The following is a 72,089-nucleotide window of genomic DNA, read 5'->3' on the forward strand; positions in this document are numbered from 1 at the left end:
GAGAAGTGTCAGAAATAGTCCAAATGAAGTTGAGAGCAGGGTGGAAGTGAGTAGTGAAGATGGTAAAATTGATGAGTTCAGCTGAGGTTCAGGAAGCGGCACCAATGTGGTCATTGATGTAATGGCTAATTATTAAATAAAATTTAACACTAAACCAGACAAAGAGAAGTTGAAGCAGACTACCGAACGTATGGCTGAAGAAGTGGATTTGAAGGAGCATACTAAAAAAATGCAAGGTAAAGATGCAGAGGGTTTACAGGGGCAATGCCAGGTTTTTTTTTGGCATTGGAATAGAGCATTTAAAATTGGGGATTTGACACATAAAATTGGAGGAATGCAGGTATCTTGGAGGGCTACAAGTCTAGAGAAGATTACAGATACTGGAAGGGGTACGGCCAGGGAGGGATCTGAAAACAAGCAAGAGATTTTTAAAATAGGAGTATTGTTTAACCAGAAACTGATAGGTCAAAGAGCACAGAGTGATGTGTGAGTGAGAAATGGTGCAAACTAAGACCCAAACAACAGAATATCAGATAAGCTCAAGTTTGGGGAGGATGAATGAAGGAGGCTGAAAAGAGAAATATTCGAACTATGTCTTATGGGAACAAATGCATGGATGAGGATTTCAGCAGCAGAGGAACTAAGACAGATAGAGTTGGGTAATGTTATAACATTAGAAGTAGATTACAATTGTGTGGTTTGCAGCTCAATTCAGTTTTCTTCATTTACCAGGAGGGGAATGGCATCAATGGCTAGGAGAGGTAGGTGCTGATGAAAATAACTTTGGTCTTTATAATATTTTGTTACAGAGATAATAATCTAATACTAAATATTGAATAACGTGTCTGATAATTTATAGGTAATAGAGGTGTCAAGTAAGATTGAGTTGAGTTGCATCAGAAGATATGAAAACTGATGCTTTGTCATCAGATGATGTTGCAAAGAGGTAGCATGTAGATGAGAAACAGGAGTGGGATAAGGATAGATCTATGGGGGATATCAGAAGCAACTTGATGCCTCTAGCTGAGGATGCAAGTTGAAAATTTATGCTCTTGCTGCTGATGTGTTTTTGGACTATTTAAATCAAAAATATTTTGGTCATTATCCTTTTTTTTAGTTCAAGAGTTGTGTCGTTAGGCAATGGTGACTGTGTTCTGGGATATTAATGTATGGAATGAAGTTAGAATTCTGTGATTGTTATCTCTTCAGCTGAATCATGAATTCATGGTTTATGTGGGAGTCACAATGCATGTTTCTCAGTGAGTGGGTACTGCCTGACATTTTACGTTTCAGATAAAGGTTGCAAATGACTCATTCTAAGAGTGTTATAGTTATGCCATACTCAGCTCTGTTTTTAACAAGGATGCTTATAATTTCCAACAAATACCAAAACTGATATATTCTATCAGTTCCATTGAACAGGATCTTATGATATAAATCTGTCGAACTTGCTGAGGTATTAACTTTAGTGGGACATCAGGGTGAAAGGAAATTTCCAGCCATAATATGTTTTAACAGAGATGTGGTTTGCACATGTTACATAATTGATGAATGTTTCCCACTCAGCTCTCAGATTATACCTGCCTCTAGAAAGTTAACCTACGGAATTAGAACTCAGCCATGATAAAAATAATTGATAAGGTGTTATAGTGATTATTTTACAGAACAGGTAATAGAAAAGTATGCACTAATGATCTGGAGACATGAGTTAAAATCCCATCAAAACTGTGGGGAAATGTAAAAGCAGTTAATTAAAAAAAATCTGGAATAAAAAAGCAACTATCAGGGATAGTAACTGTGAAACTACCATTTGCGATAAGACACAAGTTGGTTCATTTAAAAAGGAAATCTGCCATTCTTAACTGGCCTGCTCAATTTTCAACTCCAGAACTATAGTATGCTGGTTCAGATCTGGTTGATCTTTGAGATGGACTAGCAATCCACTCAGTCCTAGGGTATATAACAAACAGGAAAAGGTAGAGAAGCTGCAGAGGAAATTTGCTGGGCTGTTGCCAGGAATGGAAAATTTTAGCTGTGAGAAAAGATCAGTTAAACTCAGATTATTTTCTTTGGAACCAAGCAAGCTGAAGGGAGACTTACTTGAGGTGTACGTGATTATGAGGATTCTAGACAGAGGAAATAAGAAGGACCTATTTTCCCTAGCTGAGATGTAAAAAACCAGGGGGCTTTGATTTGGAGTAATTGATAGAAGGGAAATGAAGATTTTTTTTAACCTAGAGGGTGTTGAGATCTGGAACACATTGCCTGTGGGTGGTAGAGGAAGTTTTAAAAAGACCTGGATGTGAACCAACACATCTGTGACCTGTGGGGCTGCAGATCAAATGCTGGAAGATGGGATTAGATTGGTAGTTACTTTTTAATTTAACAAGATGGGCTGAATGCTTCTCCTGTGTTGTAAATTCTCTTTCTCTGAAATGAGTCTCTTGATCCCCAAAATAAGAATAAAAGAATATAAAAAATATCTTCAAGAGTAGGCCCATTGAGCTCTCTCTGCAATGGAACAAAGTCGTGACTGACCTTTATCTCAATGCTACTTTCCTGCCCTGTCCCTATTTCCCTTGGTTCTTTATTGTTAAGAAATCTACCATTCTACTTTGAATGAAATCAATGACTGAGCCTCCACAGTTCTCCAGGATAGAAAATTCAAAAATTCATCACCCCCTAAGTAAAGGAATTTCATTCCTAAATAGCCTACCCATTATTTTGAGACTGGTACATCCAGCTGTAGACTTTTTATCCAGGGAAAACATCTTCTTTCTATCTACCCTGTTGAGCTCTCTTAAAAATTCTATGTTTCAATGAGGTCACCTTGCATTCTTCTAAATTCTAAATAGAGGTCTAGCCTACTCAATCTCTCCTCGTATGATGAACTTGATTCCCAAGAACCAGGCTGGTGAATCTTTGCTGCACTACCTCAATAACAAGGACATTCATTTTTGTAGGTAAGGGGACCAAAATTGTACACAATGCTCCAGGCACGGTATCACCAAGGTCATATATGATTATAGTAAAACACCTTTACCCTTGTACTCAAATCACCTTGCAGTAAAGGCTAACACATCATTTGCCTTTCTAATTTTCTGCTTAGCTTTCAGCAAGTTGTGTACAAAGGCAGCCAGGTCCCTTTGAACATCATTTCTCAATCTCCCACTTTTAAAAAAGAAATCAGCATTTCTGTTTTTACTTCCAAAGTGGATAACTTCACATTTTTCCACATTGTACTCCATCTAACAAACTGTTTCCCACTCACTTATCTAATTCCCATTGAAACCTCTTTCCTTCCTCATCACTTTTCTATATCCTTTGATAGTTTTACCAAACAAAAATCAATCAATCTCAGCTTTGGAAATCTCAATTGACCCAGCATCCATGACCTTTTGGGGAAAAGATTCAGAATTTCACCACTATTGCATGATTGAAATGCTTACTGGCCCAACTACAGAATTATTTTATGTCAGTCTTTAGGTTTTTCTCATGGGAGTCAATTTATCTCATGGTTCCTCCAAGGTCAGTATGTATGAGATATAAGAGTATATGTGATAGATGTAATTCAGAGGTGGCTTCCCTGACACATATGTTTTGGTCCTGTCCTCTTTTGGAAAAATATTGGAAAGACATTTTTAACATTATTTCAACTGTATTGAATATTGATTTACAACCTCACCCAATCACTGCAATTTTGGGGCTACCAATGATGGAATCTGGCCACTTATCTGCTGCTGCTTGTCGTATGGTTGCCTTTGTTACATTAATGGCCAAGCGATCCATTTTGTTTAAATGGAAGGATTCAATACCTCCCACTACTTTTCAATGGTTTTCTCAAACTATATCATGTTTAAACTTAGAAAAAATTAGGAGTAGCACTGTTGATTCTTCGCTTAAATTTGAGGAAGTTTGGAGTCCATTCATTCAATATTTTCATATGATATAGATCCCTTTTCAATAACCTTTGAACTTAGAGGAGCGGAGTTGACGGCATAATAATGCTCTTTGTTCATCGAGAAATATCAGTCCAGTTTTCTTTTCTTTTGAAATTTTTTTTTAGTTTGTTTCATTTTATTACTTATAATCTTTTTTTCGATTTGGGTTTTTTTTAATATAATAAATCTTTTTCTTTCTCTTTTTGATTTTTTTTTTGTAATATACTCATTTACCAAGAAACCGTGGGGCCTAGAATATATTTTTTATTCTTTATGACTATATATGTCATGATTGTCCTCCCAATCTCTTTGTATTATGTGTATAATTACCGATGTTATATGTATTAATCTGTATTAATTTGAAAATTAATAAAAAGATTAAAAAAGAGATATAAGAGTAGTGCTCGAAATATTCAGATAATGCAGCATCCATGCAGAGAGAAACCAATTAAGTGTTTCTTGCTAGTGATCCTTGTTAGAATGTGAAATAGTTTCAAATGTAAAAGATTTGAGCAAGAACAAAGGCAGAGAAAATGGCATCGGGGTTGCAGGGAGGTGGGGTTGGGTAGGGGAGAGTGTAGTGAGATGACAAAAGGACAAAAAAAGGAAGATTTGCGTTAAGTGAAAGGCAGGACTGATTAATTGATAAACTAGATGATGGTGCATGACAAAAGTGCTGAAGTAAAAAACAAATGATGAGTCCAGCAGAACTGGAAGTGGCAGCAGCTAACTCATAATGGCACTTCCTGCAGAGCAAACAGTAACAATAGCTTTGAATTTCTAGGTCTTAAATATCCCATTTATCATGTTGGCATTACTGCACAACATGATAGAATGTGTCCTCAATGTGAAGAGACTTTGTCTTCACTAGGACTGTCCTGCAGTCACTCTGTGGCATACTGCAGTGAAGAGATGGATCTGAAACAAGGTCAAGTAATTTTACCCCTAGCATTGCTTTTTCTAACTACCTGTGCTCCTGTTACATCCTTCAGGATTTAGCCAGATTGGAGAGCAGTTGTACGAGCGAGCCATTGTTGGCGATAGGTCTTGACAATTTCTACCAAGAGTACATTGTGTACAATTATCCCCATTCCAAGTGGTGCTTGCCACAGGGAAGCACTGACTTATCATCCAAGGGAGTCAATATGTAGTAGCTATTATGTGTATTGCAATTACCACAATCTATAACCATTGCTGATCCTCAATTTAACATTACCATCAAGCCAAGGGATTGAACCTGGTTCGATGAGGAATGTAGAAGAGCAATAGCAGCACCAACGCCAGATATAACTAAATATGAAGTGCCAAACCAATGAGGCTATAATAAAGAATGAATTGTGTGCTAAATGGCAGAAGCAGCATGCTATGGACAGAGCTAAGCATTTCCAAAACGAATGAACTAGATCAAAGCTCTGTAATACTGCCACATCCAGTTATGAATGGTGGTAAACATGGTTTCATAAATATCTCTGACCTCAATGATGTCAGATGCCAGAACATGAGCACAAGAGATAAGTACGAGGTGATTACAACCATCTTCTGCCAAACGTGCATAGTGCATGGATCATCTTAGTCTCCTTCTGAGGACCCCCAATATAGAAGTTGAACTTCAGTCAATTTGATTCACTCCACAAGATATATTAAAAAAATGACAAGAGTACATTAGGTGTAAGCAAAGGCTTTGTGCCTGCATAACATGTTGGCTGCAGAGTGAAGACTTGCTCTAGAACTAAATGTGCCTCTAGCCAAGCTGTTCTAGTAGTGCTACAATATTAACACCCACTCAACAATGAGGAATAATTTATTTACTGAACCACAGCAAACAGCATAGTAAGCATTTATAGATATGCAGTCAAATATACAGTAAAAGATCACATCAGTCATGTTCAGAACAGCATTTTGCTCTATGAAGGTAACCGTGTAAGTTCTTGTCCAACTTTGTTAAAGAGCTTACCATTTAAGGTAGATCATTTCAGATCCTGATAACACCCTGAGTGAAAAAGAAAATCATCCACCCTCCAGCTCCAGAAATCTGGAATAGGTAGATTCTCTTAAGATAAATTTTAGCCATTTGATCTTCAGGCACATGCCTGGACATGGTTGTCAATAAATACTGCATGATTTTTCAGCATAAATGGCAATGATGCTTCATTCCCTGATGAGCTCAATGCCTTTTATGCACGCTTTGAAAGGGAGAATAACACTACACCTGTGCGAATCCCCACAGCACCCGGCGACCCTGTGATCTCTGTCTTAAAGGCCGATATCAGAACATCCTTCAAGAGGGCAAACTCTCACAAGGCGTCAGGCCCCGACAGTGTACCTGGCCAGGTACTGAAAACATGTGCCAACCAACTGGCTGGAGTGCTCAAGGACATCTTCAACCTCTCACTGCTGCAGTCTGAGGTTCCCACCTGCTTCATAAGGACATCAATCATACTGGTGCCCAAGAAGAGCAGGGTGAGCTGCCTCAATAACTATCACCCGGTAGCACCCACATCTACTGTGATGAAGTGATTTGAGAGGTTGGTCATGGCTAGAATTCTCCTGTCTGAACAAGGACCTGGACCTGCTGCAATTCACCTACCGCTGCAACAGGTCTACAGTGGACGCAATCTCATTGGCTCTCCACTCTGCTTTGGAGCACCTAGGCAACTGAAAAACATATGTCAGGCTGCTGTTTATCGATTACAGCTCAGCATTCAACACCGTCATCCCCATAGTATTAATCACCAAGCTTAAAAACCTGAGCCTCTGTACCTCCTTCTGCAACTGGATCCTCGACTTCCTTATCAGGAGACCACACCAAGTGCAGATCGGTAATAACAGCTCCTCCTCGCTGACAATCAATACAGGCACACCTCAAGGATGCGTGCTTAGCCCACTGCTCTACTCTCTCTACACTCATGACTGTGTGGCTAGGCACAGCTGAAATGCCTTCTATACATTTGCAGATGACACCACTGTTGTTGGTAAAATCTCAGATGGTGATGAGGAGGCGTACGAGAGTGAGATAGATTGGCTGGTTGTGTGGTGTTGCAACAACCTTGTACTCAACATCAGCAAGACCAAGGAATTGATTGTGGACTTCAGGAAGGGTAAGTAGGGAGAACATACACCAGTCCTCATTGAGTGGTCGGTGGTGGAAAGGGTGAGCCGCTTCAAGTTCCTGGGCATCAACATCTCGGAAGATCTATCTTGCGCCCAACACACTGATGCAATCACAAAGAAGGCACACCAGTAGCTCTACTTCGTTAGCAGTTTGAGGAAATTTAGCATGTCACCAAAGACTCTTACAAATTTCTATAGATGTATTGGTTAGGGTTAGGGTTAGTTGCATCACAACCTGGTAGTGAGGCTCCAATGCACAGGATCGCAAGAAGTTGTAGAGGGCTGTAGACTCAGCTAGCTCCATCAGTGGCACAACCCTCCCCACCACTGAGGGCATCTTCAAGAGGCAGTGCCTCAAGAAGGCGGCATCACTAAGGATCCTCACCATCCGGGACATGCCCTCTTCTTGTTACTACCATTAGGGATGAGGTACAGGAGCCTGAAGACCCACACTCACTGATCTAAGAACAGCTTCTTCCCCTCTGCCATCAGATTTCTGAATGGTCCATGAACACTACCCCACTTTTTTTGCACTATTTATTTTTGTAACTTACAGTAATTTTTATGTCTTTGCACTGTACTGCTGCTGCAAAACCACAAATTTCACATCATATAAGTCAATGACAATAAATCTGATTCTGAATCTCTATGGTTATTAGTGGATGGAAAGTATCATAGGAAGAGCATAGGCTGGGTGTTGGGAATTGGGGTGGGGGTTAGGGATTGTTGGTGTTGGTCTAGCATAAGCTTACCTTTGCCCCCAATAATCATTAAACTCATTAAGGGTGTGTGGAAATTTCAAAGCAAAAGCTGCAGATCTGGAAATCTGAAATAAAAAGAGAAAATGCCAGAAATATTTAGAAGGTCAAGCGGCATCTGGGGAGAGGAAAACAGAGTTAACATTTCAGGTCAATCTAAAATTAGGAAAAGTTGGAAATCAAATGTTTTAAGGTGCAGGGAAAAGGGGAGAGGTGGAGAGGAAAAGGAATGTTTGTAATTGAGTGAAGACAAAGAGAGATTGAGTTACAACAAAAGATGGTGTTTTAGGCTTAGAGATGGTGATTGAGGCCTCTTAATTGCCGCTGAATTGTCCAAAGATGTAAATGAAAGGAGATGAATGAGGACAGAGGAGAGCAAAAACAAAAACAGTGCTGAAACTGCGAGATACAAGACACTGCAGTTGCTGGGAAACCTGGATTTCCAGCATGAAGGATGTGAGGAATTGGTGTTTGTTAAGTGCCTCTCCAAAAGCCATCAAATTTCAAATCCTGCTTATGCCTCAGCTTTCCAAGAACTGTTGACCTCTGGACCTACTCTCTTGATTTGTGCTCCTGCTGGATAAAGCTTTGCACCAGCATTGTAAATTCATAAAATTTAGCTTAATAAATGTGGATATTGGAACACCTGGTCTGGCAAAGCAGTTAGGTAACATTTCTCCAGCTAGCTATCCTGCCTCAGCAGAAATTTCACTTGACAGCTGTTAAATCTGAAATGGGAGTGGAAAAATCTTACAGTACTAGAGGCCAAATTTGTGATGGCAAATATTTAGGAGACAAATTTTTGCAAGTTATTAATAAGTATGAATTGATAATGCAGAACAATAAGATTAATAATAGGATGGCAAATGAGAATAATTTTTACAGTTCCCTTGTTCAGTACCAAGATATTCATATAAAACAAAATTCCCAAATTAAATTTGCATTTTGCCACCAAGAAAATTCTGTTTGGACAACTATATTTCAATGTTAGTAGTGCAAAGGGAAGGCAATTGGTACTGTTTTGTACTTTGTGCATCAAATCCTTTCCCCCTCAGCTATCTCCATCAGATTTATTTTGATTGTTTGTAAAGGCTAAAAATAATTTTACAGTCATAAGGCATTTACACGGTTATCTCCTGATATTCCCAAATCCCAGATTTCAACCAAATAAAGACCCATTTTTTGATAGAGACTTGGAAACATGCCAAGTAGCTGTTTTACGTGTTAAAGTTTATTAAGAACTTAGGGGTTTATCACTCGATTTATGAGTAACGAATTTGAGATAATGTTTTTGTAAAAAGGAAGGGGCAGTGAGATTTCTTTCCAATGAAGTTACCTAATCTAAATTTATTAAACTGCTCATCATCCATATCCTTCAGCATTTGTCTTTTTCAAGCAACTGTTTAACTACTTTCATAGGAGAAATTCCAGGACTTGAGAGAATGGCTTAGTAGGAATGATTGGCCAACAGATTATCCTCTCTTTTCAAAAGATTCAAAGGGGCTAAAACAGAATTATGAAATCTTAAACAGTTGGATCCTAGCAACATTTTTTGTTAGATCAAATTTAAATATAAGAACTTCAGTCAATTTGTGTCAGATTATAGACACATTTCCCAATTTATTTTTATTGTATCCAAAGGAATAAAATGGTTATCACCTTATTATAACTAATTATCTTATTGTTGAACCTTGCTGAATACAAATTTAACAGAAACACTAACATCCTTGACATTGAGGAGATCCAACAGGGATTGGGTGATTGCTTTCCTAACACCTGTCTTCACTCAGCAAGCATGGCACTTGCCATTTTAATTCTTTATCCCACTTCCACCTGAACTGCTCAACATTCAAAATAAAGCTCAAAAGAAGAATGTCAAAAAGCAAAATACTGCAGATGCTGGAAATATATCCTTTTTAGGCACTTTGCAACATTCTGGATCCAATATCAAGTTTAATCATTTTAGATCATACCAGTCTTCCCATTCTTCACAAGCCAAGTGCTGGTGATGATTCTCCTGTTGCCATTTACAGCAGCTGTAGATCTACCATTTGTTTCTTTGTTCACTCCATTCATATGACCTTTTATCATTGAAATGACTCCTGCCTTCCTCACCATTGCAAGCCTTCTCCTTTGTTCTTCATACCCCTCCCCACTTCACCGTTTGCATCTGCAACATTTTACAATTCTAAAAAGAAACAAACAACATGAACATTTAAAAAATCAAAAAAACTGCAGATGTTGGAAATTTACTCTCTCCATAGGAATTGCACATTTTTGGAACTTCCAGTTTACATAGGAAGAGATTCTTGCAGTGTGATAATAGCAAGAGGGAAATCAAAGAACTGGAACTCCTCCATTCACCACACCCCCACATAACCACTACACCAGTGCATGTTAACAAGATTCAAATTAATGTAAAAGGAAATAATTGTAACCATGCTAATTGGGTGGTTGAACTATTAAAATTTGCCAGCAGGTTTACCCCTCCATAGTGGTCTTTATGGAATGTCCTTGTGGCCTTGTGGGTAAAAGAAACTGTGGATCCTGCCGGATTGTTCCCTGAACAGACTGTCAAAGTCATTTGGCAAAATACCTCATTACCAGGACACTGCCCCGAGGAACTCCTGCAGTGATTTCTTGGGCTGGGATGATTGATCCACCATGATATGATCCAACTGTTGAAGTGTTTTACTCACTGACTTCAGTTTTATTTGGACACTTTGATACCGTACTCTGTCAAATGCTGCCATGATGTTAAGTACAATCACTCTTACCTCATCCCTAGACTTCAGCTCTTTGGCCCATGAGTGGTCTGCTGGCAAGAGAGTGCCACTTGACAGCACTGTCAACAGTCACGCAAACATTGTCTGCATCTGCAGCATGATGACTGATATTGGGATGATATTGGTTATGTAGTTGAATAATTTCTGATTTGTGCCGTAGATTAGCTCAACTTCCACTTTCTTTGGCAGTAATCTTCTTCTAAATTTCATCCAATGCCACTCTTTACTTCATTTTACCCATTTAAAAATATCCTTGTCCTTCCCTTATTTTTGTTAGGCAACACTCTGGGATAAGGATGACCTGCTTCCAGTCCAGCTCAGGAGGTCCTGAGGCAACTATGATGATTTTCCTTAACACCAGTCTGCACTGAAATTGGGTTTATTTTGGACTCATTGGTTACAATCATAGTTTGCATGGTATCATGTAGAATATTTAGGATGGAGATGAAACTCTGAAAGCAGCCAAATTTCAGAAGGATTCTCCACAGTCCCTCTCGACTGCAGAGTGAATGGCTCCTGCGAGCCTAATAAAGACCAAAGGCCACATACAGTGGTTGATGCTGCAAGCACATGAAGGCAGAGGTCCAAAAGAAAATCTGTGAGCTAAAGAATATTTGGTGGATGGAAAGAGTGCAGGACATCCCCCAACTTGCTGATAACCATAATATGCATGGATACTTCAGCACTTTCTAGACCTGTTTGTGCCTGGAACATCCAATAGCCCACCTTGTTGAGAGCCAAGAGGGGAGGAAAGCTTATTAAGTATAGTGAAGCAATTGACCCCATTGGAAGGAGCATATCAAAAAATTCTTCAATACTCTGTCCTTGATTGAATTTCTTTGACTCCATCTTAGCAAATTATTTGGTACACTCTTGCTGTCACCCGAAACTGATAAGAAACTGAAAAACAAGAAAAGCACACAGAGCAGTTTACCTGTTGCAATTATATGGCTGGGCAGAGAAGAACTTCAGACAAATTCACAGCCCCACCTCTCACATCTAGATAAAGGAGAACATGCCAAGGGACATAAGCGTCAGTGTAATAGTGACCACCTTCAAGAAAAAGAGTCGTTCAATTGTCATACCTACACAGGAGCATCCCTCTTGTCTGCCACAGGGAAAGTAATCATAAATGACCTCCTCAACTGCCTCCTCCAGTGTTCAAAGAGTTGTTCTCAGAATCGTGGTGTGAATTCCATCAATCCTGAGGCATAAAGGACATGATCTTCAGCATCCGACAATCCCACTTTCCCACATTCAGCCTCAAATATTTTATATACCAACATGTACGGTAGACAACTTCCTTTAGAGTGCCATAGGAATACAGAACTAAAAGTTGGCAACTATCCTAATTGGTACCACTGGGAATCTGATCAGAATGCTGGAAGATTAAATACGGGCAAATTTTTTCCTTCACTTTTTGGCAGATGATTAAAAATAATGTTTTTCAATTCTGGAGAAACTGGAGGAGGATTTGACATGCTGGAAACTGTATAAAGCTTTTGGAACAGTGACAGCTGTTCTGTATACACATATTTTGAATGTATTTTGGGGGAATGGGTGAAGGATAGAAGAGGAAGATGCAATTACATTTGCATAATGCACAGACCAGAGTTGGCAGATGACTTAGTATAAAATCATCATGAAATTCTTCTGTTGGCTAATATTGCTCCATGAGCAAAACAGGAGTAAAAAAGGAAGAAATTGTAAGGTGATAAATAACCCACCAGTCCTCATTGTTTACAATTGTATAGTATCTCTGTTCATTGGACTAATTGCAATTGTTAAACCCCTGAGAAATGAAAGTTAACTTACCTTGCCCAAACCTCTTGTGATTTTATGTTGCCATATATTTGGTTATAGCCCCAGCAATTTTTGAATCCAAGGTAATTTGCGATACACAATCAATTAGAGGTACACTGGAGCTTTGGGTTAAGGTATGTTTCTGACATTGCAGTTGTATTGATGCACATGTGGTGTCTCTGCTTTGAATTGTTTGATCCAGGATGGGGTGTGAGGCATTGGGGAAAGAAAGGAGCAGTGGGTGTTAGGAAGACTAGATATTAGTGCAAATTAAATTTGGAGACATAGATTAAAAAAAATCCTGGGTGCATCTCCAATAGACTTCATTGAACAGTGGTTCCATAGGAAGCTATGCCTAAGCAGTTAGACCCTTATTAATTGGTACCCTAATGTGGGGTTGGGAGGGGGTTGGACAGCCCAACAAGGGCTAAATCATTAATTGTATTATTGTTTTGTGCATTACATGCCCTTACCAAAAACAGAGTGTGTACCAAGGAAAAGTATCTGGATGAAGCAGAAGAGTTGCAGCAGGATAGTTCTATTGTTGTGATAATGCATACAATAGTTTGTAAGATGTAAAATGGTGCAGTCTTCTGTCTCAAAAAATTGTATGATGTGACCTCTCCTGCAACCTACGCCTTAAAAGTATATATGATTAATGTCAATTGGCTAACTATGATGTTTGCAATGAGTCCCTTGAGACTATGGAGGATCTGCGATCTATGAATGTCACCGACCCAGATTCAAAGAAAATATTTACTTTTTATAGAGTGCCTTTTATGGCTCTTTGAGGATGTCTTGGTGGATTTGATACATAAGTATCCACATAAACATTGCACAGAAAAGCAAATCCTTTTATATGTGTTTAATGCCTCCCATCTGATTAAATTTCTCTTCTAAGGCAGTCCCTCAGGACTGAGGATGACTTGCTTCCACTTCAGCTCTATGGGTACCGAGGTGACTGATGAGGCCAGTGTGGGACCTAGAGGCTCTGCTGAGATGCTTGGTCTGCCAGGAGGGTGGGTTGTATGGGAGGTGATGCACACCTTCTGCCATTTATGCTGGACTTCTGGGTGGACTCGAGGAATATTCCACCTCCATTTTGAGCAGGTGCATGAGGATTCAGGGATATTTTACATTTTTTTCAGGAAGGCTTTGAGGACATCCTTGAAATCATTTCCTCTCTCCACCTGATATTTTCTTGTCTTAACAGAGTTTGTAAGGATTGTCTATATCAGTGGTTTGATGTTGGACTCTTAAATATGATGTCCTGCCTATCAGAACTGAGTGTAATCAGGCCTTCAATGTTGAGGATATTGACATGGCAGAAGAGTTTGACATTGGTTCATTTATCCTGTCAGTGAATGTGGAGGATTTTGTGGAGAACAGTATTGGTGGTTCACCCCAGTGCTTTAAGGTTCCTGCTGTAGGTAGTGCATGACTCAGAGGCTTACAGGAGGACAGGGACCACTGCTGCCTAGTAGATCATAAGGTGTGTGCCTGATTTAAGAACTTGATGTTCAAACATTCTTTTCCTCAGATGGCCCAAGACTCTGCTAGTGGACTGAAGGAGGAATTTTGGACCTTCATTCTCACAGGGTAATTTTGTGCAGCTGGGACCGAAGACCTTTGTTTGGCAGATGTTAAGATCCATTCTCTCGTATGCTTCAGTGAACGAGGCAATAATGACTTGGAGCTTAACCTCCTAATTTGTATATATATGGAAGCATAATCTGCATACTGAAGCTTGAAAACTAAAGTTGGAATGACTTTGATTCTGGAAAGGAGGTGATGAGGGTTGAGCAGGTTCTCATGTGTTGTGTAATTAGTTCCACTCCAGCAGGAACATTACTGAGATGTAGCATTCTGGTAAGAAAGATTGAAAGAATGTTGGGGAAATGATGCAGCCTTGCTTGATATCACTCTGTATTGTAGTGGACCTTTTGATTAAGATCACTGCTTCAATGCTATCACATGGCAGAAATAAGATGGAGATAAATTACTGTTAGCAATCAAATTGGAGAAGTCTGTCTTGGATAATGGAATCAAACAGCTTTCTAATGCCTGTGAATAGCAGTTCATGCTGCTTCCTCATTCTTTTGGAATTGACAAGCAGGGGGTCATGCAGATTGTGCCTCTGAATGGACAGAATCCACACTGCAAAGTGAGGAGCAGATCTTTGGCCACTGGAGGAGGTGGTTGAGGGGAATCGTGGTGATAACTTGCCCTATGCCAGACAGCAGCTAAACCTTTCTGTTGTTAGCACAATCAGATTTGTCTCTTTTTTTGATGGTCACAATTATAGCAACTCTCACGTTCTCAGGGCTGTGCTTCTCTTTCCAGATGTGTGAGATGAGGTTGTGAATTTGTGAATTTGATACTTAAGTTCTTCTCTGTCAAGTTTTAGAGTTCCAACAGATATGGGGTCTGTGTTCAAGGTCTAGTTGTTTTTCAGTTGGCATAGGCCTTCTTGTTCAATGTCAGTGGTGAGGCTGGACCTAAAGGTTTCTTGTGGAGTGAAGTCAAGGACGCATGCATCAAAGACAGAGTCACAAACAAGTGCTCTTTGAAGTTCTCCCTCTGTGGACACTGACCACTTCTTTGTACTTGATAGGTTCACCCTTGTTTTTGGCTCCCTGCAGAGTAAGGCTTTGAGTGCTTGGATTTTCATAGGACTTACAGCTCATTCTTTCTTGCCTGAAAATATTGTGCAATTATATTATTGTACTTCTGGACACATCTGTGATATCTCAGCTTCCAACCAACATCTGGATAGTACAGTGAGAGCCCAAACTTTAGAACATGCAGACTCAGTGTGCTTCTCGTAATCCCTGCTGTTATCATGGCATGAGATACTAATGTTCAGATACCAGTCCAACATTTTTTTCCTGCAACAGATTGTTAAGAATGCTGTTTCCCCAGGAGAGTGGCAGTGGCTCTACAGAGCAAGAAGCTGCCCTTCTCTCAAGTTTGACAGCTATCTTGGCCTCTGGGGAACTGGTCCTAGAGTTACCATTGTACCCTATCCTGAATGCAGCCCACACATGACCAGTGTCTCATTATGTCCAGAAGCTATCCTCTATGTGCAGAGTTTGTATCTGAGTTGCGGCTGCAAGTTTGAAATATTTCTTCATTACCTCTGTCTTTTTGCTATTGTACCTGTTGCTCTTCTACCGTTAATCTGGCCTGGATGCTGTTCCTCAGTTCTCACAAGTGTAGGGTTGTGATGGAAAGTAAACATATTGTTGATATGACCTATAACCTCAAAATCAGAAGAGATTGTGTAAAAAGAAAGATTAGTTGTGGGGATACAATTATTTTCCAAGATTTCAGCCCCACTCCTGGCCTCGGGAATGGTTGCTACAATATTTGTGACATCACTTTCGTCACGGGGCTTCGGGCCTGCTGTCAAGCTGATCTCCCTCCTGGTAGCAGTTTCCACCATCTTGTCCCGCAAAAGAGTAAGAAGTGCAGCACAAGTATCTTACTTTGTGCTTCAGTGGTGTGACTGCATAGTCATGGTTGAAGAGCTCAGATGTATAGTATGAGATGTGATCATGAGACTTGCAGCAGCAATGCTAAGCATGTGAGAATGAGGTGAACCCATTGATATTAGGGATGTGCCCCAATTGATAGAAAATGATTGCATGTGAGTAACAAGGATGTCTAACATGCAAGAATAAATGGGATTGTTAGTGCAGTTAGTAAGAAATAGCACTTGAATTTGCATTCACATCCCAACCATTCATGTATGTTCAATGAATGTTTTGCGCCAACACATCCAGATCTGCTACAAGCAAAACATAACTTTCTGGCCCCACTGCCTTCTAAACATGTGACTGGAGAGCTATCTCAGAAGATCAACATCTCTTATCCTCTCAGTTTCCTCTATCTAGACCTCCACTGTAGGGTATGAAAATATCAGAGCTTGCTCCCTCCCATGTTGTGTTAATATGAACTCCTTCTAGGAACAACCTGGAAAAGAAAGCTAACTCAGTGCTTTCTCTAGTGCAGTTTTCCTAAATTCTTTCCCTGCCTCCCTCACTCCCAGCTCCAGTATCATGCATGATGAACTTATGTTGTTACTGATCACTCAAACAGAGGTTATCCAACAGTTAGCTCTACCATTTCACTTCACATTGTATAGCAGAGGTCAAAGACAAGCTGGACTTGGCACTGACACCATGGGTGGGTGCGCTGTGCATCTGGCTCCTCAGCTTTATGCCAGCTGGGTAAGGATGACAGATTTCATTCCTTGAAGGACATTAGTAAAGCAGATGGTTTTACAACAACCTGATGGTTTCATGGTTACCGTTGCTGAGTCTTTAATTTCAATCTATTTAATTAGTTGAATTTAAATTCCCCAGCTGACATAATGGGATTCAAACTCATGTCACTGGATCAATGGTTTAGAACTTGGGCTGTTAGTCAGTAGCTTAACTGTTATCTTATGAAATACTGATGACACCAAGTTATACTTCAACAACATTTCTGCTCACCCTTCCACTATCTCCAAGTTGATTGGATCTCTGGCATCCAGTACCAAACAACATTTCCTCCGCTAAATATCGGCAAGACCGAAACTATTATATGATAAGTTTTGTTTGACAATGTTCAATACTACCGTGAGACACTTTGGGCTGTTTTTCAGTGTTATGATTAGTTTTTGTTTTGTTTTCCACATCAGAATGAATTTCACAATGAACTTTCATTTTATATTGCTGCTGCAGTGTACCTGTCCTTCAGAACTCATAACATTGCCCCATTTCTGTACTGCCCTATCACTCAGCACTGCAGTTAGTATTGCTCGCACACTGAGATTGTATTAATTTCTGGGCAGTCTAAATTTGATTTTGCCTAACTCTAGTATCCTGCATTGCAATTCCATATTCCAATCCATAAACCAATTTTCAGGGAGTAATCAAATTTAACTCCTTTGATGCCAGAGCCTAAAGCTAGGGGCCATAATGTTAAACTTAGAACAAGGCATTGCATGGTGTCGTCAGGAACTACCTGTTCAATTAGTTGTGCAAATCTGGAATTCGGAAAAGTTTCTGAGACTTTGTCAATTAAACACTTCAAAAGTGAGGTTAACACAATTCCTACAATTTCACATTTGCATTCGTTCTAGAATTGTGTTCTCTTGCAACACAGTTATGAGGTAGACTATCTCTGCCAATGCCTTTTGTTGTTGGATTAAAAATTTTCATGCAAGCTACCTTCTCCATCTCTGAGGTTTAAGCCTGCAGCATGAATAATAGGTCAGAAGCACTTATCGAATGAGCCACCTCCTCAGAGACATGAAGTGGGAATTGTGCGTGGGCTTCCTAGTAATTTAACCAAGGTGTGTTTGCCTGAAGGTTTTCAGTAATCACTTCCATTACCTTTCTGACAAACCGACTTGCTTACCTTTGGTACATTCATTGTAGCCACTGCCTTATTAAGGAAAAGGTAGTTCAATAAAGTATCTGACTTTGCTTGTGTCATTGACTTCTATCGTCTGTTTATCAGTTTTATTCTTCCTCTTTTCTTTGATATCGCAATATTCTCATAATAAAAGAAGACTGCCAAGAAAAATTGGATTTTGCATTTACGAAAGGCCTATTGAAATGGTAATAAGCTAGGCAGTTAAATCTCTCATTCAAAAGATGGTACCTCCAACAAAGCAGTATTCCTTCAGTACTGTAATGAAATATCAGACTAAATTATGTACTCTTTCAGGGAATGGGCAATGAGCTCAATAACACCCTGATTCAGATGACATTGCTGGCCTATATATTAGCTACCAGAATTAAGAATCCAGATGTGACTAATTGCATTTTTGATTCATAAATAAGGCATGAGTAAAAAACCATCTTTAGACCTATTCACATAAGCCTATTATTTAACATTGTACATTTGTCAGTAAGGCACAAAGAAGAGGATGAATATGTGAGACTTTGATCATCATTAAATGCCTTTTTGCTTCAGTTACTGATAAATGGTAGATGCTTGCTAAATATGCTTTTACCCATATGCAAAAATGTTTTCTACTAAAATTAACACATATGACTAAAAGAGCATCACTATTACCAGTCAATTTCTATTAAAATTATTTTTATATAACAAGCCACAGTTTTAAGGGATATAAAGCTTCTGTCCAATATGGTATAATACTATACATAGAAAGCAGATCCTTCAATTCACTGTGTATGGTACCTTGGGCAATTGATGGATAATTAGAAACAAGCAGAACTGGATCTAACTAATTAACAAATGCAGTAATGGAAGTCAAGAATTATAGACGTTTACAGCACAAAAGGAGGCCATTTGGTCCATTGAGAGCATTTTAGCCAAAAAGCCTACCTTAATCTGCAGCAATATAGCTAAAGGCATATCAGATGCTCATCAAAGGCTTTTTTTCTAAATATGTGATGTATGTTTCTTTCAGTCAGTGTTCCAGACCCCCATTGCTCTTAAAGCGGGGAAAACATCAACTCCCCCTCTAATCCTTCAGCCAATCACGGTAAAACTCGTTTCTCCTCTATTGACTTTTGTGCTAGAAGACGATGCTTCCTATCAACTCTAGGCCTCATGATTTTATACCGTAATTAAACCTTTCTCATTCTTCTCTATTTCTGAGAAAACAACTCTCATTTGTTACTCTTAACTAAAAATTTCCAGCCTAGGCAACCTCCTTGTCAACCTCCTCTATATTCTCTCCACTGCTGTCACATCCTTCCTGTTGTTTGCATGCCCGACACCAGACTCCTGAAACAGGCGCTCTTTGCCAAGTTCTGTTGTGGGAGGAGATTACCAGGCAGACAGAGAGGGGAAAAAAAAACAAGGAAATACTCAAAACTTCCCCGAAGAAGTGCGATATCCCCATGGGTTCTGGGAACCTCCTTGCACAATCAGTGGAAGGAGCAGAGCACCTCCAAACTAATCCCCAGCCGCCTCCCCCTTCAGCCACCTCTTGACTGGAAGAGTCTGCATTTCACGCATTGGCCTTCTTTAGCCATCTCAGAATCCACAAAAACAATGAGGAAGTAAGTCATCCTCGATCCCGAGGGATTGTCTGACAAGAAGTACTGATGCGATCTGTACTAGTTCTGTACATCTCTTAAAACAGAAATAAAAGTAGTACAACAAAGAAAAGCTCCCAAGTATTTTGCGTATAGCAGACATCGTTACAGATGCGATTGGAATGCTTTGTCCGTGGCAGAGATCCAAGTTATACCTCCACAATAACCAGAAGGAGCAGTACTGTGGGCGAACTGAATTATTACACCTATCTTTCTGTGTCTGGCTCTGCATTCTACTTTATCGTGCAGGATATTCAGTAGCCTTGCAAAGGTCTCAGGCAATGTTCCATAAGTTTAAAATAGGTCCACTTTCCACTCGTAAAGTGCCAGACTGCAACTTCAACCTAACCCCACCTCGGCCATAAAAACTTGCTAGCGGGAAGATGGGGGAGGGGGCGGGGGGTGAAAAGAGACGGTCACTATTACCTCGCTGCTGATTGGCGGACAGAACCCACCAACCTTCCAATTCCGCGTGGGGAGCGGGCGGGCTCCGAATGATTGACGTTCAGTGACGACGTCACACGCTCATTGACAGGCTGGGCTCGGCTGGTGCGTAGTTCAAGCCACGCTGGGTGTAAGGGAGAGGAGACGTTGCTGCCGTTTTCAGTGGAGATTGTGACAATTTCCTTGTCGAAAGATCCATATATCTTTTTTTAAAAATTATTATTGTTTAAGAATGGGTGTCGAAATCGAGACAATATCTCCAGGAGACGGTAATTCTTCTTTTGAAATGATATTTATTGTGTTAACTGGGTTTACATTGTAGCAGTCTTGTCTTAGCAGTCTAGACAAATTTGGTAGCAATGCAGTGTGTGTGGATTTTTAAATGGCATTTGCTGACAGCTGCTTAAAGGCTAGTACTGTACTGTAAGGGGGAGATAACGGAGCGACTGCGGGATTTCATTCTACTTAGATTTTCACTTGAAGTATTTGTTCTATTGGTATCGAGGAAAGAGGAAACGATCAGGCATGTTCTTTTTTTTAAAACTGATTGCACAGAGCGTGTGCCTGAAGAGGTATGTAAAGTTTAGTTACTGCAGCAGTCAAATCCTTGAACGATCAAAGCCAACCATTCTGAAGCAGGCATAGAATCTAAATCTAAAACCTTATACCTACTACAAGACGAGGATACGTTTCAGCAACTAACTTGGCAGCCGATTTATTCTGAAAGTTAGTGCGTTTTAGTGCTATGTTCTAAAGCCAATGTAAAAAATTATATTAAATAATTGGAATATCGTACAGTTACAATGTTACACCTGAATGTATTTAATCGTGGTACAATCTATTACAAATAAATGTTACATTTCATACACATAATAAATACTAAATATAAAAATGCACTAATTGTATGTTTTATTTTCTTTTAGGCAGGACATTTCCAAAAAAGGGACAGACGTGTGTTGTTCACTATATAGGTAATGTATTCTATGAATCATACATTTCAGAATGATCTAAAAAGAATGTCACCAGTGGGCAGTAATGGGCATTGCAGCTTTCAGAAGATGGTATCTATGATAGTGTTTTTGGAACCCCAACCTAGTTCAGTGTAGGATGCCAGGATCTGCTCCTAAATTTGCAGTCTCTCCCACACAAAGTTCTTCATTTTGACCATGTCGCCATGGCAAAATGCTGAGAGGTGGCCAAGTCCTTTTTCTCTAGGGAGGAAGAGTAGACTATAGGAAGAGCTGCTCTCAGCTGCCCTTGTGTAGCTTTTGGGTACTGATTTCAGAATGCTGGCAAAGTCCCAGGAGCAGTTCACTAAACTGACTAGAGATAGTGCATGATACAAATAAAAAGGGGAAAATTCAAGAAGCGGGGGCTTCTCTGACGTAGACACGTAACTTTAGATGCACAGCAAACCACTTGATGTATCAAGTCTAAATAACTAAAAGAATTTGGCTTTTCAGTCTCTTTTGTGTCTCAATTAAGATAGTAATGATAGTAATGATGCTGTGAGCAAGGCTCAATGACACTGAATGTAAATTAAGATTGCCGTTTGGTGAGATTTTTAAAGATGCATAATCTTTGAGCCTTGACTGCTACTAGACTGATAAGTGTAGAAAAACTATTTGTAATTAATCACTAGAATCTCTAGGCAAATGAATTAGTCAAGTAATTATTTCCTATTAAGCCACCATATAGTAAATCATTGGTGAAGCATTTTAACACAAAGGTAACTGTTTTGCAACAGTGACAATTGGCTTATACTATAACTAAATGTACACTGTTCAATGCACCTGCAGAGTGCAGGAAGATCTTTGGAATCTTGCACATTATGTCTCTTGGAATAATACAAAGTTCTGCATTGGGTTTGATATTTATCAAATGACATCTTTTCAGCATGTTTGAAGTATCCTACTTTTCAGATGTAAATTATTAATATCCCTGGAAGGACTTTGCCATCTGTTTTGGAAAACTTGTCTCATTGGGCAAGCTACAGATGTCACAGAGAAACAATTTGAATCTGTAGAGAAAATAAAAAGCTGGTTACCTGAAATTGTTGGGTTCCAAGGGCTGCATCTTGCCCGAATGGTGCTGTTCCTTGCACTTCTCCAATGATACCCAAGGTAGGAGGCTGAAGATAGAGAGGTCAAAGTGGGAGAAGGTCAGAGAATTAAAGTGACAGGTGACTGTAAACTCAGTTAATAAACAAAAACACATTGAATGAGTGCTTTGCAGAGCACCTTTATTCAGTCTGCAAGGGTGTCCCAATGTAGAGGAAACCATGTTTTGAGCACTGGGATTGGAAGAAGTGTAACTGAATTGCTCTTACACTTTGAAGGATTGTTTGGGTCCCCAGATGGTAGGGAAAAGAGGTGCCGACTCCTGCAGTTGCATGGAGAAGCCGGAGAAGGGGAACAATTGGTGAAGATAGAAGAACAAACTAGGGATTCGAGGAGAAAAGGTGCAAATTCAGTGCGTGGTCTCGGATGACTTAGCTCCAGCAGTAGATCTGTGTACTTCTAGAGTGTCTCAGTTCTGACTGTTATTGACCTGATCTTAAAATCACAGAAAAATTGTTAATTTGATTTCGTGTGTGTTGGCTCAGTGACTCAGTAATCTACAAATCCCTACTCTGCTTTAAACGGTGCCATGGGATCTTACATCTCCACCCAAATTGGTAGTCAAGGTCCTTAGTTTAACCTCACATGCAAAGGATGGCATTTCTGGTATTGCAATTGTACCTGATAATTGTGATCAAATTAATTGGAAAAGACATTTAATTGAGATGAGACTACAACTGAATTATGTTAACTCTTACTAATTTTCCCTTTTGTAATGGCGTTAACCTTGTATTCAAAAAGGAGTAATTTTATCGAATTATTATCTCTAATTTTTGTAGCGACATGAGAGGTTTTAATAAAGCAAGAACATTCTAGGCTCTAAATCCATGTGGGATTGGGTAGTCTCAGTTATGAGTAACATCTACTTGGGTGGGGTCCTGCATTTGATAGGAATTAATGTGTTTTTTTGGTGGGGTGGGCTGGGGTTGGTGTTGGTGAGATTTGAAAAAGAGATAAAATTAGCCACAGGAAAACATCACACCTACTTGATCTCTTTCCACTGCCTTGTGTTTTGTAACTCAAAATAGTTCTTCTGTTTGTTTGACACATATGCCGCATTTCCTTGCATCTTTGTCAAGTTTCTGTATACGTCAATTCTCTACTATATGTTCACTGTTTCCAGATGTCATAGTCGACCAATACTTTCAAAATGTCATTTCCCTGTTTATTTTGCCATTCACAGAAAACGTGAGGTGATGGTGACCTGCACAGATCAGGGCATGTCCATCTTTTAGCCTTTGGGTCTGTTGAGGTGGAGTCTAGAGTGGAAGCATTCTGTTCCTGCGATGTTCTATTCAATTCAAAGCAGCCAATGTGTCATTAGTGGTCATCAATTATACTTCTCAAAGTAGATAGGATGGCTTTATTATGATTTTGCTTTATATTGCAACACAAGTGCTGCAGCCTTGCATCTTTAATTCTTTATACACTTTCGCGTTCAAATTGCATAAAATGCTGTAGAGATAGAGCAGTGAAGAAAGTAGCTGAAGCAGTAACTTCTTCCTTGTAAGACCTGAGATTTCTACTGTGGAAATTTGCGTTCCTCACTTTTAACAACATATAAATGGCAAAAATGAGTGGTAGACTAGAGGGCTTGGAATTTTTCAGGAACCAGCACAGACTAAAAAGCTAACAAGGTGGGAGAAAATGGATTATGAAAGATAAATGACAAGTAATATCAAAACAAACAGCAAAAGCTTCTTTGGACATATCAAAGGGAAAAGGGCAGCTCAGGTGAGTGTGGGATCCCTGGCAGGTGAGACTGGAAACAAGGAAATGACAGGTAATTTAAGCCAATACTTTGCATTAGTCTTCATGGTGGAGGACACTGGAAATCATCCAAGTTGGCAGATGGGCTAGTTTCAAATAGCATGCAAGAACTCATAATAATCCCTATCATGAGGGACAAGGTGCTGGAAAAACTAGTGAGACTAAAGAGAAACGAGTCATTAGGACCCAATAACCTGCATCCAAGGGTTTTAAAATTAGTGTTGCAGAGATGGTGGTGCCATTGGTTATATAGTCATAGAGCAATGCAGCAAGGATACAGGCCCTTCGGTCCAACGAGTCCATGGTGCCATCCACCTAGTCCCAATTCGCTGCATTCGACCCATATGCCTCTAAGCCCTGTCTCTGCATGTACCCATCCAAATGCTTCTTAAATGATACTGTTGTAGTTGCCTCAACCACTTCCTCTGGCAGCTTGTTCCATATACTCACCACCCTCTGCGTGAAAATGTTGCCCATCAAGTCCCTTTTTAAATCTTGCCCCCTCACTCTAAATCTATGCCCTCTCATTTTGGACTCCCTTATCCCAGGAAAAAGACTGCTACCATCCACCTTATCTATGCCCCTCATGATGTTATAAACGTCTATAAGATCACCCCTCATTCTCCTACACTCCAAGGAATAAAGACCTATCCTAGCCAAGCTCTTCCTATAACTTAGGTCCTCTAGTCCTGGCAACATTCTTGTAAATCTTTCCTGCACTCTTTCTTGTTTAACCATGTCTTTCCTATAACAGGGTGACCAAAACTGTACACAGTACTCCAAGTGCAGCCTCACCGACAACCTATACAATTTCAACAATTGGAAAATGACACTGGAGAGATAGTAATGGGGAACAAAGAAATGGCGGACGAACTGAATAACTATTTTGTGTCAGTCTTCACTGTGGAAGACACCAGCAGCATACCAGAAATTCAAGAGTCAGGGGCAGAAGTGAGTGTAGTTGTTATTACTAAGAAGGTGCTTGGCAAACTGAAAGGTCTAAAGGTACATAAGTCACCTATACCAGGTGGACTACACCCCCAGGTTCTGAAAGAGGTAGCTGAAGAGATGGTGGAGGCATTACCAGTGATCTTTCAAGAATCACTAGAGCCAGGAATGGTTGTGGAGGACTGGAAAATCACAAATGTCACTCCACTCTTTAAGAAGGGAGGGAGGGAAAAGACAAGAAATTATAGGCCATTTAGCCTGACTTCAATGGTTGGTAAGATGTTAAGAGTCCATTATTAAAGATGAGGTTTCAGGGTACTTGGAAGCTCATGATAAACTAGGCCGAAGTCAGCATGGTTTCCTTAAGGGGCGATCTTGCCTGACAAATCTGTTGGAATTCTTTGAGGAAGGAACAGGCAGGATAGACAAAGGAGAGTCAGTAGATGTTGTTTACTTGGATTTTCAGAAGGCCTTTGACAAGGTGACGTACATGAGGCTGCTAAACAAGATAAGAGCCCATAGTATTAGAGGAAAGGTACTAGCATGGATAGAAGATTGGCTGACTGGCAGAAGGCAAAGAGTGGGAATAAAGGGGCCCTTTTCTGTTTGGCTGCCGGTGACTAGTGGTGTTCCACAAGGGTTGGTGTTAGGTTCACTGCTTTTCACGTTGTATGTTAATGATCTGGATGACGGAATTGAAGGCTGTGTGGCCAAGTTTGTGGATGATACAAAGATAGGTGGAAGGATAGGTAGTGTTGAGAAAGCAGGGGGTCTGCAGAAGTACTTGGACAGTTGGGAGAATGGGCAAAGAAGTGGCGGATGGAATACAGCGTAGGGAAGTGTATGGTCATGCACTTCATAGAAGAAATAAAGGCGTAGACTATTTTCTAAACTGAGAGCGAATTCAGAAATCGGAGGTGCAAAAGGACTTGGGAGTCCTAGTGCAGGATTTCCTGAAGGTTAACTTGCAGGCTTAGTTGGTAGTAAGGAAGTCAAATGCAATGTTAGCATTCACTTCAAGAAGACTAGAATATAAACGCAAGGATGTAATGCTGAGGGTTTATAAGGTGTTGGTCAGACCACATTTGGAGTATTGTGAGCAGTTTTGGGCCCCATATCTAAGGAAGGATGTGCTGGCATCAAAGAGGGTCCAGAGGAGGTTTACAAGAATGATCCTGGGAATGAAAGGGTTAACATATGAGGAGTGTCTGATGGTTCTGGGCCCTGTACTCGCTGGAGTTTAGCAGGATGAGGGGGTATCTCATTGAAACCTACCGAATATTTAAAGGCCTGGATGGAGTGGAAGTTTGGAGGATGTTTCCAGTAGTGGGAGAGTCTAGGACCAGAGGGCACAGCCTCAGAATAGAAGGATGTCCCTTTAGAACAGAGATGAGGAGGAATCTCTTCAGCCAGAGGGTAGTGAATCTGTGGAATTCATTGCCACAGACGGCTGTGGAGGCCAAGTCATTGGGTATATTTAAAGCGGAGGTTGATAGGTTCTTGATTAGTAAGGGCGTCAAAGTTTACAGGGAGAAGGCAGGAGAATGGGGTTGAGAGGGAAAAATAAATCAGCTGTGATTGAATGGTAGAGCAGACTCGATGGGCCAAATGGCCTAATTCTGCTCTTGTGTCTTATGGTCAATGTAATGTCCCGACTTCAATACACAATGCCCTAACTGATGAAGGTCAGTGTGCTAAATGCCTTTTTCCCCACTCTGTCTACCTGTGATGCTGTTTTCAACAAACAATGCACTTGTACTCCTAGGTCCCTCTGTTCGGTTACATTCTCCAGCACCCTACCATTCATAGTACAAGTCCTGTGCTGGTTTGACTTTCCAAAATGCATCACCTCACACTTACCTGTATTGAAATCCATTTGCCACTCCTCGGCCCACTCCCCTAACTGATCAAGATTTCCCTTGTAATCTATGATAACCTTCTTCACTATCAACAATGCCACCTAGTTTTGTGTGTTCCACAAACTTATTGATCAAGCCTTGTGCATTTGCATCCATTTATATGAATAACGAATAACAAGGGTCCCAACACCTATCCCTGCGGCACACCACTAGTCACCGGCCTCCATTCTGAGAAATAACCTTCAACCACCACACTCTGCTTCCTACCTCCGAGCTAATTTTGAATCCACCTAACTAGCTCTCCCTGGGTTCCATGGGACCTAACCTTCCAGACCACCCTACCATGTGGGACCTTGTCGAAGTCCTTGCTAAAGTTCAAATAGACAGCATCCACTGCCCAACCCTCATCTACCTTTTTGGGTTACCTCTTCAAAAAAAAAACCCCTAAAAGGTTTGTCAAGCATGACTTTCTACGCACAAAGCCATGCTGACTCCTCCTCATCAGACTCTGTTTATCCAAATGCTGGTAGATCCTGTCTCTCAGAATTCCCTCCAGTAACTTCCCCACTACTGACGTCAGACTGACCGGCTTGTAGTTCCCTGGCTTGACCTTGCTACCTTTCTTAAACAACGGAACAACATTAGCCACCTTCCAGTCTTCAGGAACTTTAACAGTGGCTAACGTTGAAGCAAAAATCTCCATTAGGGCCTCCGCAATTTCTCCTCTAGCCTCCCACAAATTGCAAGGATGCACTCGGTCAGGCCCTGGGGATTTATCCACTTTAATGCGCTGGTAAGGCTTCAACTATCTCCTTTCTGGTAGTACAAATGTTCTCCAAAACATCTCCACTAATTTCCCTTATCTCTTGGGCAACCATAATTTTCTCCTCAGTAAACACCAAGGAGAAATATTTGTTTAAAAATCCCACCCATCTCCTGCGGCTCAAGACATAGGTGGCCCTGCTGATCTCTAAGAGGACCTACTCTTTCCCTAGCCACCCTTTTACTCTTTATAGAGCTACAGAACCTCTTGGGATTTTCTTTAACCTTACCTGCCAGATTCATGTCATACCCTCTCTTTGCCCTCCTGATTTCCCTCTTAAGAGTATTCTTAATCTTTTCATAGTCATCAAGGGATTCACTTGTCCCCAACCTCCTAAACACAATGTTTGCTTCCTTCTTTTTCTTGACCAGAGCCTCAATACTTCTCATCGGCCAAGGTTCCCTAAACTTGCTAGGTTTATCCTTCACCCTAACAGGAACATGCTGCTCCTGGACTCTTGATGTCACACTCTTAAACGCCTCCCACTTGCCATTCATTCCTTTCTCTTCAAACAGGCTCACCCAGTCGACCTCTGCTAAATCCTGCCTAATTCCCCCAAAATTAGCCCTGCTCCAGTTTAAGACCCTAACCTGTGGACCTGTCCTATCCTTTTCCATCACTATCTTAAAACTAATAGAATTATGGTCACTAGAGCCAAAGTGCTGTTTGTTGATGTTTTTCAAAATGTACTTAGTTCCAGGAAGATACCAGCAGATTGGAAAACCACAAATGTGGCACCCTTGTTCAAGAAAGGAAAAATTCCAAAAGCAGGAAACTATTGGCCGGCTATACTGGTGTCAAAGTGGTGGAGTCATAATCAAGGAAGAAGTAAATAGTCATTTAGAGAAGCTTAATGCAATCAAACCAAGTCACCATTTTATGAAAAGAAAATTGTGTTTGACAAGTTTGCTAGAGTTCTTCAAGGAATGCAACAAACAATGTCAATAGAGAGGAAACTGTAGATGCAGTATATTTGGATTCACAGAAGTCATTTTATAAGGTGCCACATAAAAGGCTAGTGCATTAAATAAGAGCTCATGGGAATAGTGGGTTAATGTGAATAGAAGACTACTTACCATGTAGAAGACAGAGTCAGAAAAAAAATCAGTCTTTTTTGGGCTGGAGAGCTATAAGTAGTGGAGTGCCCCAAGAATCAGTTCTTATTTGTTAAATTATTTTCTACCTATCTTAATGACTTGAAGGAGGGGCAGCATGTAAGGTATTCAGGTTTGCTGATGACACAACAGTAAGTGGGATGGCCTTCTGCAATAAGGATATTTGGACTCTGGAAGAGGATACAAATAGGTTTAGAGAATGGGAGAAAAGTTGGCCACTGGATTTTAATATTTGGAAACTGTGAGGTCATTTACTTTAGTAAGGGGATTCAAGAGGCAGACTTTTATCTAACTGCAGAGGGATTGCACATGAGTGGATTACCTGAGGGATCTAGATCCACCTGTGCATGAAATCCAAAAAGTGAGCAAGCAGGTGCAGCAAGTAGTTAGGAAGGAAAATGGCATATTGGCATTTATTGCAAGGCGGTCGGTATTTAGAAATAGACATATTGTTATGATTGCACGGGTAGGACCATTGGTTGATGTTTTTCAAAACATACTGAGTTCTAGGAGGATACCAGCAGATTGGAAAACTACAAATGTGTCACCTTTGTTCAGTAGGGGAGAGAGGCTATCTGGAAGAGATTCATTCAGGGAATTAGAGGGTTGTTCTATCAAGAACGGCTTAATAAAGTTAAATCTGAATTCTAAAGGGGTTTGGAAGAATGGGAGTTGATCTTATTGACACATATAAAATCATAAGGGGGCATAACAGGGTAGTTCTTGAGATGTTTTCACGCGGGAGAGTCTCAAACGAGGGAATGTAATTACAAAATAAGGGGGCAATCATTTGAATCTGAGGTGCATCAGAATTTCTTCTGGCAGAGGATGGTGATTCTCTGGCATTCTCTACCTCAGAGGGTTACGAAGACTGGATCTCTGGAGGTATTTAAAGAGGTGGAAGATCAATTTTTGAATGATTGGGGAATTGAGAGCTATGTGGAGCTTGCACAGAAGAGGAGTTGAGGCCTGCATCAGATCAACTATAATTGTATTGAATGTTGAGGCCAGCTTGAGAGGCCAGTTGGTGCACTCCTGGCCCCATTTTCTTGTGTTCCAATGTGAAGATCCCTTTGTTACATAATGATTGCTTCAATATAGTGAAAATTTCCATAAAACTCGTAGGTAAAGCAGTTTCACTGTTTTTACTGTAATTTTGTCTGGCTTTTCTTGAAATCAATATTTTGGCACCACTGTTGCTGGTTGCAAGCTGGTGCTTCATCACAATGGCTATTGCTCGTGTGTGAACCTCGGGTTTTTGGCCAAGCAGCTTTCAGTAGGATTCATGAAAAGCAATCAGGAATGGGAAATCTAATAATTTTCTCTCCCTAGAGGCCTTTTGCAGCATCCTAACTGCTGTTATGGTCAAGAAAGCCAGCTCATGATAGACCTTGGATCAAATTTAAGCATTCTTTTCTCTGTATTACTTCATGTTGCATTGGAAATTGTCTTCATAGACAAATATTAGGATGGAGATTAATGTATATTTCAACATGCTTCTCTTGTTAACATAATTTGTCTCTTTTGATTCATTGTTTTTGCTTTCCCTGACTAATCAGAAAGAGTAACTGTTTTCCCTCCTTATGTTCAGTAACGTACTTTGACTAACATATCTTGAAATATAATTCAATTTGCACTTGCCCTGCATTTAGAATCATAGTATAGCAAAGAACCTGTGATCTCAATCTTGCATTGAATTTTTACCAAACTTGTTATTGACCTACTATGCATGATCAGTTATGTTTATAACTAATAAGTTAAACAGTCATTTCATCTCTATAATTACTGACACTAAATACATTTTATTGGATAGTTAGCATAATAAATTGTTTTACCTTGAAAAACTAGTTGCCACCAAAAGTAGCTGTAAAAAAAAACTCTAAAAGCAACCCCTTCAAATACAAACAATAAAGACTCGCCTCTAATTTTCATTCATAGTAGATTTTCATTGTACTATATACATTGTTTGCTCTTTCAGATTTTGAGCATTACCAAATTGGATAGAATAGAAATAATAAAAAAAAACAAGTACTGGAAATACTCAATAGGTCAAGCTGCATTTATTGAGAAAGAAACAGAATTAACATTTCAGGATAACGACCTTTCATCAGAAGTGGAAAAGTGCAAAAATGAGACGCGAGATTCTGCAGATGCTGGAATCTGGAACAACACACACAAAATGCTGGACTAACTCAGCAGGTCAGGCAGCATCTATGGAGGAAAATAAACAGTCGACATTGTGGGTTGAGACCCTTCATCAGGACTGATAAGGAAAAGGGCAGAAGCCAGAATAAGAAGGTTGGGGGATGGGGAGGAGTACAGACTGGCAAGTGATAGGTGAGTCCAGGTGAGAGGGAGACGCTAGGTGGGGGAGGGAGGATGAAAGGGAGTGATGTAAGAAGCTGATAGGTGATAGGTAGAAGAGGCAAAGGGCTGAAGAAGAAGGAATCCAGTAGGAGAGGACAGTAGACCATGGAATAAAGGGAAGGAGGTGGGGAATGGATGGGCAGGTAATGAGGGTGAGGCAGGGAAAAGAGAGAAGGTGAGGGAAAACAAAGGGAAGGGACAAAAAAGGAGTGGGGAAGAGGGGAGGGGTGACCACTTTGTCGAGCACCTTCGCTCCGTACACTGCAAAAGCAAAGATCTCCCGGTGGCTGCCCACTTCAATTCCACATCCCACTCCCATACTAATATGTCTATCCACAGCTCCTCTACTGCCACATTTAGGTCAGACGCAGGTTAGAGGAACAACACCTCATATTCTACCTTGGTAGTCTCCAACCTGACGGCCTCAACGTCGATTTCTCTGATTTCCGGTAACCTCTTCCCCCCTCCCCTTTTTTTCCCCTTCCCTTTGTTTTCCCTCATTCCTGTGGCCCCCCCACCCTTTCTGTTTCCCCTGCCTCACCCTCATTTCCTGCCCAACCATTCCCCACCTCCTTCCCTTTTATTCCATGGTCTACTGCCCTCTCCTACCGGATTCCTCCTTCAGCCCTTTGCCTCTTCTATCACCTCTCAGCTTCTTACATCACTCCCTTTCATCCCCCCTCCCCCACCCACCTACCTTCCCCCTCTCACCTATCACCTGCCAGCCTGTGCTCCTCCTCCTCCCCCGACCTCCTTATTCTGGCTTCTGCCCTCTTCTTTTCCAGTCCTGATGAATGGTCTTGACCCGAACCATCGACTGTTTATTTCCCTCCATTGATGCTGCCTGACTTGCTGAGTTCCTCCAGCATTTTATGTGAAGTGCAAAAATGAGATGTTTTGGTTGCAGAGAAAGGGAAGGATGGAGAGGAGCAAGGGCATGTCTGCAATCGGGTAGAGACCAAGGTTGTCCAGCTGACTTCATGGTTTTGGTGTAGTACAGTTAACAGTTGCACGGGGTAGATGGGGGGGGGGGGGTGGAAAAGCAAGCTGGATCTTTGAGATACAGAACACGGCAGTTGATGGAAATCTGAAATAAAGGATAACACTGGAAATAACCAGCAGATCAGGCAGTATCTGTGGAGAAAGAAAAGCTGAGTTAAGATTACAGGTAACCTTGCATCATTATCTAACTAGGAGACTGTATCTGAGAGGACAGAGTGGGAGTGGGTTAGAGAATTGAAGTGACAGACAGCTGGAAGCTCAGGATCATTCTTATGGACTAAATGGAGGTTTGCTTTCTCCAGCACAGAGGAGACCACATCCTAAGCACCGAATGGACAACACTACGTTGGAAGAATTGCAAGTGAATAGCTGCTTCATCTGGAAGTATTGGTCAGGTCCCTGAAGGAATGATATAAAAGAATAGGTGTTGCTTAGGAAAGTGCTGTAAGAAGGAGAGTGGTTCATGGGGGTGGAAGAGCGAATTGGCAGATTATGAAGGGAATAGTCCTTTCAGAATACTGAAAGGGAAGGAGAAGGGAAAATGTGTCTGGTGGAATTTTGTTGAAGGTGGACACAAATTACAGAGAATGCTCTGTTGAATGTAGAGATGGGTGAGGTGGAAGGTGAAGGCCAGGGACACTATCCTGCTCTGGCTTGGAGGCGAGGAGGTGAAAGCAGAAGTACGGGAAGTAGAGGGGACATAGTAGAAAGCCGTCAATTGTGATAGTGGGGAAGCTGCAGTTAAGGAAAAAAGGAAGACATTTCAGAGGCATTATTGTGGGACTTTCATCACCAGAACAGAAATGATTCAAATTGAGAAACTGAGGGAATGGAATGGAGTTCTTACAGGAAAGAGGTGTAGTCAGGATAGCTGTAGGAATTTGTAGGTTCGTAATGGATACTGGTTGCTGGCTTGTGCCTTAAGTTGGGTCTAGAGAAATCAAGAAAGGGAAGAACCAGAAATGGAACAAGTGAAAATGAGGGAAGGGTTGAAATTGACAGCAAAAATAATGAATTTTTTTGAGTCCTTATGACTGCAGGAAGCAGCACCAAAAAAATCATAAATGTATTAGGAAAAAGTGTTGATGGAGAAGGCTTGCATAGGTTGAAGCAAAGAATGCTCCATGTATCCCACAAGAAAACTGGCTCTTGCAAGTTCCCAGAGCAACACCTTTGATTTGGAGAAAGTGAGTGGACTCAAAAGGAATTGCTGTTCAATGTAAAGGCAGGCAAATGAGTGGGGTTGCTAGAGGGAGCTTGTTGGAACTCTGTTCAGTGAAGAAACAGAAGTCCCTTAGACCGTCCTGACGTGGGATGGAGGTATACTTTACTCTAGTGCTTGAAGGATTCACTGTTGATAATTAAAATTTATCGTATTATTTAAAATTCCACTTTGACATGGTCAAGACTTTCTTTGGCAATTTTAATTGGATTTACTGTGCAAAAATATTAACTTCCCATCCTTGAAAACTTCAGTGATCAGGACAACTGTGAAAGGCCATATTCATGTAGCCAACAGCCAAGCACCATATCTTGGACAGAAGCTTTAGGATATATCCACATATGTGAACATATCCACCCCATCTGATTTTTCTGCAGCACTTGCATGTAAATAACCATTGATGCTATTTAAATTGTCATTATTTGACAAATTTATTTAACTATATATCTTGTGCCACACAATGAATAAATCATCATTGATTTCTTGCATAATAAGATGCATAAAGGCACTCATTATATTTTAACAAGTAACATCACGTAATCACACTCTACCTCAAAATGATCGTTCTTTGCACCCAATTTCTGCTTTTCAGCTTGACAACAATAAGAATGCTGCTTTGTTGTGAAATATTTACCTGTTACTCAAATCGGAAGGAGGCAGTTGAACTATAAAGATTCATGTCCGTGACTACTTCCTCCTTTAGTGCTTTGAAATTATTGTTGCTCTCTTCTCATTTGGGCAGCAGAACCACCACTAAGTTGAGGAGCAACTAGTTCATTTCTCTTGGTCTTAATGAGTAATACTTCACTGGGTGAGGGTTTTGTACATCATAAGCTGCATTTTGCATCCTGTATGTATTCTCCAGTGGCAGGATCAATTGTGGATCATAATGTATTGGAGAATAGATGCCTACTGAAGATAGTAGGCTATATTACAAGGTTACAACCATTGGGAAAGGATCAGCAGACTGGATCTCTTTCTGTCTTGAAAGAGAAAGCTGACAGAACTCTTTCTTTTAAAAAAAAAGTGAAGGATTTTAATAGAGTATGCACCGAGAATACTTCCACTTCTTGTACTATGCAAAAGGAAAATGCTGTGTTCAGTAAATGATCAGCCTGCTATATATAAACAGGTCGCAGTTATATGCAGCAATGTGCAATCTGCTTTTTTTTTCTTAAGTGGTCTGTTCAAAAAAATTCTGCAAACTAAACAGGTTGTTAATTGTTTAAAAAAAAAGGTAATAATGAGGATAAATTATTTGCTTTGTGAGGTAAATTCTGAAACCAAATACATTTCAGTTTGAAATTAAAGTTCCCCTTCAGCAACCTTTGGAAGAATTATATTTTTGAAAGGAATAGAGAATTTTCATTCAGAATTGTTCTTTTTGGGCCAGGATTCAAGGATGAGGCAGAAGTTAAGGGGATCAAAAGCAAATATTTTAAAAAAGGATCCTAACATTGTGGAACTGATTACCAGCATGATCAATGGAACACAATCGCAGAAAATGTTTAATAAAAAACTGATGACTTTCTATTGAGAAAGAGATTAAGAGTTTCAAAATCGTGGAAAACAAAGTTTGAAAGAATAGGCTAGATAAATGTCATCTGCTCAAATGATTACTGTTGATGTATGCACATACTTAAGGATAAAGTCATAGAATGACAGAAAGAAATAATTTGTCTGTGCCAGCCCAGACAAGAGCTTGCCTATTAGTCTCAGTCCCCTTCCCTTCCATTCCCTTCCCTCATAATCATATAATTGTACTTAACCAATTCCCCTTTGAAAGTTATTTTTGGATTTGCCGCTCCACTCTTTAAGGCTTAGTATAACATGCTGCATGAAAAATATTTCCTCATCCGGACCCTAGTTCTTTTGGATGTTGGAAGACCCTGTAGTAGTTCTCTTTGCATAGTTTAAAATACTTTGTATCACAGAGTCATGGAAAGATACAGCATGAAAACAGACTCTTCGGCACACTGAATCCATGCCAACCATTGGGCACCCATTTTGACACTAATCAAACTCTAACCCATTTCTTTTCTTCCCATAATCTCATCAATACCATGCCCTTCCCCAACCCCAAGAGGGTAAAATTCATGTACATACTAGAGACAATTTATAATCAGAAATTAACCTACTAACTCAAACGATTTTGGGATGTGGGAGGAAACTAGAGCACCTGAAGGAAGCCAATGTGGTCACATGTACAACATCTAAACTCACACTGACAGTACCAGTGGTCAGGCCAGGTCACTGGAGCTGTGAGGTTGCAGCTCTAGCTGTGGCAATGTAACATCTGCCACTTTTCTGTCTAGTCAAGGTTAATCTCAAGACCCACATAATAGTTGTTTCATATTGTGAAGGAAATAAGAGTTGGTTTATGCTTTTTTTAAAAAAAAAGCCACTGTACTATTGACCAAATGCAGTGCAAAACAAAACTTGCATAATACTTACATTAGCTGAAAGATACCAGGAACTTCTCTCAGGATTTAATTTATGTGTTCCTACCAATTTCCAGCTGCACAAAAGTATTATCATTGATACTAATTTTGAAATTTCTATTTCTTCATTCTTCAATCAGAAAGGTCTTCCACATAAAGCTAACCATTCCACAGAACTACTTTAAATTATTCTGATCCAACTACTTAACTCTAGCTTAGTTCACAAAAGTAGATTTTCCAAATATTACACAGTGCACCTGGATTTGTATTGCAGAGGATAAAAAATGTAAAGCAATTTAATTAGAGCAATATTGGTTTGTAAGTAGATCTTGACTGACAATGAAAAGAGGATCATGATACTGGTTTCAATCGTCTGAATTTTTAAAAATATTGTTGTTTAACAGGTTTGAGGTAGAAATGTGAAACTGCAAATTAATATTGTTTACTCATGAGCTTGTAAGAAACCTTGCATGGAAATTTAAAATTCTTAGTAATCCTATATCTTGTGGTAAAGTGTCTTATTTTAATAACATGGGCTATCTTTGTACAGCAAAGGAATATGAAATCAATCAAGTTAAAGTGTAAAGGTATATTTTATTCTATTTCATGTGTTACACATCAGACATACCAGAGAAAAGCTAAAGGAGAGAAAATCATAAATGCATTTCCTTTCAAGACATTAGTTTAGCTTGATGGATGACATATGACTCTCCAGCATGGGATATAATTCCTCCCCCGGGCACTAAAAGTCCCTCAGCTCTTTTTGCGTTATCTTTGCTTGTATTAAACTTTATTGATATCTATGTAGTGAAGACTAAAAGTTTCCAAGCAATTGTCACTTGAATTTTCAAGATTCAACTTTTTTTTATTAGCTTTTTTCTGTTGCTTATTTATTGGCATTTGTTGGTCATTAAAATTGCTCTTTTAGGCTGAGTATGTAAGAACTTCAGAAGACTTATAACCAGATAAGTACCTGATTAGGAATTGGATTGAAGTTTGTATTTTTCTCCATTGCTGAATGTATTGGAAAAATAAGGATAAGTAATTTATTTTGAATTTACATTTTATTGGATCATTACTTGATTAAAGTGGGTGTGGCACAGCTGCAATATTACAAAATTGATAGTATAAATGAGTTCAATGTCCCAGACAGATAAAAATGATTGAGAACAGGTCATTGTTAAGTCTCCTAGGCAAATTCATGAGTAGATGGATAGAAATAAGCATATTTCTACATACTGATCTCCAGTTGCACACAGAACCTGGAGAGTGAAATGCTTCTGTGTTTGAGTTGGCACATATTAAAGGTGTGTTTATGTAGTATTTTGGAGAGTTTATATTAATAGATTTTTGGTCAAGTTCCTCTGAGGAATCATTTAGTTTGATGCACCTTACAGACCTTTTGTTATTCTTTATTTTTTTTGGCTTCAGGACACCTACAGAAAGTATGTGTGTGAAGTTCCTCTTGTATGCTTTTCACCTCGTATCAGTTTAAAATTCTAGTGTAAAAGTGATTAAAGTTAAGGTAGGTGAATGAATCAAAATGTACAGTGTGGAACAGCACCCTAGATATTATGGAGAGAAATTAAATTGTGTGGCCTAGAAATGGTGTTATTTCAAGTATTGTTTACTGTTGTAATGTAGGTGTAAATCTACATTTTAAATTAAGGTAAGAACAGGGAAGGAAAAACAAAGATGTGTCATTGAGTACATGACTAACGTGAACATGTGAACTCCCATCAAAAGAATAATACAACTCTCAAATATTCTGCTCCTGCAGCCAAACAAATATGCTTGTCAATGCTCAATGCAGAGAGCATTGTGCCAATGGAATTTATAACCTAGAGAATCATGGCTTCCCCACTTATTTTCCATGCCACCTTTGGTAGAGAGAGTCCTCCAATTAAAATTTAGCTAAAAATACCCAAGTTATCTACACTGTGACAGAGATTCTTGTTGGGGCTGAATTCAGTGTGCTGGTTGGATCATCAGTTTCTCGAAGCAGATAATCTGATATGGGATGTAGTCCCATTCCAGGTGGTCTTCCATCCAATACTGTTTAGACTTGAGTCTTAAATGGGTCCTTGAAGAGGATGCAATAATAATGCAGATGCATTGCAGTGCAAATGAAGAATGATAGTTGAATTGCTGCAGAAGACCATCTTAAAAAGTAGTCTTGATTCATGAAACTATGACTACAAAGAAAACTTTTATTCAGTGGGGCTCACCAATGTTTAAATAAAATAAAACATTGCTAATATTGACATGAATAAGGTTAGTTTTTGAGAAAGCTGAATTATCCATGTGTACTCGCAATTTTTTTTGCTTCTAGCAACTACAACAACCAAATTTGAAAGATGTCAAAGCTGTCAGTCCTTGTTACATTTGCCATGTCTTGCGATGCCCTTTATTTCAAAAATATAATACATCAGAGGGTGCATGAGAACTCCATTCTATATCTTTTGCACGACCTTACAATATTTTAATATAAGTATATTAATATTACATAAAGGAATTCAGTGTGGGATTTTGTATAAAAGAATAAAGGAAAAGTCCATAACAATTTGGTTTATGCATCATGTGATATTATCTCTGTGGCCATTGAGAACTGTGTGGTAAAACGTCTGATATAATGTTGTGTCAACCATTGCTGTTAGGAATTGGTAACCCTTGATTAAAATATTTGGCTAGAAGTTCTATCCTGTTTATTTGCCCTGCTGAAAAGAGCAGAAGCTCTGGATGCTACACTATTATAAATAGTATGACAGTTTTTGTCTGGTATTCCACTTTTCTTGACCATTATACCTGTAATTGTCTGTTATGGCACATTGTTATATCATTAAATGTAAAAATAAAGATTACCTGTGTTTTGGGATTACTTTTCTTCCAAAAGAATTGCAATTCACATTAGCAGTATACACCAAGGAGACACAAGATACTGCAGACGCCTGAATCTGGAGCAAAAAAATACAAGAACTCAGCAAGTCGAGCAGCATCTGTGAAGGCAAAGGGATAGTTGATGTTTCAGCTCAAGACGCTGCATCAGAACTGAGAGTGGAGGAAAAAGCCAGCCAGAATATAGAAATGAGGGAGGGGTAAGACAGAGGCTGGTAGGTGATAGGTGAAACTAGATGACTGGTGGGGGAGCAGGGGGATGATGGGTGGAAGGGAAGAATGTTCAGAGGTGGCTGGAGGTGGAACGGGATAAGGGAGGGATGATCGGCAGATGGAACCGGGTGGGGTGGGGATAGGAAAAGTGAACCCAGGGAACAGAAACCCAGGTAGATAGGTATGTGGGTGATGGGCAGTTGGAACCAGGTGGGGGAGGGTAATGAGTCTTTATAAAGGTTGGGGGGGTGGGGGGGAAGGTGGAATAGAAAAGTGAACAAAGGGAGAAAGAACCTGGGTGGACTGATGGGAGTGGGAAAGGAACACAGGGTTACCTGAAATTGGCATGAACCTTGAATTTTCCAAAGGACTGTAGGCTGCTCAGTTGGAATATGAGGTGCTGTTCTAGTTTGTGTCTTGCCTCACCTTGGCAGTGGAGAAGGCTGAGGACAGATAGGTCGGTATGGGAACGGAAGTCATTTCAACTGTGAACACAATCTATTTTCTCACTATTTCAGATGCATTTTATATTATAATCTTGTTAAAGACAAATGTAAATTATTGTCATTTTAATCAGTCATATTATTGCCATAATGTTTCATTTCTAATGGTGTTGAATGAAGTCCTAAACTATTGTACTGGCTGTCATTGGAACCCAGACATAAATTTAAGATAAATTATATCGGGAAGAACACGATTAGAACAAAAAAAACAAAGTCCATTGCAGTGCAAAGTGGTCATGGTGTTGCTATACTGAGGGTAGTGATTGGGGTTGTGTAGATTGGTTCAAGAACTGAATGGTTGAAGGGAAGCAGCTGTTCTTGAACCTGGTGGTGTGTGGGACTTCAGGATTCTGTACTCTGCCCGATGGTAGCTGCGAGAGTGTGGCATGGCCTGGATAGTGGGGACCTTTGCCTTTATTGTATAACTTATGAGTAATTTATGTTTAATTTGTTTCTCTTGTGAATGTTGTGTCTCTAATACCATGTGCCTATGATGCTGCTGCAATTATTTCATTGCACCTGTGCACACGTGTACTTGTGCAGATGACAATAAACTCGACTTTGACAATGATTCTGAGTTAACCCATCATTACTCAGGCTCAGAATCAGAATCTTCCTTCATATGAATGGGGAGCCTCTAGTGTGCCATCTGAGACTCATTTGTCGCTGAGGCCTTGTGCTGCTGTGTTGGAGTGGGGAGATGATTTGGTTGAGGAGTATCAGTTTGTTTGGCCTCTTGTGTTGGGAACAGGTGAACGTGGTTGGGTGAGGCCCAGGTTGAATTGATCCCAAGTACCCTGCAAAAATTACATATATCTGATTACTTTTGTTTTTTAAATAAAAGCTTTTTTCAAAAAAAGAAAATGACATATAAATCTTTGAGGATTTTTCAGAATATTTGGCAATATCTGTTTGATACTATCTGTGTCCAGTGTAGTCAAAGTAGATACAGGGAAGATGTTGCCCCAGGCTAGGGCCTCGAATGAGGAAGTCACAGTTTCAGAACATGGGTTAAAAGAATTAGGATCAAGGTGAAGAGAAATTTCTTCACTGGTAGTGTGGTGAACCTGTGGAATTTTCTACCACAGAAGACGATGAATGCCAAGTCGCTGAATACATTTAGGATGGAGGTAGATAGATTTCTAGACAGAAAAGAAAGAGAGTGGGAATATTCCATTGACACTGAGGATTAGTCATGATCATATTGAATAGTGGAGCAGCTGGAAGGGTTAAATGGTCTTCTACTACTTTCTAATTTTCTATGTCTAATGTGGCAGCTTTTTTTTGAAGCAAGTACTCTGTTTTTTATCAGCACCTCTCTGGTTACACATATTAAACTCGCTCATTAGTTCCTTGCTATTCAAATACTCTGTAAATCTGATTGATTCAGGCTATAAATGTTTTGCATGGCAGAAAATATTTGTCATTTTTTCCGTGAGTGTTACCATTTCAATGACATATGAAACAAACTTTTTATCAAAGGATTTAGTCTATAAAATAAAATTAAAGTTACTCGTAGTGAATGTACTTCTATTGGTTAAAATTGTGTATTTTGTTCATAGTGTCATGTATGATTTGTTTTTGTTTGCTATTCATTATGATTTAAATTACTTTTAACATAAAAGGTATATTTATAGAACACCTTTGGAAATAATTGTTCCCAAAGCATTAGGCTGCACTGCCATGGGATTTTTTTTAGAAATAGAAGTGGACAGTGATTTTTCTTGTGTGAAATTAAGGGGCCACAATATTGCTTTTCAATGGCATCTAATGCACACTGTCAGACAACCAAAGGCAAAACTATGACCTAGATTTTGTAGCCAGCTCCGCATAAATAGGTCAGCGTTCATGGAGTTTTTCAACAATATAATTTTGCATAATTCTGGAGAAATATGTTGAATATCATGCCAAGTATATGAAGTGTATATGATCTTGCTGTACTCTAAGATTTGTTTAGCCTCAGAAGAGAGAATTGAGTGATAGAAAAACAACTTTCTTGAATGTTACAGCAATTGAGATTTGTTGATGATGTTCAGTGCCCTACTGATGTTTCAATGCCCATTAATCACATTCTGCATACATAGAGCTAATAAAGTGTTTTCCCTTTGGGTGAAATGGGAGTGGGGGGTGGAGAGAGTTATTTTTAATGTATTTATTTTGAAAATTTGATGCAGTTTATTGGTATCAATCATTAATGATAAATCTATTTTTGTATAATTACACTTTAAAAATATGAAACATTTTGGAACATGAGATTTCAAATATATTCTAGAGTAATGCTATAATGTCAGGGCCAGTGAGAACAATAGTTTTATTTTGACTTGACCTCTGAAACTATTTTCTTTAAAGAGAGAAAAATCAAGTCAAACGTGAAACCAACAATTAGATCCATCCAAACTAGCAGTCTCCCAGCCTAGATTCCAACTGTATTTTAGAGTACTCACTGACATTATCTTAAAGCATTCAGTCTCTTTGGATGGAAATATTTAACACCTTTTGAATATTTTAATCTCTGGTTTGTTTTACTTTTCAATAAGCTTGTCACTTTAACCCATTCGGCTAACTTAGTCTAACATAATATTGTGGGTCTGCTTTCCCTACACGTTTTCACAAGTGAAAGGCTAACCTTGTGTACCAATGAAAGACAAAAGAGGCTTGAGGAATTAAATAGTCTGCATCTATCTCCACATGTGATATATAACCATGATTCTGATCAAACTCTCATCCTATTTCATGTGAGAATATAGGATAATGTTATTACACAAGATTTATTGGAGAGAAGAAAGTCTGGTAATCCCAGCAGAACCTAAGTTAAGGAAGGGTATAAAAATGAATGACCCTTAAAAAGTGCAAAGCCTTGGTATATTAACTTTTTATGTCAATCATGCTAATAAGGAAATGCCACCTGTGCAGAAGTATTTTTGTCAACAGCAATATTACAGTGTTTTCTGATGTTGTTTGTAAATGTAATTCAAGGATATTAGGCTTAAACATTTTTGTAAATGTCCTCATGGCTGTCATGATTTCTGAGAGGGTTATGTTGTGTTTACAGGAATGCTCCAGAATGGAAAGAAGTTTGACTCTTCCAGAGACAGAAACAAGCCTTTCAAGTTCAAAATTGGCAAACAGGAAGTAATTAAAGGCTGGGAAGAAGGTGTAGCACAGGTATTTATTGGATGATCATAATGTCAAAATTTCAGTTTACCAGATATTATGCTTTTACAAAAGTACAGACATACCATTAAAGTTGCTGCTGCTTACAGCTTTTACTATCTTTCTATAAAGCCTGTACAGTAAATATTTTATGGGTATTTGGAGTCCTCTTGTAGATGGTATTAAGCACGAGGTGTATTTCTAGCACATTCATTAAGAACCTTAAAGATGCATATCTAATTTAAAGATGCATCAGCACCAAATGTATTTTGGTTTGACTGTGTGGTCTTGCTGCAAGGCCTGTACGGTTTAAAAACAAAATCTAGCCTGGTTTAGTCTTTTCAGAGAGGATGCTGAAATCATGATGAAATAGAAGATACGGTTTGTTAACAGCAAGATGACAGCATCAGTTTTCTACTATATTAGGATAATATTACTATAATTTAGTATTACCACATACAAGTAGAAGGGAATAACATTTCAAATGAGTGTAAACTGATGAATTCAACTAATAATCAAAATTGTTTCAATAACAGATGAGTTTGGGGCAAAGGGCAAAACTGACCTGTACCCCTGACGTGGCATATGGTGCAACAGGCCATCCCGGAGTCATCCCAGCCAATGCCACTCTTATCTTTGATGTAGAGCTGCTGAAGTTGGAGTGACAAAGTCCTTAATTGATATTTAATTGCAAGGTATGTTAATTGCTTCAATTTATTAGATTTCTTTCTCTTGTAAAAGTGGGTATTGAGTTTGATCTAAAACTTATAAAGAACTACCTTATTGCACGTACAAGTCACTTTAAAATATGTCTAGACATTTGTCTGAGAAGCAATAGGGTCATTGTTTAAAAAGTACAGCTTTAAGTAAAGTGCTGGGAAGTAATTACTGATCAATAAACTGCCTTGGTTTGCCAGGAAGAGTGCTTGGTGTCTGGGCAATGGATTAATGGAAGAGATGCTAGATTCTGTAATAGTAATATAATGGGGATTCTGTAATAGTAATATAATGGGGATTCTGTAATAGTAATATAATGGGGATAATACTTTGGAATGATGAGGTAAAGGGGTCTAGAAAGCCAATTTCAGCTGAACCTTCAACCAAACCAAGATAATTTTGAGATTGTGAGTATGTGTTCTGGACTAAAAGCTCAACACTACCATTAGAATTATTGGTTGATTCAAGATGAAGGTTGCCTAGCTTGATGAGCCATTTGACATGGAACTTTGTGATTAAACTTCTGTATAATAGTCATACAGTAATACAGCATGGATACAGGCCCTTCGGCCCAACCAGTCCTTGCCGACACAGTACCCACCCAACTAGTCCCAACTTCCTGTGTTTGGCTCATATCCCTCTAAGGCCCACCCCTGCATGTACCTATCCAAGTGTTTCTTAAATGATGCTATTGTACCTGCCTCAACCACTTGCTCTGGCAGCTCATTCTATATACTCTCCACCCTCTGCGTGGAAAAAATTGCCCCTCAGGTCCCTTTTTAAATCTTTCCCCTCTCACCCTAAACCTATGCCCCCTAGTTTTGGACTCCTCTACCTTGGGGAAAAGACTGTTATCATCCACCTTATCTATGGCCCTCATAATTTTAAGCACTTCTATAAGGTCGCCCTTCACTCTCCTACGTTCCAAGGAATAAAGACCAAGCCTGGCCAACCTCTCCCTATAACTCAGGCCCTCTAGTCCTGGTAACATCCTCATAAATCTTCCCTGCACTCTTCAGTTTAACCACATCTTTCCTATAATGTACTTCTTAAATGTATAATGTACTACCTAAATGCACAGCTACGCTGTTACATTTCTACAAACATTTGTGCATGCTTAGGACCTTTGAAAGTAGCTCTTATCTGTAAGCAAACTTTAATCGTCATAATATGGAACCAGAGCTTTCAAACTTCACTCTAGTTACAAAAGAAGTATATTTTTTGTTACATTTGCAATGGTACATGCCACCTGGTTTGGTAACATTGCACTGGCACAGATTTGTACTTGTGCTTTAGGTGACAAATATGAATAGTAATAAATGTACATTTACTCTTTCATATCAGTTTCCACATATATTCAGTTCATTGAACCATAATGAGCATATTTGGTGAAGCTAAAAATGTACATATAAGCCTCAAAGCTATGAGGAAGTTAATATTCATCTGCAATTCATCTGGTATTTCACTTAACTACATTCTTTCCTTGGTGCAGTTGTTTTTTCATTGAGTGTCATTATAAAATTAGACTGATTACCATTCAGCTCTCCTATATAACCAAGTGAGTGTGGGCTTGATTAGAGAATAGTTGGCATACTTCATTGAAGTTTCAGAGGCTTGCAGGAAGGTTTCTTAAAAGGTGCAAGTTTTGACAAATGGGTACATGGTTACATTTTCAACTGTACAGGCGCAAGATATCGCCTTCTCCATCTTGTCTGCATGATTAACCAATACACCAGTTGTTTACCATTAAAGTTGTTGTTTTTCTAATTGGAATAAAATATTGCTATTGTGATGCTAGAGAAGTCATATAACTAGATAAATAAAAGTGACTTGTATTTAAATAGTAATTTTATTTTTCTCTTTTTAAAGGGATGACATAGGGAGTTCTGGGTTTCAGTACTGTGGAATAGATCTTCGGTGGCTCAAGAAGCCAGTTAGAAGAATTTTATGATATTGATTAAAAAGATCCAATCCTACCAACCTACCTACATCCTGTTTGTTTTGCTCTCGATATTTGGAATTGTTAGTTTTGACTGCCAGTGTTGTTTATTTGTAGATCCTGTGCTTTTGAGATTCATATTTCAATTTTTATTGATTTCTGGTCTGTTTAATTGCATGAAGTATTTAATGAATTTGAATAATTTCAAATTATTTGACAAACATGACTTGACTGGGGTCTAACCTAATTTTTCAATAGCAAAGACCTTAAAAAGGGGCCTACTAAGATTTTATGGAATTAAAATAAATGGGCATTCATGAGAAACTATAGGACCTGTATTACCAGTCTTACACTGAAGCAAGAACTTATGTAAAACTTAATTGCTTGTTTAAATAAAAAAAACTTGATGTTCACCTTTAAAATATAGTCCCAGGTAATTGTATGTTTCTTTTTCTGTTGGGATAAGATCATCATTAATGTTTGTGATCATAAATTCTGGCAAAACCCCTTGAGCTATAAGCTTAGAAATGCAACATGTGCAGGCACATCTAGAACAAAACAAAAATGTCATATTGCAAAGAGATCTTACAAAATATTTGTAAGTTGAAGTAGTCATATGTGTTTATCAACCAGAATTTGGTCATTTTAAATGAGAGGCAGGATATTTATGTTTTTTTATATAATAACAGAAATGCTGGAAGCACTCAGTAAGTCAGGCATTCTCTGTTTTTCTGTTTATATTTCAGATTTCCAGCGACTGTAGTTTTTCTTTTGATTTTCATACTTGTGCTTTTGTTGAAATCAGTTTTGTCTGTTCTCATTTAGGCTGTTGAATGGAAAGCCAAGTGCTAATGACATTTCATACAATGCAGAATCTGAAATGCAGCAAAATGACTTGCATCAACAAATGTTATGATGTAACCTGCTCAAACATACTTCCAGACACCATAGCAATACCTAGCTTCAACCTTCCTGACCTAAGGAAATAGCATGGAAACAAACACCACATCAAAATGAAGAGGAAAAGATTACAAGAACTATAAGTTAAAAATATTTTTTAAAAAAGCTAGAAACATTCATCAGGCCAGGCAGCACCTGTGAAGAGAGAACCCGATTTACCATTTCAGATCAACATCTCTCATCAGGACTGGAAAAAGCTAGAGATAAAACAACTTGGAAATTGCAGGGAAAGGATGTGGGAAGGAAAGAACAAAAAGTGATAGGGTGCAAAATGCCATCATTCTTTTTGTTATTTAATTTCTCTTCCCTTCCACTGTACTACGGATCTTCATTTTGTTGTTTTCTGTGGAGTATTTCCAGAAATTCCTAATTTAATTTTGGATTTATGGCATCTACAATATTTTGCTTGTGTACTAATTTCATCAGTTTGCAACACATTTTGCAAGGTTATATAATAAAACTTCATTTTTAAATCATTATGCATTAATCATTTGGCATTGTACAGTATAACCAAATGTGTCTTTTAAAAGAAAAAAAATAAGTTTGAGTTACTGATTTTGGATGTTAAATAAAATTTGAAGGGAATTCCCAGCTAAAAGAATTTGGTGCTTTTTAAAAATAATGTATCACATTCCTCAGTGCATCCCAAAGTCTTCAACTATTAATCGCTTTTTAAGTACAGTCACTTGTGATGTAGTCAAACACAGCAACCAAGCCCCACATAGCAAGATCCTATGAATAGCAAATTGCAGTGTTTTTGGTTTGCTGGTCAGGAAACTCTTAAGTATTATGGTAATGTATCTTAACAATGTATCAAAATAAACAGGTAAATTTAACAAGCCATCAGACAGTCAGTTACTGAGAAGGATGAGCCTGGATTTTATGTCCAACTATTGGAGTTTGGGTTGAGTCTGCATTCTTTAATTTAGCACAAACTGCACATTTTTCAAGAATGTCTGTGTAGTCTTAAAGGGAATGATGAATTTGCCAAACAACAATTTGGGGGATTGGGCACAGGAGATGGGCCATGAAACAAGAAAAAGATTCTGGAAATAAAATCTATTTAACATTATATAACCACAATCAAATGTGCCTGTTATTATGTCTTGAGTATAATAGTTTGCTAAGATGTAGTATATAGAGGAAACTCTAAGGTTGATCATCAGCTAAGAATGGAGTCTGTGTGACTTTGTCCTGTGAAGTTAAAATGAAGATATGGATAGATTCCATTAAGGTTATGCAAATTCTTCTTCATCTTTCCCTTGCCTTGATTTTTCTCTCTGTTATCCCCAATCCATCAATTTCACCTAACCTCAATAGCAGGACACTAAATGTAAAGCAATCAGCATCCTTGGTGGAATTATTAGAACGGTACAGAGCTTTAAAAACTCAGCTGGTCCTACTTAAACGAAGGGGGTCATTTCATTGGATTTTGCAGTGACAATGGTGTGCAAATGCTGAAAGTTATGACGTATTAGCAGAGGAGCTGGGTGTCACTTACAGCAACTTCTGGATTTTCACATTTAGCTGAACATGTGCTGATGCCAGAAGTTGTTGTCACGTTGACACAGTACCAACTTTGAGACAGTCAAGATTTGCATTTATTTCTATTTCACATTCCAGGTCTTTGTGTTCTGGAGATATTTTCTCCAACTCATGGTTGGTTCATACTGAGAATGTGCAAATTTGGGCTTGGGTCTTTGATTAGCCCTACATTTTTCTAAAAACCATCAACTGGGCATGTTGTAATTTTCTTTTTAATTTTACCAATCCAAAAACCTCACCAAATACATTACCCCAATACAACCGGAAGAAGATTAATAATGACTTGGATGAGATTGAATTTGATCCAGCAGTGAAGGTATGCTATTCCCTGCTTCAACCATTTCCTAGGCCCCTTGCTTATCCAATTGCCTGCTTCAAGTGCTTAAATACCTATTAGCCCAAGTGATCCCAAGCTGCCAACTCCAAGGATTTACTGGGTTCAACTCATCTATCAATTTGATTGGTTCTTGGCTCATGTACCCATCCATTCCCAATACCTTATTTGTGTTTTACATACCTCCTGATTCACTTAATCATGACTAAGTGGAACAAAAGTTTAAAAGAGAAAGAAAGCAACAGAAAGGGAGAAAGTTGTAGACATGGAAGAGTCTGGATCTATGGGTAAAAGTGGATCTGTGGACAAATTGGTAGGCCCTACCCAAAACTTGTTTATAACCATTGAATAATGTTTATTTTTATAGCTTGGGATAAACATGAGCCAATGTTGAAAGTTATTTTGAAGTAAAAGATAAAGTAATTTTAGCTCAAGTATTTCAGTATGATGCTTTGGGAAATATAATCACATCGACTTCCCTTCAGCACATCTGACCATTTCATTTTACAGCCTTGCCTGGTGCCTAGTCCAACTTAATACTGATGCCAATGTAGTTCCATGAACCAGAGTGTATAAAACTACCGCCAAATGCTTGCTAAGCCAAATACAATGAGTTTTTTTTTGGGACATTGCAATTGATTGGTGACAACAACAATGATAATAAATGCCATCCACCACTTCTTTCTCATGGCGGTGTGTTTGTCCAAATCTCTCTCCACACTAGCTTTACAGCTTACTGTCTGCATGTGTATTTTAGGCCTTTATGCATCAATGAAATAATATGGTCAAGAGCCACAAATAGACAAACATAAGAGATGGAGAAAGAGAGGAAGTGTTGCAGAAAACTGAGCCAACCAATGAAAAGGGTCAGAGGGATACAGTCACTGCATCAGAATAATCGGAGAGATGTTGTAGCAGACAAAGTATGTGAAAACAAATGCAGCAGTTTGAGAAAAGTGGAACGATGCCTTGAAAAATTGTTGTATAATGTGGGGAGGTAGGTCAGCGGTTCCCAGCCTGAGTGTGTGACCCCTTCAGGATGGTGGTGCCACAAGTTACAGGGGGCCCATGAAATTTTAAATTACACCAACACTATTAAAAGGTTTGTAAGTAATGAGAAAGAAATACACACCAAGCTAGCTGCCCAGCTGTCAGACTACTTGGCACCCTGGGGATCTAATGTAAATTGGTGTTTGGGGGGGGGGGGGGGGGGTCGTATTTTAACAAGCCTGAATATGATGTCACTTTGGAGAGTTAGGGTTAACTATGTGTTAAGGAAAGTAACTGTACTCTGGGAATTCTACATAATAAACTATTCGGATTCTGTAAAAAGCCACAGTTTTGTGATTTTCAATTCCATTCATGCCTTCACAATTTATGTTATTGGGATTGACCACGTAATGATTAACTGACTGTGGAGCAAGCTACTCCCAATAAGGTTAAGAAGCAAATTTTCTCTTGAGTGATGAGGAAAATGTTGCAATACTATAAACTGGCATATTACCACAAAAAAAAACCTAAACTATTAAATTGTTCTGAGCAAAATTTAATCCTATAGGATTAAAGGAGCAATGGCAGAGTTAATATAACATTGCAACTCTTCTTGTCTCATATGCAATGAATAGTTTTCAGACTGAAGGAAATATACATTGGTATCCCCTTGGGGTTGAACTACCGGTCTTTTTGATATATATTTCAATGATGTAGTCTGGGCATAGAGGACAATATTTCAAAGTCTGAAGATGATCCAAGCTTGAAAATGTAGTAAACTTCAAAAGGACATAGACAATTGAAGTGGGCAGTTACATAGCAGAATAAGTAATGCAGGTATATGATGCATTTCATTAGAAAAAAGTGATGAGAGATTTGGTAAATTAAGTTGTTCCATTTTAAAGATGTTTAAAAAAATAGAACCATTGAATTTTGGAAGGAGTTAAAGCAAATTAGTGTTTTAAAATGTGTGCAAGATACATGGCTTATAAACAGAGGCAGAGGATACCAAAGAAAGTTAAACTAGACATTTACATAACCCTGATTAGACCACAGATAATATATTGTGTCCAGTTCTGAACAATGTGATTTAGAAAAGTCAAAGACCTTGAAAAGGGTGCAGAGAAGAATACCAGGGGATGACGAACCTCAGTCATCTGGAGAAACCAGAAAAGTTTTCAGAACAGAGGTGGTTAAGAAAGGGGAAAAAAAGACTGCATTTATCCAGAGGCTTTCACAGCTAGGGATATTCCAAAGCACTTTGGGATTGGTGAAGTACTATACAAGTGTGTTACTGAACTAACGTAGGAAACCTGCAATTTATGCACAGCAGACTACCACCGACAGCAAAGTGATAATGATCACGAAATCTATTTTTGTGATCTTGGTGGAGGGATAAATATTGGTTAGGACACTGGGGAGAACTTGCATGTGATTTTTGAAATACAGACAAGATATTTTTTAACTCCACACAAGAGGGTAGATATCACCTTGGGGTAACCTCTCGTACTAAAAATAGCAGCTTTGCCAGTGCAGCATATTCTTGGTACTACACTGGAGTATCAGATTTTTGTACTCCAGCCTCAAGTAGAACCTGAACCCACAACATTCAGGGGCAAAGGTGTATGGATTGACCTGTAGCTGACAATAAGGGGAGGTTCAGTGGAGATATTCAAGATCATGAAGGGGAGAAACTGTTTTCAATAGCAGTACAAAGATTTAAGATTCTCAAGGATGTTCAGAATTTTTTTAAACTCAGTAAGTTATTATGGCCTGGAATGCATTTTCTGAAAAAATTTGGTAGAAGCATATTGAATGGTAACTTTAAGAAGGGAATTAGACTACTGATAAAGGAATAATTTAGGGTCCATGTGTTAAGAGCAGGAGGAACTTGAGCAGGATGCAGCAAACAGCAGATTTATTTTTGGACACCCTCTACTATTAAGTAAAACTATGTGATATTTAATAAGTACAGACATTTCATATCTTACCACAATCTGCAAGAACCACCTGCAAGGCTCATGGATTAGGAAAGGGTTTAGGAATTCTATAAGTGTGAATTTTATTTGGTATCTCAAATTTTTGGGATTGATTTGTGAATTCCAGGGAAAGGAGTGGGACTCGAGGGTCAGGATTCATTGGAGAAGGGTGGTGCAGAAGGAGTTTAGCGTGGTGACTTAGTGGAAGCAGAGTAAAGGTGAAGGGATTACTTTAAGGATCTGGCCATGGCTCCTGCAGCTCCCCACAATGCAGAGCATCAGAGAAAGTGCCTCACAGATGAAAAGTGCAGCAGCTCTGCATTCTGAGACATCTGTTCACATGTCCTCAAAGTGGCAAAGGAGGGACTTGGCTGTGAATACCAACCCAGTCGACGTGGTGATGTCATATCCAAATCTTACTGCCCAGTGGGATCAAATAATGAAACATAAACATCTGTTGTTTCTTTTGCATTTTGTGTTTATTTATTTTCTACATGAATTCCACGAGAGTGAATTTTGTTTAGTATCTCTAACTTTTGGGTAGTGATTTGCGAATTTCATAAGGGTGAATTTCCATAACCCAAATGGATATAACACAGGGGTTGCCTGTAAACTTCATTTAGCATGTACTGCACAGCAACAGAAACTATCTTAAAATTATATAAAAATAGCCAAATATAACTAATTAACAATGATTTAATGTAATAGCCATTCCATTTATTTGTAGAGTTCTTATTTGTTATATGAGTAAAATTATTTTATCTTCAATTTATCTATATAACTTGCATGCTATGTTTTGCATATTAACCTATTTTAACACAGATCCATTTTTGTAAAATGGTGCAAAAAACTACATTCCCACAGTAGAATATCCTCTGTTTCAAACGTTTATGTTTTCCTTATAAAAAAAATGAATCATTTGATTTGCCTTGAGCAATGCCACAGGAAATCCTGAAGCAGTACAGCATAATGCACTGCTGAGTAAACATCCTCATCCGGCACTCTCATTGGCAATGGACATTCTGACATTTGCCAAGTCTCCAAGGAAACTATGTGGTTGATAATCAGCATTATTGTCAAGTGCTGGAAGCAATCATATGACTTGTGACCAAGACTCAATAGGAATGGGGTTTGGCTGTTTAAGATATATAGCCATCAATAAAACCACAAATTTTCATGCAGTTCTCTGCTGGACTGCCCTGGTGCTCCATTGCCCTGCTTGATAGGAAAACAATAACAACTTATAAAGATCCTTTAACATAATGAAACATATAAAGCCACTTTACAGAACCATAGGGTTCTTCTACATTTCTGAGCATAGGCAAAGAGAATGATTGCCTTGTTCTAGTCAGGGACCGTATGTGTTCACAATTTTTCCTGCAAGATTTTCAATATCAACAATCTTTGACGAGGGTTCATGGCGCCAAAGCTGTGTACATATTACCCATAACAGAATGCTCAGGGACTTTGGAACTCTTCAACAATTTTGTTTCAGTCTGTCTTCCCTTTCCTGTATTTGGGTTTACTTTCTTCTTATTTTTTTACTCTCTCTAGCAGAGTCACTGCATCCAATTCTGCTGACACGCATGTTTTCTAACTTCCCTTATTTTAATTGGTTGCTCTAGATAACCCCTGTTTTCCTACCAGCAAGCATTACCTTAGATTCTGATGGTTTGTCTGTAAATAACATGGTTCACCTACCCCATTTACACAGCTGTGGAGATAACATTATTTTGTTTATAGATGAGCAGCTTGGTTCAGCTTGCACACATCAGTTATTAGTTTCATAAGTTAATGTTTCCCTATTCAAGCTGACACCCATTAAGTCAAGTATGAGAATATTCCTAACATCAGTCTGTACCAGGCTCAAATTTCACCATCACAGATCATTCTGAGCCATTATTTTTCCTAGTCAGACCATTGGTTTTGTCCTATTTTGGAATAACAGATTGAGCTCCTTGTTGCATCATTACCCCGGACGTTTGCCAATCATGAATAGTATACACAAAAAGACACCAAAACACTCACCATGTCAGGCAGCATCAGTGGAGAAAGAGAAAAATACAGTCAACATTTCAAGGCAGTGACCCATCATCAGGATTGGGAAAAGTCAGATATAAAACAAGTTTTAAGTTGCAGCATGAGTGGAGAGGACAAAAGTCTGTGATAGGCTGGAGACCAGAAGAGACCAAATAACATACATGTGATGGTCGGAGAATGGGAGAGGTGGAAACAAAAGGACACAAGTTAGTTCTGAGATACCAGATGAGGACAGAGGGAAAAAATGAATGTAAGATAGAGGAGTGGAAAGCTGATGATCTAAAATTGTTAAATCCTGAAGGCTATGTGGGAATATGAGGTGATGGTTCTGGATGCAGGACGAGGCCAAAGACAGAAAGGTCAGAGTGGAAGTGATATGGAGAATTAAAGAGACCATATCATGAAATAGTCTAATACTGCAAAATAGGAGAAGTAACAAGCAAATCGCTGCTTCATTTGTGACTTGCAGGGCAAGTGCAATGAAAAAGGGAGTGTGTATTAATGGAGACAGAAGAGTAAACCGAAGTGCAATGGTGGGAAAGGGCTCCTTAGGATGCTAAAAGGGGAGGGGGGATGGGAAGTGAAGTTGTGTCTGATGGCGTCATCATGTTGAAGGTTTAAGAAACTGCAGATGATTATCCATTGAATATGGAGGCAAAAGAGCTCAGAGCTAAGGACAAGGGCAACATGTTCCCCTCATTCCAGTGAAGCTCAGGTATGCTTGAGGAACAGCACCTCTTCTTCCCAATTATATTGCAGCCCTCAGGACTCAACACTGAATTCAATAATTTCAGTTAATGAGCTGTTCTGGTCTTGTGTCACACATTATCAGCATTTTATTTGTTTCCTCTCTGGTTGATGATGATTCTGCCAAATTCATTTATGTATTTTATCAAGTCTGGAATTAATTCCCAACCACAATTTCCATGCTTCCTTGGAATTTGTTTCATTAAACTTTGTGCATAATTAATATATGCCTGCTGGGAGTTGCTTAGTTGTTAGAGCTACTGAACCAACTGTTCATCACACTTAATTGTAAAGTTTTCCTCCTTCGTGTGATGTCAGATGGCTCTCTGTAAATCCAATTGTAGATCAAACGGAATGCTAAGAGATCTGCATTGTTTTAGTAGTCTATCACCTGCAGTAGATAGGTAATTTGCAACAGGGCTTTTACAGGCTCAAGTCCCAGGTACCTGTTATCTGTATTCTCTTTGCTGAGTTGAATGATCTTCAGTTCCAAAGCAATAACAGCAAGGAACAGGAAGGAAGTGTGGAACTGGCAGAGCCTAACAGTCTGTCTGAATTGCAACTTACATCGGTTAAAAAAAAATCTATAAATATTGAAAAGGTGTCAGGGGTTTTGTGTAGAATAAAAGCACCTGAAGAACAAATGGCGAGCACCATCAAAAGTGAAAGGAAAGAAAGCTCAGCCATGCCATTCAAGCAGACTATTTCCAAAATAACATGGATCTCCGATATGGACTAAGAGATATTGGACCATAAACATATGAAGCGAAATGCAACTTAAGTGTAAGTAAGTAGAAGCATACTGAGAAAATATTACTTGAAATCAATCAAGTAAGCTGCAAGGAAAAGTGACAACTGATTGTCCATAATCAGGAAGGGAATGAGCACGGTAGTGTAGCGGTTAGTGTAACGCTATTACAGCACCAGCGACCCGGATTCAATTCCGGCCACTGTCTGTAAGGAGTTTGTATGTTCTCCCCATGTCTGCGTGGGTTTCCTCCGGGTGCTCCGGTTTCCTCCCACATTCCAAAGATGCACAGGTTAGGAAGTTGTGGGCATGCTCTGTTGACGCCGGAAACGTGGTAACACTTGCGGGTTGCCCCCAGAACACTCTACGCAGAAAGGATGCATTTCACTGTGTGTTTCAATGTACATGCAACTAATAAAGATATCTTATTTGAACTCGACTGATTGAAAGACTTGAACTGGTTGCAGTTCAACAGTTCAGAAATGATTGGATCTCACTTAATTAGTATGAAACTATATGTGGCCTCCCATCAAATAGGCATTTTTTTTCCTTATTTCAAAAATAAAACATTACAAATACATAAACAACAAACTTTTTTGGAAAAGCTGATAAATGTTTAATGATTACAGTCAGTGCTATCATTTTCCTTTAAAAATATAATGGCCTAAAAATTCAGTCGCATGGCAATGTTTATTTCAGGTGATTGAAAATACATTTTGGGCAGAGTAAAACATGGTATTGTCCATTGCTCAGTTTTTACACAACACTCCAGAAACTTGACTGGGTACTTTCTGATGTGAATTGCGCTTGTACTTGTGAAACTATTTCAGAATAAGATGTGCATCAAGTGAGGTCATTCACCATGCAATGTTCTGCTCAGAAGTGTAGCCCATTTCTGTTCTGTTCAGACACTGCTGTGTAAGTTAGACTGCTTTGTTCTCAAGAGTGACCATCATTGATCACTCCAAGAACATCCAGGTATTAATAGTGATGGCCCAAACTGAGACCCCCACTAGATATTCCCATTATCTACCTTCTATCTTTCCTCCACCACCACCCAACTGAATTACACCATGATTGTTTAGCTGCCCAAAGCCTCAAATCCCACAGTGGAGAAACAAAGGACTGCAGATACTGGAAGAAGATGAAAAACACTGTGATGCTGGAGGAACTCAGCAGGCCAGGCAGCATTTGTGGAGAAATGCAGACAGTCAATGTTTCAGGTCAGGACCCTTCTTCAGGACTGAAGGTAGGAAAAGGGGAAGCCCAATATACAGGAGGGAAAAGCAGAGCAGTGATAGGTGGACAAAAGAGGGGAGGCGGGGGGGGGGGGGGTCACAAGGTGGTGATAGGTAGATGCAGGCAAGAGATAGTGATAGGCAGGTGCGGGGGAGAGCAGATCCACCAGGGGATGGGTCAAAGGTAAGGAGAAAAAATAGGGGGTAGAAAAAAGAGCGATAGGCTGGGAAAGGGAAGAAAAGAAGAGGCATGGTTGGGGGTGGGGGGGGGGTGTGGGGATTACTTAAAGTCAGAGAATTCAATGTTCATGCCATTAGGCTGCAAGGTTCCAAGATGGAAAATGAGGTGCTGTTCCTCCAGTTTGCACTTGGAGTTCTCCTGGCAGTGGAGGAGGCCGAGGACTGACATGTCTGTGATGGAGTGGGGAGGGGGAGTTGAAGTGACTGGCAACGGGGAGATGCAGGTCGCGGTTACGGACAGAGCGCAGGTGTTCCGTGACTGTTTCCATTCCAGAAAACTATTCAACATTTTCTCTCTTCCAACCCAGACAGCAAGCTATTGCAGAAGACATGGGCCTGTACAGTATCAATGAGAGAGGACACATCATTAGTCACCAGTTTTATTTATTGAAAAAAATTGGCAGCATAGGATAGACCTAGTGTGATTTTATCCATTGACACTGATCCATCCTGTATCTAACATGGGACTGAATTATGTTAATCAGCTGTTTAAGGATGTTTAATTAAAAGAAGAAAAAAGTGAAATTCATTTTACTGTTTCCATGACTTCAATTCCATCATATACACTCCCATTAATGATGTGTTGAGAATGTACACCTGTACACCATGGAAATAAAAAGCTACCAATTTCAATGTTTAATATTCATATCCAATAGTGTAAAATAAGGCACTTTAAACATTTACACAATGGAGTGATTTTCTGATCTCATATTACCAGTGAGAGACACATATATTAACAAGGTATATCAGAAAGTCGGTGAATTCTGGAACATTTGCCAACCATTTATGTTCATTGTCACGAAATTGTGCCCTGCACCAGGACATCCACCAGCGGCAGGCAAAACACTCCACTGGTAATGTGAAGCTGAAACATTACATGTATTATGCCTGCAGTAAAGAAGCAACGATCACCACCGCACCCCCCCGCGGACTGTGGATTTGCTAAGACTGTGCGGAGAAGGATGCAAGGGTCCTTGTCTTGGTTCATCCCAAGCAGCTGTGTAACAGAGGACCATCTGATCTACAGGCTGTTCCCTGGGGCACACACCGAGACAGACATCAAGTACTGCTGGAAATTCATCAACTCAGTGAGAACTGCTCTTTGGTCTGCCCGAAACTTGTCGTTTTTTCAGCACAGTGAGATGTCCATTAGGGAATGCTGTCGACTGGCACATTGCAGGCTGCAGGATTGTGTGCTGAGGGATGCACCAAAGCTTGGTGCAGCCAACGCAATGGCTCTGTGGGGAAGGACCATGGTCTAGGCTCCTTCGCTACTGGACATGGAAGGGCTGAGTCGGGTGGGGAAGCCCCTCAAACATCGAAATGGTGTATCACCCCAGGCGGACACATGAGTGGCAATGATGCTATAGTTTAAAAAAAAGTTAATACTATTGAATGTATTGACCATGAATGTAAAAGGTTTTGCACCAGTTTATTCTTTTGTATATACTTTTTATCATGAATAAATTTTATTTTTGAAATAAAAAAATATCTAAATAAATAAGGAGCATGGTAATTGCAAAAAAGACATATGAAATGTATGGAAAGATAAGTTGATTTGATATGAGATCACTAACAAAAATCTTAAAGCCATTTATGAATTTGCAATGGTACTTGAAGTTGCATATTCATTTTTAAGAGAAGAAAATCACTGGACCAAATTATAGTAGAGCCACAAGATTTATTCATTTGCACATAATGGACTACATGTTTGGTAATTAAGAGCATATTGCTGGATAGGCACTGCGGCATGTCACATTGACTAACTCTTGCCACTTGAAATACACATTAGCCTGACAAAATGAAAATGTAGTGTGTGTAATTGCTTTAGCAGAATAAGGATAATGAAACTGGGCACTGCCTAAAGCTATAAAATGCAAAACCATTCTGCCCCATTGCTCAATTGCTTTCAGGATGGGTATTAAAAGGGAAGTGCTCTCATGTGTCCTCCAGTACAAATAGTGTGCCCACTTATTGCTTCAGTTAAATAACAGCTCAATTTTAAAATTCTCTCTCTTCTGTTCAAATCTTTCCATGGCTGTTATTGCTTTTGACATCTATTTCAATATTCTCTATTTAAGAAGCAAATAATCAACCTGCAATATGTAAGTATTTATTGATACAGCTGAAAGATTGCTAGATGGAGTCCAATATACTTGAGGATATAAATCCTATTGTTTTTGTACAGTGGGCTTAAATTTCCTTTCTGTGAAGTACCTCTGGAACTCTAACCGGAGAAGGTATATTTTTAAAAAATACAAACAACAAGCACCTCTAATACAGGTACAATTAACCATTAAGTAGAACATGTCTCCAAAGAATAACAAATGATTGGATGCATAAAAGGCACAAATAATACAAATTTGAAAATATCGGTAACATCATCACTGTTTTGAAATTAGCCATTTGTTTTTCAAATTACTAAATTTGCAAGGAAATTCACATCAAACAAATCATAAATGAATTTTTATTTCATTAACAGAGAATATAACCAGTTATATGGTCATAAGAGGTGTTGAAAATTGGAAATAAAATAATTGCTGTTGGTAAACCTGAAATACTAGTTCCTCATCTCTGTCCACAAATGCCTTCTGTTCTGCTGTTTCAAGAAACTTCTGTTTTGATTATAGTTTCACGGGTATACACTAAGCTATTTTCTGACCGTATAATGATCAGCCTTCAGACATTAAAGGTGCCATTATTTCTGGGACTCTTCAGACAAAGGTTGACTGTGGTTGAGAGCTACCATATTACATATTTTTACAGAAGTGTAGAAAACACAATAGTCGTATGCGCTGGATGAAAATTGACTGTGTTACATCAAGGCCTGGTGGAAAGAAAGGTATTTCTCTATTTTCAACCCAATATCCCTATTTCACAAGTGTTCATTAACTCTTACAGTATTCATAGGTTTTGGAAGTTATTGGTTTTCCATAGTTCCCTATATCAAAAAACATTTCATAGTGAAGCAAATACAGATAAACTTACCACTCCTTGTCCAGGTTATGCGACACCCTAGCAAGATGCCATAATCAAGTGCATGCTTTTTTCTGATGACACCTATTAGGTCTATTAGGTGTCCAATAAGGTGGAGCAGCTCAGCACCCACCCCTTTTCCCAGATGTCCTCACAGAATTTTTGCAATAAATGGTTGAAGAGTTTTGTTCAAATCTTAAAAAAATTCTCACAGAGTCTCCCAATGTGTTTCAGAGATGCTCTTTACAGTTCCAGCAACCAGTGAACAGTCAGTAAGTATCCCATAAAGGAATGTTTGAAATTGAAATCAATACCTACCTAGAAATTGGAGTGCATTACCAACGATATTTGGTGCACTAAATTATTGCTGCCCAAGTAGGGATCTGACAAAAATTATGAAATTGGGAAAATTTACCTTAAAAATTATCAGTGTGGCTTTCACCCTTATTGCTGCAATGAAGTGTGATTTGCACAGTTCTGACAATGACTACCTGCAGCGATTACAGCGGTCACATCTTTGTTGCTGAGAATCATTGGAAATAGATGTTAGCTTTAAAGAACTTTCTTCACAGCAGCCATGGTGCAGATGCATTAAAGGATTCCCATAGAGGTGTGGGAAGTTGCAAGGAAGGTGGTGGGGGGGGGGGGCACATGTCTACATTGCGTATGGTCATAACATTCCCTTCCCACCCCACCCCCCAGATCAACAGGTATCAATTCCTTTTCCACGAGTGGCCCCAAAGCACTGTGAGGTATGGGCTCATCAATCTGTAGTGACCGCAGAAAGTGTCTCTGCAGTGCATTGCTGCAATAAGTGCTGTGAAACACACCAATGAAATGTGAAATATGCAGAGCATTAAGAACTCAGGCTGGCAGTGCAGGCAGCTACACATTGAGGTCCCAGTTGGAACACTTCAACTCATGTCTCCTTGGGGGTCTGCTCCAGCCTTTGCTCTTTGTTTTACTGGGAGTTGAAACAAAGGTTCTAGGTTGTACAATATTGTTTCAATTCCAGATAGGAGCCTCATGCATGAAGATGAAGTCATTTATGTGTGTGAATGATGCCAGATAAACATTAACCACACTAAGGTGAATCATGCCTGAAACAAATTTCCAATGGGCAAGACTTCAACAGGAAGTGGTTAGTATCACTTTAACAGCTTCTAGGATTGGTTTGGATCCAGTTTCTAAGCTAAATGTTTTTACTTCCAACAATTGTTCAGTGGTAAGAGAAGCCATTAAGGCAAGTGCTAGCCACCAGGACATCCTGCCTCATCTTTAATGAGTGTTACCAGAGGTTTTCAGTGCCTACCAACTCTTGAATGAATTTTCTTTATCAATGCATCTAAATTAGTGTATTATTTGACTGCAATGGATCACTTACATACAGAAATGGTGCTGCAGACAACCCCCTTGCTTTTAGGAAGCTGGGCAAAAGTAGTTTAGTAATTACATGTTGTCAGTTCCAGGAAAATTCATCTGAACTTGAAGTGCTTGCTTTTCAAAAATGCTGAATATATATCAGGTCATAGTAAATTGGATTGAACATGAACAAAGAAGTTACATATGCAAACAAAATCTAATGATGATGTAGCGTATGTCCAGTATACTGCTAAACACACAAAGGTAGAAATAGGGCAATGCTGAAGAAAGGAGACACAAGGGACTGCATTTGCTGGAACCTGGAGCAAAAAATAAACTGCTGGAAGAGGTCAACAGGTCAAGCAGCATCTGTGGAGACAAAATGACTGTTAACGTTTCAGGCCAAGGCCCTGCATCAGGACTGAGAGTGTAGAGGGAAGATAGCCCACTTATAGAAGTGAGGGGGAGGGGTGAGACAGAGGTTGGTAGGTGATAGGTGGAACCAGATGAGGCGGGGTGGGGGGGGGGGGGGGGTTGATGGGCACATGGAGCCAGGCAGGGGGGTGGGGAGGGGGGAGTGTTGAAACAAAGGCTGATAGGTGATACCAAAGAAGGAAGAGATGATGGGCAGATGGAGGAAGGTGATGAGACTAGGTAACAAGAGGGGGAGAGATGGAAAAGGTGAATAAAGGGAGGGAGACCCTGGGTACACTGGTGGGAATGGGAAAGGAACGTGGGGGTATGAGTCACCTGAAATTGGAAAATTCCATATGTTTATACCATTGGGCTGTAGGCTATCCAAGCGGAATATGAATTTTGCCATGCCAGTGGAGAGGGGTGAGAACGGACGGGTCAGTGTGGGAATGGGAAGGAGAGTTGAAATGACACGCAACCAGAGGTTAAGATGGCCATTCGGAACAGAGCGCAGGTGCTCTGCAAAACAGTTGCCTAGTCTACACTTGGTCTTGCCAATGTAGATGAGGGTACATTGTGGCCACCAAATGTAATAGACCAGGTTGGAGAAGTGCATGTGAATTTCTGCCTCACAGGAGAAGCTGAAGAACAGGCAGTTTCAGTTTATCTCCTTGTTTTCTGCAGACAAGTCTAATCCCATTGACTAGAATAGAATCACATATGTGGTGCTGTATATACAGACGGCTGATCCAATACAATTCATTTTATGCCACTGGCTGAGATGACTTTACATTCCACTTTATCACTGATTTTGACTCTGGATGATAGTGCAAGCAACAAATATTTACTTAGCTGTCTTTTCTGCAGAATTTTCACCCTTATCATTTAATATAGCAAAATATTCCAGGACATCTCGTAACAGTGGAGGAGACTGGACAACAGGGGCCCCTTAGGGGATCGCGTGTGTCGTGGACGACACCAATACGATTTTGATATAAAGTATTGAGTGTTGTGGTAGCGCGCGTAATGACGTATGTGTGTTTTCGCGGGTGTTAGTTATGGTAATCTCTGAAGTTCTGTCGTTGACTAGCTGGTCCTTTCTGTATTGGATGTATATATTTGGTATTTGTAGTCTTCTGTAGTGCTTCTAGCTAATAAACGTTTTATACAAAAAAAAAGACTGGACAACAGGCAAGAGTTTGGAGAAAATTATGGAAAGCTTAGACAGAGTAGGTTTTGCAGTGCCTTTTTGGGTACAGCCTAACGCATCTAAATCCCATTCACTACCACCCGTACACTTGCTAGCACATTCAGTCCCAGCCCACCCACACCTGAGCTTTATAATTCTCATCCCCTTTTCCAATTCCTCCATCATTTCACCCCTTCCTATATCTTCTTTGGATCAATATCACATTTTGTCCAGTTTCATTTTTGTAAAGTGTTTTGTAGTATTTTAATACATAACAGATGTAAAAAAAAATTGCTGTTCAATGATGCCTGGAACCCGCCATCAGGCAAGGTGGTGGAAACAGATACAATAGCAACATTTAAGAGGCATTTAGACAGGCAAACGAACAGGCAGGGAATAGAGGGATAGAGACCATGTGCAGGCAGATGGGATTAGTTTGGATTGGCATCATGGTCGGCACAGACATCATGAGTCAAAGGGCCTGTTTCTGTGCTGCAATGTTTAAGTTCTATGTAGTTCAAGCAAGTCTAACCCAGAAAAAGTCCACTTAAAGACAAACTGTTGGCTCAATTCTGCACCTCCTGCCCCAGTCACTGGGATGTACAACTGGCCAGTTGCACAGACAGTTCCCTGGTAATATTTTAATATTCCTGGGCACTGAAATTAATATCTGTGTCTAGCGATGTTCATCTTGTGAACTTGGGCTGGCAACCTTCCAAGCAATGAATGGAGTCCCTTGCAAATAAAGCACAAAGTAAAAGATACCACTTTTGTAAATGCTCCTGAGGACTAAGAAGATACTTAATTTCAAGACAGAGTCCATTTCAAGATTGTCAAGGAGGATCACAAAGTTAATTGGAAAAGCAAGGCTGGATTGCAAAAATGGATTCGTAAGGAAAAAAAAGCACTTCCATACGATGGGCATGTTGCCTTCATTAAACAAAATATAAAAATATTAGACTCTTCCCCAAGTATCCTGACACAAAGGATTTTTCCAGCCAGTTTATTTCATTAACCCACTATAAACCTGCTGCCAACCTATTCGTTTGCATTGCTTTGTTGAATGGCTTGCCTGAATCACTTATAAAAATAATTCTATTTCCCAAATATATTCCAATACTGGAATAAAAACAGAACATGCTTGAAACACTCTATAGAGAGATGCTGCCTGACCTGCTGAGTGTTTCCAGCCTTTTCTATTTTATTTCAGATTTCCGGATCTGCAGTTTTTTTTTGATTTTCATGTCCCAATACTAGATTAGCTTGCTGTAAAAAAAACTAATCATTCAATATTGGTTTCCATCTTCTGTATCAAGACCCTATGTATTAACCAAGTTTATAGCAAGAGCATAAATTGATTTCTAAATCACTAAGTACATCCCACACTATGGTTGGGCCGTAGTTCAAAAGTAGCATGGGCTTGCCAACGAAGACCCTCTGTAATAGTGTACAGAAATAAACAATATTGGGGAAAGAAAGTCTGTAACAATAGATTCACAGGAAAAAAACATTTCCAAATGATCAGCACATTGCTTTCATTAAACTAAAAAAATAAAGAAAATAAGGCTCTTCCCCAAATATCTTGCAAATGTCAGCAGAACCACACATTAAACTAATAACACCCTGAGCAGTTTTTGGGATTGCTTTCTTTTCCAATATATAATTAAAGTCAATCTTTTGGAAAGCACCAAATATAGTTGAGAGCTAGGGGTTTTCTTAGGTCTCTTGCTGCATAGTTAATCATTATTTAACTTTCTATTAAAAGTGGATTATAGGCTGAATTTTAGTGCAACTTCACAAACTTTTGCAGCTAAACAATAGTTAAGCTGTTATTCTTAGCAAAAATGTAAGATTCTATTGTTCTTTCTAGATCTTTTGAGAGAGCTCACAATAAGAAATTAATCACACAACCATGCCAGCTGTGGCTGATTTGTTAGCAATCTTGTCGCTTTCCAGAAGTTATGAGGTATAACTCCAGAGTCACATGCATGAAAATCCAAATGGATGTGTCACTGATGGAATGCTAGACCATCAGAGAAGTACTGTCTTTCAGATCAGACAATTAAATCAAGACTTGTATATATCTCTTAAATAAAGATGATATGGTTATTGACATATTGCTGAGCGTGAGACCTTGTCTGTGTGTAAATTGACTGTTGTAATTCTTGCCTTATTCAGAAGTACGTCATTGGCTTACTGAGCTTTGGGGTATAAAAGATGCCATCTACATGTAAGTCCTTCTTGTTAACTATGGCTTTGAGCTTAACTCTTGCTAGTGAACAACATTCAAAAATTATAACTCACATAAACTTCAGCAAAGTGAGAATATCTTGGAGTGGTTATGTTTTCTTCAAGCTCCTGATAATTACAATGGCAATGTCTTATACACTTGCACATAAACAGGTTATTTAAGATGGATTATGGAGTAAAGAAAGAGGAGAGAGCAACAATCTGTTGGAGGAACTCGATGGACTGAGCAGCATCTGTGGGGGGGAAAGGAATTGTTGATATTTCAGGTTGAAACCTTGCATGAGGTCTGAGTGTGGAGAAGGAAGACAGCCAGTGTAAGGAGGAGAGGGAGAGTGGTGAGACAGGGACCCGAGGTGATTGGTGGACTGAGGAGGGGTGAAGGGGGATGGGCAGTTTGAGCCGGGTAGGGTGGGAGGGGGGTGGGAAAGGGGAGTCAGGTGATAAGTGCTGGAATCTGATAAGGAAGGTGATAATGGGAACCATTAGGGGAGAGGTGAAGGGCAAATGTAACCAGAATCAGATGTGGGAGGGGGGAGCCAGTGGGGCATATGTGTGGGTAGTAGATGGATGGAACCAGGAGGGGGAGGACAACGAAAATGGATGATGGGGTGCTGCAGGAGTTCAAAGTGGGAGAACTGGAGGAAGATTGGAAGGGGTGGGGAGGGGAAGGAACACAATGGAGGTGAGGGTTACCTGAAATTGGAAAATACAGTGTTCATAACATTAGGATGTAGATTACCCAGGCGGAGTATGAGTATTGTTCCTCTAGTTTGCATTGGACCTCACCCTGGCAGTGAAGGAGGCTGAGGATGAATAGGTAAGTGTGGGAAAGGGAAGGGGAATTGAAATGGCATGCAACTGGGAGCTCAGGATGGCCATTGCAGAGAGTGCAGGTGCTCTGCAAATTGGTTGTCTAGTCTGTGTTTGGTCTTGCCGATGTAGAGGAGACCACATCAGGAGCACTGAATGCAGCAGACGGGGTTGGAGGAGGTGCAAGTGAATTTTTTCCTCACTTGTCTGGTATAATTTATGTTCTGTATGTTGACTGAACCTACGTAGCTGTGATGCTGCTACAAGCAAGTCTTTCAGTATAACTATACCTCACCATACTTGTGCATATGACAATAAACTCGATTTGAAGGGCTCTTTAGGTCCCTAAGTGGTCGTGAGGGATGTATGAACAAATGCTGCACCTCTTGCATTTGTTGGGGAATGTATCAGGGGTTAAGGAGGGTGGGTGGGGAGGGATGAGCAGATCAGGGAGTCACAGAGGGAGTGGTCCTTGCAGATGGCATATGGGGTGGGGAGATGTGGCTAGTGGTGGGATCTTGTTGCAGCTGATGGAAATGATGAAAGATGATGTGCTGGATGCAGAAGCTAGCAGGGTGAAAGATGAGGACTAGGGGAAGTCTATTTCTGTTCTGTCTAGAAGGAGGTGGGTTGAGCAGAAGTCTGAGAAACAGAGGAAATGCAAGAGGGATCCATCAACTGGAGTAAAGAGAAGCCATGTTTCCTGAAAAGGGACATTTCAGATGTCCTGGAATGGAAGCCCTCATCTTGAGAAGCAAATGCAGCGGAGATGGAGAAATTGGGAGAAAGGATTGGTATCCTTACGAGTGACGGGGTGGGAAGAGGCGTAGTCTAGGTAGCTATGGGAGTCAGTAGGTTTATAGTAAATGTCAGTGGATAGTTTGTCTCCTGAAATGGAGACAGGGAGATCTAGAAAAGGGAGAGAAGTGTCAAAAATGGTCTGAGCGAATTTGAGAGCGAGGTGGAAGTTAGTAACAAATATGATAAAATTAATGAGTTCCATATGGGTGAAGGAAACAGCACCAATGCAGTCATCGATGTAACTGGGAAGGAGTTGGGGAGTGGTACCACAGAAGGTTTGGAACAGCAAGTGCCATGGCTACACTTTTGATCTGTAGGAAGTGAGAGGAGTCAAAAGAGAGGTTGTTCAGGGTAAGAACAAGTTCAGCCAGGCAGATGAGAGTGTTGGACGAGGGGAACTGTTTGGATCACACACACACACACACACACACACACACACACACACACACACACAAATAGTGGTGCTCCTTTGATGCTGTTAGGTTGAGAGGGAAGTTCATTCAGAGAAGTGGTTTGATGAGGTTGTTCTTTCATGAGAAACTGGTGGATAGAGTTGGCTTAACAATCAAAAGTTCAAACCAATATGTTTCATGAGTTAAATTTGCAATCTGGCCTGCAAAGTACCTGTAGACACCAGATCTGCCACTCTATAGTCTTTCCTTGTCGACATTATCAGTATATATTGAGAAAACATAAAGGTTGAAAATTCTACACAAAAATAAATGTGTCTCATCATAGATACTGGGGTTCAACTTACAGGGAGAAGGGAAGTGATTTGCACAGAATGAACTCCCTCTAGTCTTCCTTTCTTTAAATTTGGAAAGAAATGTATGATAATTGCAGCCTGAGGAGGTTTAAAAAGTAAAGCCTTCATGGCCTGCACAACACTTCCCAGCTGTGCATTTCACAGCCTGAAATAAATAAAGCACAATGTATTTATTTATTAGTCAGGGAACAAATACTCAGCCATTCAAATCACTGGCATCCTCTGGGTGTTTAGACTTCTAGAGTGAAGCTTGCCACAGATATGAATAATTACTTTTCATCTTGCAGGAAGGAAGCTGCTGAAATTTCCCTTTGAGCAGGAATTAAAAGGAACATTTTATCAATAGTTTTTAAAGTGAAATTCTTTTGTTGAGTTGAAGAGGGGAGGAAATTATTTTTTTATTTGTCTTTTATTGTATTTTCTAATGGCTTTCATAAATAAATGGTGAACCTAAACATGCCTAAATCCCTTCCAGATAATCCATGCAATACCTGCATTTTTAATTTTTTGTTGGGAAATCATTACTCAATTTAATGCTTCTAATATAATTCTGATACCTAAAATCCCAGTGGCAACATTCTGTAGCCTTAAGTTTTTTTAAGGGTATTACAATATCCACAGCTGAAAATTTAGAACCTTTCTGTTACAACCAAGGTAACAAGGAAATCAAAAACTCTTGTAATTCTTGCTTATATTAGATCATGAGTATCCAGCTCAAAGAAGAAATCTGAGGGGGAGCACTCCATGATTGTACCACACACCCATTTCTCAATCCAGATCAGATGGGCTGTATTACTGAAGGTGGTCCCCCACCCAATTTACAAATGTGTTCTGAGCAGAAACCCACGTTCAATTGCAATGACAAGAAAATCCACTCTTGTTCTTTTGCAGACATTCCTAAATCAAATCTTTTGTTCTTTTCTGCAACATGTACAACAGCTCGATAGATAGTGATGGCTACAGAGAGGAAGTGGACGAATGTTGGGTTTTACCTCCTTCTCCACTTTCAGCAAGTCATATTGCCAGGGATCCCAAAGGGGATAATACATTTCTTTAAGGAGGCTTTGACAAAATTCTTTAATCTTTTCCCCTGTCTACCTGGTAATCTCTTCCCATGTCAGTTTATCCTGAGTTTTGTCTGTTTTGGGAGTTTGGTGGTATGCAAGCAACAATGCTTAGCCAGTGGAGCCAAACTGAGTATTTTACATGCCTATAGAAACTTGTACAGTCTGTTTTTATGTTCTGTGCCAGTTTACTCTTATATTTTATCTTGCCCATCTTTAATAATTACTTGTCTTTATTTATAGACTTCTAAAATGTTCCCAATGTTCAGACTTACTGCTATTTCTTACAACTGTATAAGTCTCTCCCTTGGATTTAGTTCTGTCGGCCATAAATGGACCACATTTCCTGTTGGGCTTTTGTGCCTTAAAAGTTTTTTTTGCCAATCGTGCATTATTTATTTAAGTGCTTCCCATTGCCTGTCTACTGTCATATCTTCCGATGCATTTCCCCAATCATTCAAAGCCATATCATATCTCCATAGTTTCCTCTCTTTGGATTTAAGGTTCATGTTTCACACTGAACTACATCACTTCCAAAGTCAATGTAAAATTCTTTCATTTTCTGGTTCCCTTCCCTAGAGGCTCCTTTACAGTTAGATTTTTAATCAACCCTCTCTCATTGCACAAAATGAGATCTAAAATAGCCTCTTTCCTGGTTCGTTCTTCAACATACGTTCCATGAATTTGTTCTCTACCGTACTACTACTAAATTTAAATCCCCCATGATTAATATTTTTCAGTTCTGTGACTTTGAGTCAAAAGCAATTAGATTACATTTTCCTCTCCTATTAAGAAGAATAAGACAATATTAACTCCTACCCAGTCCAAGAACCTAACTTGTCTTACGCATACCTACGACATGCAGATCACCACAAACAGGAAATATAAGTAGGCTTGGTTGTATTTCACAGGCATATTTCAGATGCACACTACATGACCTATGGTTGGCTGGAAGGAGAATAACAATTAGCTCCATTATAATGCAAAACACAAACAATGGAACATATGAATTTGTTCTCCAAAAAGATGGAATTAATAGAACCTTTCTGAAAAAGAGCAGCACCTCATACTGATCTCTGCAAAGAACCTGCAGTGGAAATTTGTCATCATGAACAAAAAACAAATGCCATTGAATCATAGGCATAATAACTTTGGAAGCCACATGATTTTTTTGCTTCATCTGGAAACTATATGGATCATACTCACAGGTTTCAGCAAGCCTTAATGGAGCTTACACTGCATAAATTGAACAGTGTTCTTGAGGATGTTTGAAACCAGAACTTCCTTCATTAACATGCTATCATTTCAGAGGAATAGTACTGGTGATTTTATTTCCCTGAAATGGTACAGCAAACCACACCATTGTACCAGATCATTATGACAAAAAAATTAAAAGGATGTAGCACATTGCATTGAAAAGGGCACCAGATATGGACTCAACAAATTCATTCTTAACCCTGCAAAATCCTCCTCCCTAATGTTGGGGTCTGTGCCAAAACTGAGAGAGTTCTCCAATAGATTAACATGATATAGTCATACTTTCAGAACCATACTTTTCATATTAGACCTCGGTTTCTTTTTAACATTCTTTGAATTTATCCTCTTCTGCTTGCAGGACAGGTACACCAGAAGTGGGGGTACAGTGGTAGACAATTGTGAGGGAAAAACCCTGGAAATTCTCAGAATTGACGCCTGACTCACAGATCAGGTTAAACACGGACAAGGAAGTCTCCTGCAGATTACCACCTATTGCCCTTCCTCAGTGATTGATTCATCACTCCAAGTTGAACACCACTTGGAAGAAGCACCATGGGGAGGAAGGACAAGAGAATACACTCTGACTGAGAATATAAATGTCTGTAACCAAAAAGGTTTGTTAGCACCACCACTGATCAAGCTGATAGAATGCTGAAGGACACAAATGCTAGATCAGATCTGTGAAAAGTGCTGAGGGAATCGATATAATGAAGAATCCTACTTGTCCTCACCCTTATCAATCTGCCTATCATAGATAAATCTAACTATAACAGTATAGTAGGAATGACCAGTGAAAAGTCATTACTGAAGCAAAATCACTTTATGCTGGGGACATCCTCTATGGTGCTGTGTGGAACTATCAACTAACATTGTGCTAAATAGATGAGATTCAGAACAGATCCAGTTGCTCTAACTAGGCATTCATTAGGTACTTGGGCTATCAGCCACACCAGGACTAAAATCCATCTCAATCTGTAACTTTATGTCCTGGGATACTCCTTACTCACCAGCAAACCAGGACATTCATCCTGCTTCAAAAGGAATACCGAACAGCATGCTTGGAGTAGCACCAAATTGAAATGCTAAACTGGTAAACCTCAAACACATTAAACTGTAGAAGCAGCAAGCTCTAGACAGAACCAACTGACCCTACAACCAAGGGATCTGTTCAAAGCTCTGCTATTCTTATACACTATGAATGGTTGTGGATAATTAAGAGGCTAATGTAATGATTTGGTTCCATGACTATCTTCATGCTTGACAATGGCAGACTCTATAAGAAGAATGCAAAAGGCAAAGCTTTTGTAATTGCAGCCATCTTCAGCCAGAATTGCCAAGGGGATGATCCATTTTGCTTACTTCTGGGATCCTCAAAACTTTACAGAGGCCATTCAATCAGATTAATTTGGTTCACTCCATCTGATTTCAAGAAACAACTTAGTGCAAAGGCTTTGGCCCAGATAAAGTCCCAGTTTTCGGACTGGGAATGTGCTCCAGATCGGGCTGAGCCTTTAGTCAACCTGTGCCAGTACAGTACAACATGGAAAATTTAACATATTTTCTGCCCATAAAAATCAGACCAAATCCAATCTAGTTAATTACTGCCCATCAGTCTAGCCTTTATCATCACCCAATTGATGCAAGATATTGTTGAGAGCACTATCAAGCTACACAGTTCAACAATAAATCTGTGTACTAATGCTCTTGTTAGGTTATGATAGGTCCAGCTGGTTCCAAGTCTTGGATTAACCATGGTTCAAAAATCGACAAAAGAATTAAATGAGGTGAAGGTGACTGTCCTTTACTGAATGTGCCATTAAGGAACCATATGCAAGTTGAAATCTATGAAATTTGAGGAGATAGTTTACTGCAGGCTGTTGTCACACCGAGCACTAAATGAAATGATTGTAGTCGTTGGAAGCCAGTTCCTGGAAAACTGCTGCAGGAGTTCTTCAGTGCAGTATCCTCACCCCAAACATTTTCAACTTCTTCATAACATATAAAGAATAGCAGATGTTGGTGATAAATTCCCCCCCACCCCGCCCCCCCGAGCCCGCTTGCCATTCAATAAGATCATGGCTGATACTGTATCTTGTCCACCTCTTCCAACTGATCCCCATATCTTTTGATTCCATTCCTATTAAAAAATCTATGACTTACCCATGAACATATTCACAACTGAGCTCCCACTGCCTCTGGGGTAGTCATGAGAGACTGCAGATGCTGAAATCTGGAGCAAAAAATAAAACGCTGGAGGAACTCAGTCAGTCAAACAGCATTTGTGGAGGCAAAGGGATGGTTGACGTTTCAGGTGCACCAGTCCCGATTCTCGACTCCAAAACGTCAACCACCACGGTTCTAAAAGATACACAACTAGCTAATTACAAAGCACAATAACAGTATATAGGTTTACATAAACTGGAATGAAAAGAAAGTGACCAAAAATATATGATTACAATGTAGAGTGAACCACTGACATGTCCTTGCTACTGGAGTGAATACGCCAGTAGAACAACTGTGCATGAAGGCAGTCAAATTCAAAACCTATAAAGGTGTGTAAGAAGCTACAGATTATTTGGATCTTCCTTGATGTATATTTTTTAGTGATATATTGGCCTCAGTATTATCACCTGCATATTGGGAATGAGTTCCCAACACATTGTGCAAATGATTGGCACTTTTTTTATGGCTGCAGTTATCAAGGTGTCTTGCTGTCCTTCCATGGTTATACAGAATACGTTATTATTATATTTAAATAAAGGATTCCATCACGCAATTGAAACTATTGTGGGATGGTAATCAAAAATAGGGAAAAGGCAGATTTTTTTTCTTCCTTAATGCAGAGGCACTGAGGACAATTTCAACTGTCACCAATGATATTATCAGTTAACCAAGGGGAGGTATGGGATGAATCTGGGAAAACCCAACTGCTTCAGTTGCTCATCATGTAAACTGAATAAACTATTAAGGGTGCTCAAACTTTACTAGTTAAAAACAAATATTAATACAGTATCATTTTCAGTAATAGTGACATTTCATAGTGATCCTGGAAAGCAACTGCTGTGTAGCAAATTATTTAGTATGCTATTCAAGTTGGTACAATTATTTTTTTAAATTACATTACTATTTAACATGTAATTGAAATTGAAGTAATTCATTTTTCTGTATTATCCACATTATTTTCTTTGCAAGAGAGCAATTCTTCTTAACATTTAATATGCCCTCAATAGTATTATCTCCTGTTGTTAGTCTTACATTGGGAAATGAAATCATCATGAAGAAAATGTTATAAAGCTTCAATAACCGATCAACTACAGTGCAAAAAGCTTTGGGCTAAAATGAAAATGAGTTAAGATCGTCTTAGATTAAAATATCAGTCATGCTG

At 39.4% G+C, this 72,089-nt stretch overlaps 1 protein-coding gene and 1 long non-coding RNA gene across 3 annotated transcripts; one reads left to right on the forward strand and one right to left on the reverse strand.

The window, feature by feature from the left end:
• Positions 1 to 9,319: 9,319 nt before the first annotated feature.
• LOC127575385 (uncharacterized) lies at positions 9,320 to 19,906 on the reverse strand. Its single transcript, XR_007957046.1, has 4 exons — positions 19,890 to 19,906; positions 11,686 to 11,800; positions 11,531 to 11,595; positions 9,320 to 9,998 (listed from the first exon to the last, which is right to left on the reverse strand). It is a non-coding gene; the product is annotated as an uncharacterized LOC127575385 (long non-coding RNA).
• A 92-nt stretch (positions 19,907 to 19,998) lies between these two features.
• fkbp1b (FKBP prolyl isomerase 1B) lies at positions 19,999 to 46,545 on the forward strand. Of its 2 annotated transcripts, none has more exons than XM_052025187.1 (5): positions 19,999 to 20,176; positions 20,831 to 20,878; positions 42,238 to 42,350; positions 42,875 to 43,033; positions 45,820 to 46,545. In XM_052025187.1, exons 1-4 carry the CDS (start codon positions 20,140 to 20,142, stop codon positions 43,001 to 43,003), a joined length of 327 nt encoding a protein of 108 aa, XP_051881147.1. In that variant the 5' UTR covers positions 19,999 to 20,139; the 3' UTR covers positions 43,004 to 43,033; positions 45,820 to 46,545. The 2 variants fall into 2 exon arrangements, with proteins under 2 accessions (XP_051881147.1, XP_051881148.1); XM_052025188.1 differs by lacking the exon at positions 45,820 to 46,545 and adding an exon at positions 44,925 to 45,420.
• The last annotated feature ends 25,544 nt before the right edge of the window (positions 46,546 to 72,089 follow it).

This window comes from Pristis pectinata, chromosome 10 (genome assembly GCF_009764475.1).
Source record: "Pristis pectinata isolate sPriPec2 chromosome 10, sPriPec2.1.pri, whole genome shotgun sequence".
Taxonomy (NCBI): Eukaryota; Metazoa; Chordata; class Chondrichthyes; order Rhinopristiformes; family Pristidae; genus Pristis; species Pristis pectinata.

What these genes read in the sequence shown, in the direction of transcription:
- fkbp1b (XM_052025187.1), top strand. Translation starts at nt 20,140, where the DNA reads ATGGGTGTCGAAATCGAGACAATATCTCCAGGAGACG. An exon ending in GACAATATCTCCAGGAGACG is followed by an intron (nt 20,177 to 20,830) that starts GTAATTCTTCTT and finishes ATTTTCTTTTAG; the next exon opens with GCAGGACATTTCCAAAAAAG. An exon ending in GGGAAGAAGGTGTAGCACAG is followed by an intron (nt 42,351 to 42,874) that starts GTATTTATTGGA and finishes TTTCAATAACAG; the next exon opens with ATGAGTTTGGGGCAAAGGGC.